Source organism: Chiloscyllium punctatum, chromosome 42 (genome assembly GCF_047496795.1).
Source record: "Chiloscyllium punctatum isolate Juve2018m chromosome 42, sChiPun1.3, whole genome shotgun sequence".
Taxonomy (NCBI): Eukaryota; Metazoa; Chordata; class Chondrichthyes; order Orectolobiformes; family Hemiscylliidae; genus Chiloscyllium; species Chiloscyllium punctatum.
The window spans coordinates 15,562,113-15,625,050 of NC_092780.1; the positions used below are offsets into that span (position 1 = coordinate 15,562,113).

Sequence of the window (62,938 nt, forward strand, 5' to 3'; positions counted from 1 at the left end):
AACAAATAGTGAAGAAGAATTTTGGTATGTTTTGCTTTTTTGATCAGAGCATGGAGTATAGCAACTGGGACGTCATGTTGTGGCTGCACAGGACATTGGTGAGGCCACAATATTTTCGAATATTGCGCACAATTCTGGTCTCCCTCCTATCGGAAGGATGTTGTGAAACTTGAAAAGGTTCAAAAAAGACTTACAAGGATGTTGCCAGGGCTGGAGGGTTTGAGTTATAGGGAGAGCCTGAACAGGCTGGAGCTGTTTCCCTGGAGCATCAGAGGCTGAGGGGTGACCTTATAAAGGTTTATAAAATCATGAGTGGCATCAATACAGTGAATATACAAGATCTTCTCCTTGGGATGGGGAGTCTAGAACTGGAGGACATAGGTTTAATGTGAGAAGGGAAAGATTTAAAAGGGATTGATTAGATTACTTACAGTGTGGAAACAGGCCCTTCGGCCCAACAAGTCCACACCACCCCGCCGAAGCGTAACCCACCCATGCCCCTACATCTACATCTACCCCTAACACTACGGGCAATTTAGCATGGCCAATTCACCTGCACATCTTTGGACTGTGGGAGGAAACCGGAGCACCCAGAGGAAACCCACGCAGACACAGGGAGAACGTGCAAACTCCACACAGTCAGTTGCCTGAGGCGGGAATTGAACCCGGGTCTCTGGCGCTGTGAGGTAGCAGTGCTAACCACTGTGCCACCATGCCGCCCACAGATCTAAGGGGTAACTTTTTCACATAGAGGGTGGTGCATGTATGGAATGAGCTGCCAGAAGGAATGGTAGAGGCTGGTACAATTATAACATTTAAAAGGCATCTGGATGGGTGTAAGAATAGGAAGGGTTTGGAGGGATATGGACCAAATGCTGGCAAATGGGACTAGAAAAATTTAGGATATGTGGTCAGCATGGCCGAGTTGGACTGAAGGGTCTGTTTCTGTGCTGTTCATCTCTATAACTCTATGTTGGCCTAAGGATTTGGATGGAGTCAAAAAAAGAACTGTTCCTTATCTTGAAGATCATTTAATCTCCCAATAGTCTTTGTAAAAATGTATTTCATATCAATATAATTTGTACTGCCACAGCACATCTGAACCTTTGGGACTCATGCTTCCACAACATCGGAGATCCAGATATGCATCTTGTACAAGAGCACAGGTCTAAGAGAACAAAGAACATGTGGATGGATTGGGGCAAGAGACCGGAACTCAGAATCTGGGGGGTGAAGAGAGGCTGCCACCCCAATTTTGGGACTGCGGTGGTCTCCAATCGGATCATGCAGGAGAGAGGCATTAATATGAATTCTATGTCACTCAACCATGATGACCCCATTTAACCTACTGTTGTTAAACATTAAACTGAGCCACCTTATGCAAGGATTTACTTGCCAAATGGTTTTCTTCTACCGTAACAGACAACGCGAGTCCTATGGATCTCAATCTCAAAGGAAGGTAATGGCAGCAAATCAAACTCTGGGTGACCAAGAGTCCAGCTCCTCCATACAACATGGTGCCAGCAGTGGTTGTCTGTAGGTTTAGTTTAGCTGCACCACTACAACAGTCATCTTTGTCTCAAAAGACAAATACGAAGAGACCACACTGGGCAAAGCATTCAGTCAGAAATCTAGTCTTTATATCAGCTGGAAGCTAAGTTGTTAAAGCGTCTGTTGTATAGCCTCTGGGATATTTCTGTTTAGCATTACTAAATTTAATCCCTCTTTGCTGTTTTCTTTCCAAAACGGTGGAGCAAATTGCCTAATGGGAAACAAAAACTGTTCTGTATGAAGATTCAAGGGCTGTTGAAATGCTTTCTACAAGCATTAATAGCCTGAAATAAAATACCATTGATGTAGCAATAAAAATAATTTCTTGTGTTATGTTTTATGTAATGCTGAAAGAGGGGACATTCACTAATGTGCCATTTAACTCAATGCTTCTGATTCAATTTGTCTTGTTCAGCCCACTTGAGACTTGCCAAAGTAGCCTCTATTATTAACACTAGCAAATGTTACAGACCAGTAAATATATGTATTTTATTCATTTTAAGATCAATGTCCTCTTATACTTTTCTCCATGTGGGAAATGAAACTAATTTTCCTGTTCTACTAAGGCCCCTGAACAGCTCCTGAAATAGAGCTTTAGAGTAAGCTGGCAGATTGCTAATTGAAATTTCTATTTTGCTCCCATCACAGATATAAAAATACTTGGAAACTCACTACATTGGGAAGCAGGACAAGCACTAAGTGTAGCAATATCCCATCCCACACGAAATGTCATTCACCTTTCACCTTTGCCCTCACTATTCTACATTGATTTCTAACTTCGGTCAAACAGTTGGTGGCTGGAGACCTGTCAGAGCTTCAAGCATTTGAAATCTGCAGTTGGAGCTGAACATAATCGGAATCTACCCACTTCTAGTTTGAACATGGCTTGGGACAAGATCCAGGGAGTCAATCCACTTGAAGGAAATGGGTTTCTATTTAAATATTAAAATGTGGGTTCCTGTCTTCATTCCAACTTTAACCTGTCTTCATTCAATCTTTATAGTCTGTTCTTCCAATTCTTATGATTCCAATTTATTTTCTACCTTACAGCTGCCAGGTCTCAATATTGAATTCAATAACTTCAGGAGCAGCCCACATGATGTCTGTTCTCCATTTTTCTTACATTGTCTCCCCCAGCAGCTTGGTCTCGTTTACTTTGCTCATTGTAGACAGAGCCCCCCATTCCCATCCTTTCGTTCTTTAATTTATACCCATTTTGCATCTTTTTCTTCATAATCAATAACTGATTATGCCTTTGCCCTTTGCCCCGTGTCAAAACCTTTCTCCACCACCTCTCAGTTTTGAAGAACAGTCACACTGGACTGAAAACATTAACTCTGTTTCTCTCCCCACAGACGCTGCCAGACCTGGGTCTCACAGGCCCAGCATTCTCTGTATTTATTTCAGATTTCCATGATCCTCAGCATTTTACCTTTCTTCCAATTCTTTCTCCTTCACCTGTTTATTTGGCATTTCCCTTAAGTGTAAGAAATGTTTATTCTTTTACTCTCTTTGTTGAGATTATGTCCATTCTGTGTAATTAGTCTCCAGAGATCAGGTAATATGCAAACATGCAGACAAACATATGAATTAAGAGCAGGTGCAGTCTAAATCTCATGAATACAGAAAAATTGAAAATTATTGCTTACTTTGACCATGCTTTTTGGTTTATTTACAAGCTTGTGACAATTGTGTATTCATTGTATAAGGCTCCTGCAATATTTTTAATACAAACAGGAGGAACATAAGTTAGTAAATCTAATATCACTTTTCAATTTCAGTCGTTCAAGCCACTTTTAGTGTTGTCATGGCTGAATTGTTAAACCTATGCTGAGAAAGAATTGAAGCCCTACTCCAGGACCTGAGTATGTAATTTAGGGTTGACACATCTGCAATGATGTGTAACTGGAGTTGCTTCGTTTCAGATAAGATGCGAAGCCCAGGCTTAAGATATTGGGAAAAGGCTATGAGGGAGTACTCCTTATTCCTGGCCAGCATGGTTTCCTTAACTAACACTATCAAACAGATTAACTGGTCAGAAGAATATCAGATGGAGAATAAATACAAATCTGGACCAGTTGCATGAACTATTTGTCTATGTGCTGTACAGTTTATTTTGCGATGGTTCAAACACTTAGCTATTAATTGAGTCAGAACAATATATATTTATTGATTATGCTGGGATTGGCACCATTTAGTTTGATGGGCACTGAGCCTTTCAAAACCAGCTCAGTAGTGCCACGTCCATGTGCTTTCAATTAATGGACAGGATGCAGCTTATTGACTTATGGATGGAGTGTTGTCCCGATGCTCTATCCTGTAGCTAGCCAAGATTAAGCACCTGAAATTTTCATTTTTATTTACTGGCAGTAGTTGATAAGATGATGTCTGAGAAATCAATGGCTCTGGCTTTGTGTGTTAATTTGTCCTGCATAACAGAAATTTCACAGATAATAAATGGTCTATGAAAATTTATGACAGAAGTCAAGTGTGTGGACACGGTGCATTAATGATCTGGCTCGCTTTCTATAATAAAGCAATCCAGTTCCCAAAGGAAAGAAGTTTGCAGATGTTGCTTTCTTCATGCAATGCAGGGAGAGAAATAGAAAAGAAACCAGCATTTATCGGAAAAGCACATTTGAGAGAGGCACAGTTTAAAGGCATCCTGATGGTACAACACAGCTGGTGCTGGTGGAATGGGTTAGCAAAGCTTGTATCATGACTGCGTGGATCAATGCTCAGAGATAATACCTTTTAATATTTCACTGTATTACAAAAGCAAACAATGTGAATAACAGACTGCATCTCCGTCTTCTGCATTGCCAGTGCTTTGACCTGATGCTAACAGCTGTCACAATTTTGCAACACGGGCACTTTTGTACCACACTTCTTGTTACTTCCAGTTTTCCATATTTGAGAAAGCTTTCTTCATTTCAATTCCTCTTGAAAAGTCCCATAAGTTCTGTTTAACTTTACTTCTTCGGCCTTTTAAAAACAAAATACTTTCTTTATGAATGTTGGTCCCTTTGCTCTCCTGTCCAAAGTCAAATCCCCTTCCCCTGATTGAATCTAGTGGCAACCCTGCTCCCAGCCGTCTGACACTTGTACCAAACATCAAAGTTTGAAAGGCGACCCCAAAATGAATCTGTTCCCAAATTCCTGTTCCCATTGATTGTGTGTCTAGGAGAACAGTTCCAAAATTCACACACTAACCTTTGGATGCTAATTATTTGGTTTGCATTCTTCTGGGTACAAGGCTCAGCAATTTTCTGATTACAGGTCATTGTTATTTCCTAAACTAATCTAAGCTTGCCTTCAAACATCATTTATTGCAGACCCATTCCAGCTGCTAATCATACTCTGTGTAAACAGTGAGATGTCTGTCCCAAATTCCTGTCAGCAGTAAGCCTATTTTCTCTCACCCTGCTCCAGATTGCACTGAAAACATGCTCTCAGACTCAAGCTGTGAACACAGAAGCCACTCCATTTCCAACTGTCTGATTTCTTGAAATTAATAATATTTCACTGAGAAACAAATGTATTAAACAATTTGAATATTGCCAAGCAGAGAAACACGTTGCTGAACTGTTTGTGTATATTCATCAGGACCAATGCAAGAATACCAGATTTCAAATAACTGCAGCAATTTGTCCTACAAGATTAAAAGGTGTTAGTTGGTTGCCAAGTCAACTCATGCAATCTACTCATGTAAAACCCAGAACAAAACGCTCACTGTTAGATGTGATTTGATGATTGGACACCTCTTGCTTAATAATCCTGAGTGCATCAATATCTACACAGATAATCAATTTAAAATAATCAGTTGGACATGCAGTTTGGCAAGTTTATATCTGTTAGAAGCAACTTGCATTCATATATAAGAAGCCATTCTCTGCAAACAAGCAAAATAAGTTCAAGTTTCCGTCTTTTTTGAACTATCTAGAAGCCTAGAGAATATATAATTAGAATCAATTTACCAACCAATCAGCACCTTTTTTTCTTGAAGTATAAACTGTTGTGATAATTCAAAATATCGCAATCTTGTAATAGTAGTGATGAATGAGAGAAACATCAGCATCATGCTTCTCTTCAGCAATATTCACACTGAACAACATTCAAGATAAGTTGTTGATGTCCATTGACATTTCATGGGCCAAATGACTTCCTTCTGTGCTGTAATGACTCTATGCCTCCCCATTAACATATTATCCAATTCTCAGTCATCTTGATCATATGTTTATCTAGATCTGATTTGCCACCAGACCTCACTTCTCATCTTCCTAGGCCATTGGCAACCTCTTAGAATAAGGTCTGGTAGGAACTAAAATGCCTGCTAGTAGCTCATTCAAATTGCCACTAATCAAAGTGTCATCATGTTGTTTGTCCATGTGAGCCATTACGGTTTAGATTCACTGAAGCGAAACTGGTTATCTGTTTGTTTATTTATTTATTTATGGGGAGAAAGGCCGAAGGGCATCCAAATAATGGTCCAGATGGCAAACCAATCCACATTAAAGCCTCAAACACCATCCACTGACTGATTCAGAGGACCTCAGATTAGTAACAGTAGGACCAAGCACACTTTGTGATATGAGTGATTTTAGTTAAGGGGAGGAAACAAATGGACACACAGCATAGTCTTTTTCTGAGGCTGTCCTTGCCCATAAACCCAAGTCATATTCTAACAGGGTACTTCTATCAGCTTTCTTAATGAAGAAGCTAACCGTTCAGTTGCATTTTATCAGACATTGTGGCATACCAGAAGACGTTCATGTCAGGAATATTTTCTCTCTCTCTCTTTCTCTCTCTTTCTCCCCTGCACTCTCTCTCTCCCTCTCTCTCTCAATATATACAATACATATTTTTTCCATATTTTATCAAACATTTCCAACACATTTAGTTCCTTAGAATCATTTGACTAGAATATCTACTCACACATTGTCAAAAGCCATACTTAATATGATTAACACTTCGCAGAAGAGAAAACATTGGATTACGACCCTAAATACCTCCCACCTTTGGAAAATAAATCATATATCCATTGCCTAGTAATATAGAGGAAGTTTCCTTTCCTGAAATTCAGAAAAAAAGATGGGCTACACCAAGAAAAGTAAAGGAGCGAGGACAAAAAAAAATTTAAAATTAAAATAAAGAAAATGCTTTTATGAAGTTTCAATTTGACTGTTCACCCTCCAGACAGGCATACTAAATGAGATATATATTGAAGCTGTAAATTAGACCACAAAATGTTTTTATAACGTAATTTATTTGAATCTTTTTTTCTGTCCTACTGGGGAGACAATAGCCCAGTGGTATCATCACTGGACTGTTAATCCAGAAACACTTGTCTGGGGACCCAAGTTTGAATCCTGTCACAGCAAATGGAGGAATTTGATTTCACCAATGGAATTGGGAATTAAGAGTCCAGCAATGACCGTGAATCCATTGTCAATCGTCAGGAAAAATCTATCTGGTTCACTAATGTCCATTAGGGAAGGAAACTGCAATCCTTAGCTGGTGTGGCCCATATGTGACTCCACACCCACAGCAATGTGGTTGATTCTTAACTGCCCTCTGAGCAACTAGGAATGGGCAATAAATGCTGGCCTAGGCAGCGACACCTTCCTCCTGTGAGTTCATTTTTTAAAAATTGATTGAAAATTTCATTTCACAATTATCTTAATTAACCATTCTAATCATAGCACTATAAAAATATGTATGTGACTTCAAGCAAAATTGTCATTCTCAAAAACTTTCTCGATAAAAAAGACGTATTTTTCACAATATATTTACTTCCATTTGCTTTCGCTTACTTTGCTTGGCTTGACTCAAATTTGATTTACATATTTTACTTTATGATTTCTACTAGTCATTCTCTACATTCTCACAAAATCCTCTGGATCAAAATTTAAATTGCTACCTATTTTTTCAACATTTTAATATTTTATCGTGTGTATAAAAGGCACCAACTGCAGTGTCATCTGTTACATTTTCAGTGTCACTGTCTACATTTTGAGTATTTTCTGAAACATTAAATATTTCATGATAGATCACATTGGAACCTCTTTCTTCTTTTGTCAAATTAAAAAGATTTCTTGGCATTCCTGCTCTGCTGTTACATTACCTGATGTTTTTCGAGACGTGTTTTGATTTTATCATCGTTACACATTCATTGGATCGGGTGGTTTATTTAATGGTGGCATTTGTAATTTGCCTTTTATGCAACATATGAAAGGTAGGTTTTTTTTTCACTGCAATATTATATCAGATATACTGCCAATATTAAATTCTGGGCTGACTCATGATTATGATGACGGTCGAGATGATATCTTACTTAAAGTGTCTTGGTTGATTACTTACAGACAGATATTTTTCTTGGATACAGAGAAAAATTTAATGTTTCCAGAACTAAGTGAGATTGCAGTCACTGCCATCAACTACTCAATTCATAATTTCAGTTTCTTAAGTTAGGTTTCCATTTTTCTTGTTTGAACTTGTACTTTTCAAAACAGGTTGTCTATCAGCTTAGATGGGGCTAAATATTACTAGCATTCTGGCCTAAACAATGCAGTGTAAGTCCTTTGATATAATTTTAAATGTCTATGATTGGGTTCTTACATTTGAGGCTTACTCAGATGGTCTACACATCTCCTACAGCTCTTAATGCATTCTTCTCGTTAGATCAATTCATTGCTTGCAGATATTTGGCAAATATGTTTTGAGCAAAACTTTGTGTTAGAGAGTTAAATTTAATTTGCTACTTTTTGGCCCAGTTATATCATCAAATCAGTTGTTGCAGCCTCTGCCTTTCCTGTCTCTCTGCTTCAGTGTTCTCAGCAGATTTGCCACAATTGCACTTGGTTTTGATTTCTGGTATGTTCATGAAGATTAGAAACAGCATCAATGTACTGACCCCTACAGGATTTTACTTATAACCTCATCTCAATCTAACACAATGTCCGCTGTGGGTCCCAGTTTCATTATTTTGTACTCCGTTATTCCTACAGTGTTTAATATTATTGGAAGCCTTTCATGTGCAACTTTACAAGTTTCCTGGTAATCTAAACAAATTAACTTATGGTTATTGTTTACTTCATTTGTAATGTATTCAAAGACACCAACTTGTTTTGTCTCAGATGAGTTCTACCCTGGCAGTCTTCTGCTATTCCTTTACACCTCTGCCTGAATCTTGAAATAATTTCCAATTGATAAAAATACTTGAAGTACCATAACCTACAAGGCTACAGACCACAAGCTGGAAAGTGAGGTTAGCCAAATAGCTCTGGTCCTACCAGGACAGACGTAGTAGGTTTGATGGACTCTGAAATAATTGCACAGAGGCTAGTATCTCAACACCAAGTCACTCTTTATTTATTGTGGTCACCCAGCTCAGAGTCAGTCCCTGAGCTGAGAAGATTCTGAAACCCCATTTATATTTTCTTTTATCTTCTGGTTGTATAATCTCTGTTATATTTTTTTCCCATTGTTGGTTTGCTTCAAATTGTTGATGTTGATCTTCAATGATTTTTTCCACAGCCTTCTTAGTTCAAGCTGTTTCATATGCCTTTTCTGTTCATTCATCTGTTCAACGCGGTCATGCTCTGCAAGTTTAGCCATCATCTTCCTTCGTAATTCATCTTAAACCCTGGTTGTATTAGTCAGCCAGGGCTTCCTAATTGATGGGTTTGGAGGGATATGGGCCAGGTGCTGGCAGGTGGGACTAGATTGGGTTGGGATATCTGGTCAGCATGAACGGGTTGAACCGAAGGGTCTGTTTCCATGCTGTACATCTCTATGACTCTACGACTCTATTTCATAGTTGAGAGATCTAATCACTACAAACTCCTTCTATGCCATAAATCTCTCCCTCCCATTGCCTTTAACAAAGGTCCACCACACCATGCGAAGTGGAATAATCCAATCCTGGATAAGCATGCATCTAAAGTCAAACGCTACATTTTCCATTTCATAGAAGATGCTTCTGGTAAAACGGTACCAGCCAATTCAGCTTTGAACTAGGAAATGAGACTAGTTCTGAACTGATAGCTTCATAGGAAGTAAGACTCACACAGTACAGAAAAGACCCTCCAGCCCATCAAAAGCTGTACCACAAGAGCTACACAAAGTTCCAGGAGAACTGAGTTCTGAAGAAGGGTCAGTGAACCCGAAATGTTAACTCTGCTTTCTCTCTGCAGGTGCTGCCAGGTCTGCTGAGCTTTTTTCCAGCAATCTCTGATTTTGTTTCTGCTTGCCAGATTCACAGTTCTTTGGGGTTTTTTTATTGTTCGATATTATCAGGATACTTGGACTGGACTGACTGACTAATTTTGCAGCTTTTCTAGTGGGATTTCTGGCCACAATCATGCACTGTAATTATTGTTGGTGCACTTTTACCTGGTAAGCTTGAATGATGAGCAATGACAATCAAATGGGAAGGGTGCAATCTCTTTTTGATGTCTGTGTGTGTGAATGTGATTAATAAATGTGCTTCAGCAGAACTTGAGGTTACATTACCATTTGTCCATAGAAATCACTTAGGATACAAGTTTTAATAAAAGGCTTGTGAACTTTTAGTGGAATAAACAAGAATAAACCCACATAATTAAAATACAGACACTATTTACACATGTTGTAATGTGTTACAAACATCAATACAGTCTATCGGCATATGGACTCAGAGTTTAATTTACAGCCATGCAAATTTTATTGAGAGAATCAATTCTTTCTAAAAACCTCATGTTTGTTTTGACAGTCAGACATGGGAAGTGTAAACCCCGCATGTTGCAGCTTTGGGATGTAATTGTGAAAATTGGACCGTGGTTACCCAAGTAGCACTAAATTTAAAAAAAAACACAAACAAGCTGTTGCTACAGAACATCATACACCCTTCACAGCAGGTGATAGATGTAGAAGCTGAAAAAATGCTCTAAAGCATTTCTCACCAAGCAAATCATCAGCTCTTTGATCTAACAATGAGTGGATTGCACAGTTCTACTAAATTGCAGTTTACTACAACCCTGGGCAGTGCAGGTAATATAATAGACTACACCGGGGACTGAATTTTAATTGTTTTTGACTGGGGCTTTACCTCAGGTTGAGTCGGATTCCAGTTGCCTGATATTTGTAATCTCAATAGGAATTCAAATTCCACTGAAATTGAAACGTTTGGCATCAAAATTAGTGCATCCCCTTCAATGTCAAAACTATTGCAAAACATTAATTTATCCGTGGATATTATTATAGAGGAGATATTAATTATTAGAGTTGCTAATAGTTTTAAATGAAATTTCCATCAACTCTGATGCTGACACCAAAACATATGGCATGAATCTAGCCCTCTCCTGTCCTGCATCCTAAACGCCACTTGGTTGTGACAATCCAAATTACTGAACTGTTGTGCAAGCTTTGTCAATGATTACTGTCTTCCAATATATAACATTGCCAGCATTAAAAAGTGTCAATATTTTTCCAGGAAAATATAATGTGATGTGACGTGGAGAGGATGCATTTACACATCCTCTCCGCATTTTTTGAAATTCATTCATGGGTGCTGCCGGCTGGGCCAGAATTTATTGCCCATCTTTTATTTACTTTGTGGGATGTGGGCAACATTGACTGGCCAGCATTCATTGCCTGTCTCTATCTGCCTTTGAGAAAGCTAGTTGAGAAGGTGCTGTGGCATTGCCTTCTTGAACTGTGGAAGTAGGTAAGTCCACAAAGACATTGAAGAAGATGTTCCACGTTTTTGACCCAGTGACACGAAAGGAACAATAATATATTTCTGAGTCAGGAAGATGAGTGGCTCGGAGGGGATCTTACAGGTGGTGGTCTGTTGCTCTTATCCTTTGGTTGTAGGTTCAGAAGGTGCAGTCCAAGGATTTTTGGTAAATTTCTCCAGGGCAACTTATATATTGCTATTACTGCTCCTTGGTGATGGAGGAAGTGAATGTTTCTGGCTGTTGTGCCAATCAAGCAGGATCCTTTGTCCTGGAGGGTGTGAAGAACTGCACTCATTCAGGCAAGTTGGAATAATTGAATAGGGAATTTCTGGATCGATGAATTAAAATTAACTTTGAATAACTTTGTTGCAGTCAGTTTCAGAGGTTTCATTCATTAGATCTATCTATGCTCTTTTTACTACTATATTAGAGAACAGTGCTGACTGGGTGGCAAGTCGACACTCATTGATAGAGGCATCGCCACAGAGAATGCACCCATTAATGCTGATTGACAGTTAACTGTCAGGTTGATTTAAGCTTTAAACCAGGCAGGTTGAGTTCCATTTATCTTTCGATTTCCAATGAAATTACAAAAAAACGAATTTATGAGGAGCTTGCTAGATCTTAGACACCATATCTTGGGGCTAACTTTCAAGGCTAGTGGTGTGGTATACTCTTTCATTTAGCCACTCAGCATATAGCTTCTAGTAACAGAAAAGGGAACCTGGAAGTCAAAGTATGCAAAGCTAGTCACTGCTGGCTTTTCTCACAGTCCGAAAATTGTGAGGTTTGTGCTGATTGATCCCTGCAGTGGATCCATCAATTAGACTTCATGAAGAGCAAACCAAGGCTTTTGGCAGGATGATTCATTATCTCAGCTTTTCCTGTCCAAAGAAAACCTCTTCCATTTTCTGCCAGCTTTTTGTTTAAATATTGACTGTTCTGCTAAAAGAAAGTCATCAGCCTGGTCTTGTTCCCTTCACAGTCACTTTACTGGATTAAATAACGTCTCTATGTCAGAGGGACTCTATTGCAGAGGGAGTCTATTGTAAGGAGAAAGTGAGGACTGCAGAAGCTAGAGATCAGAGCCAAGAGGGTGTTGCTGGAAAAGTGCAGCAGGTCAGGCAGCCTCCGAGCCTCCCACAGTACAAAGATGTGCAGGTCAGGTGAATTGGCCATGCTAAATTGCCCGTAGTGTTAGGTGAAGGGGTAAATATAGGGGTATGGGTGGGTTGCACTTCGGCGGGTCGGTGTGGACTTGTTGGGCCGAAGGGCCTGTTTCCACACTCCAAGAATCAACGTTTTGAGCTGGAGCCCTTCATCAGGAATGAGGCAGGGAGCCTCTAGGGTGGAGAGATAAATGGGAGGGGGTGGGGCTGGCGAGAAGGGAGCTAAGAGTGCAATAGGTGGATGGAGGTGGGGGCAAAGGTTATAAGTCGGAGAGGAGGGTGGAACCGATAGGTGGGAAGTAAGATTGACAGGTGGGACAGGTCATAAGGACGGTGCTGAGCTGGAAGGTTGGAACTGGGGTAAAGTGGAGGGAGGGGAAATGAGGAAACTCGTGAAATCCACATCGATGCCCTGGGGTTGAAGGGTCCTGAGGTGGAAGATAAGGCATCTTTCCTACAGGTGTCAGGTGGTGAGGGAGTGGTGATGGAGGAGACCCAGAACCTGCATGTCCTCGGCAGAGTGGGAGGAGGAGTTGAAATGTTTGGCTACAGGGCGGCACAGTGGCATTGTGGTTAGCACCGCTGCCTCACAGCGCTAGAGACCCAGGTTCAATTCCAGCCTCAGGCGACTGACTGTGTGGAGTTTGCACATTCTCCCCGTGTCTGCGTGGATTTCCTCTGGGTGTTCCGGTTTCCTCCCACAGTCCAAAGATATGCAGGTCAGGTGAATTGGCCATGCTAAATTGCCCGTAGTGTTAGGCGAAGGGGTAAATATAGGGGTATGGGTGGGTTGTGCTTCGGCGGGTCGGTGTGGACTTGTTGGGCCAAAGGGCCCGTTTCCACACTGTAAGTAATCTAATCTAATCTAAACAGGGTGGTGGTGTTGACTTGTGCGGGTGTCCCGGAGATGTTCCCTAAAACGCTTTGTGAGGAGGTGTCCAGTCTCCCCAATGTAGAGGAGATTGCATCAGGAGCAAAGGATACAATAAATTACATGTGTGGAAGTGCAGATGAACTGTTGTTGGATGAGGAAGGCTCCTTTGTGACCTTGGATGGAGGTGAGAGGGGAAGTGTGGGCACAGGTTTTGCAATTCCTGCAGTGGCAGGGGAAGGTGTCAGGAGGGAGGTGGCTTGGGAGGGGGCATGGACTTGACCAGGTAGTCGTGGAGGGAACGATCTTTGTGGAAAGCAGGTAAGGGTGGGGAGGGAAATATATCCCGAGTGGTAGAGTCCATTGGTAGGTGGTGGAAATGTTAGCGGATGATATGATTTATGCGGAGGTTGGTAGGGTGGAAGGTGAGGACCGAGGGGGGGGGGGGGGGGGTTCTGGCCTTGTTGCGGTTGGAGGGGTGAAGTTTGAAGGTCGGAGGTGTGGGATGTGGATGAGATGTGTTGGAGGGCATATTCAACCAAATGGGAGGGGAAATTTTGGTCTTTAAAGAAGGAGGCCATCTGGTGTGTTCTGTGGTGGAACTGATCCTCCTGGGAGCAGATGCAGCAAAGGCGGAGGAATTGGGAATACTATTGGGACTCTATTGTTAGCCCTTACAAGAGGGTGCAACTCCAAACAAGTTAAAGATCTCCCTGTGTGTGTGTGTGAAGCTACGTCATAATGTTATCAGATCAAATAAAACTGGAATATGATGGTGTAGGGTTCCAACGATGGCCTGTCTTACAGTCTCCTGTATACAAGGGCGTGTTTATGGGATGTTACTATGTTGAAATAGTTGCTGTTTAGTTGTTAAATAATCTATTATTCTGTTAAGTTTTCCAGTAGAGTTGAGTTATTCCCATTGTTCTTTCTTTTGTTTGTATTTTAACTGTAGCGTAAGAATAAAGTGTGTTTTCGCTAATCGAATTGCAGTGGAACACAATGCCTCACACTTACCTTTCAAAATAAGAAAAGGTTGAGGCTTAGGTTAGCTTCTTAATATATTTTGAGGGGGATTGATCTGGTCCATAACATTAGCAAGTGAGGCAAAGAGGATCAAAATAGGCAGGATATTGGAGTTGAGGCCACAACCAGATTAGCCATGATCCTATTCAACAGGCTTGAGGGGCAAAATAGCCCACTTCTGCTCCTAATATGTGCTATTAATTGAATTTAAATTCCACCAGCTGGCATGGTGGGACTCAAAACTACGTCTACAAACATTGGAGCTTCTGAACAGTTTGCTAACACTCCCTTAATCCCACCGCCTCCCCCAGTGCACACATGCACATGCACAACCCTAATCTAATCTGGGGTGAGAGTACACCCCAGTAGCCAGGGTGTAATCTAATTTGCTGCCCTCACTGCACATTGTGACACGCAGGATGAAGCTTGGGTCAGCAGCTGCTGTATAAAGGCAACCGACAACAAGGGGTCTCTGCGGTGAGAATATCATTTATTTCCAACCAAAGGGATAACACCTTGCAGGGCTTTCATCATTTTTAAAATTAGACGTACTGAGCATAGTTAAAGCCTATGTAATAAATAGCATTGCGAATACAAGGTGGGGTTGAGGGCCAGGAACTGACTCGAGGTGAGTGATTGCTTTTCGGTCAATATAGTGGGGTACACTGGGTTTAGTTTGAGATTAACCACTTCTCTTGATAACCCAGGCCTGGATGTTGGGAGGGTGGGGAATGTTTTCAAAATTTGCAGAAGTGCTGTAAACATTGAGTGGTAGACATGAAGAAGACACAGACAGGCTGATCGGTTGGGAAAAGCTGTGGTAGATGAAGCGTAATGAGTGACAGATGATACATTTTGGTAAGAAGAGTGGTTTGCTAGTTTATAATGATGCTACTTTGATATGACCAGATGCACATCATTAGGACTTGATGGTGGGAAGAATGAAGACGCAGTACCAGAGACCTGTAACCAGTGTGATGGACATTAGAATGAAAATAGATTTTGCAGCACTTATTGAGAGAGGGAGAGTCTTATTTAGATAAGGCTAAGATAGAGATGTGAAAGATCTAAAGCAGGAGCAGCCTTGCTGGATAGAGCTGTTATTATCTAGTCAGGTCTGGTAGGGGGTTGCCCAAAACCAATTGGAACTCAGGAACGAGAGAACAATGTTTTAATGAAGGGATAATTGGATGAGCACTTGAGGTAAATGTAGGGAAAACTAGTTTCAGGAGGTTTGGGTTCAAGTCCCTTCTATTCCAGAGGAGGGTCATAAACCTGAGGTATTCCTTGTAGTACAGTGGTAGCGTTCCTACTCTGGGCCAGGAGGCCTGGGTTCAAGTCCCACCTGCTCCAAAGGTGTGCTGTAACATACCTGAGCAGGTTAATTTAAGAAGTGAGCGGGGCCAGGGCACAACGGATAATATGTCTGAGTATGGATCAGAAAATCATAGGATCAACTCCTACACAAGGACACTGTAGTGCATTGATAGTGACTGTGCCCCTGAGCAAGATGATCCAGGTTCAAATCCCACCTGTGCCTGATGTATGTTCTAACATGCCTGAACAGGTTGATTACAAAATGTTAGGAAAAATATTTCTGTCAATGCTGTCTTTTCAGTGTTCAACAAGAGAAGCCTCAAAAGTTATTAATGATGCAGGCCTAAATCTATGAAAGCAGCCGAGTCCATTGACACAGCTGCACAATATGTGTTAGCATCGGTATTTGTTCAAATCAAGAAGAACAAGGTGAAGCAATAATTACATAAGAATCAATGACAGCCTGAGGAAACAAAGTTTTCTTGGCAGTCAATGTTGGTTTCTGGGAAATACTGCCTGAAAGTGATGAACAATTGTCATTGAGACTGGCTGGGGGATTTTGCTGAGGAGATCAAGTGCAGCCAATAGAATAGAATCCAAAGAGGAAATAGAGGCTATTTGGCCTATGGAAACTACACCAACCCTCTGAACAGCATCCCACCCAGATCCACACACCCCCTCCACCCCATACCTGCAACTCCACATTTACCATGGTTAATCCACCCAACCGACACATCCCTAGACGCTATTGGGTAATATAGCATGGATAATCAACTTAACCTGCATATTTCCTATAAGAGTAGTACGAGGGAACACCACTATCTGAAAGTTGCCTCCCAGGAGACACACCATCCTGCTGGAGTTCTCGGTGTAATAGCACTGAAGCTGTCTGTATACCTACTGGCCTGTAGCAGTTCAAGAGGGCAGCTCACCATCAGTTTCACTGGAGCACTTATGAATGCCAGCCGAGTCAGCACTTACATCTCATGAACTAATTAAACAGGAAATGGGTAAGAGAGTGAGACTAACAGAATTACTCTTGAAAGGAGTGGACAATAACTTGACAGTCTGAATGGCATCCTTCTCTAGCGTGCTTATTCATGAAACAAACTTCCTCCTTCCAGTCGACTGAGGTAATGAGAGAGGACCAGTGTGAAAAGAGAGGCTAATGTAACATTGTTCAAAACATCTCCATTGAAGACAATTTGAAGAATGGGGAAATGTTAAGGTTGAGATTTCCAATGTGTTCCAGTGAATATAAACCCAGTCTATCCAACCTTTGTTTAAAGCTAAAGTCCTCCATACCACGCAACGTCCTGGTAAACTTTTTCTGTACCGTGTCCAAAGCATCCACATCCTTCTGGTAGTGTGGTGACCAGAGCTATACATCAATACTTGAATATTCCAAGTGTGGCCTAACTAAAGTTCTAAAGAACTGCATAACTTGTCTATCCTTGCACTCAATGCCCCTTCAAATAAAGGCAAGCATGCCGTAGGCCTTTTTTACGACCTTATCTACCTGCACTGTCACCTTCAGTAACCTGTGGGCCTGCACACCCAATCAGTACTCCTAAGGATTCTGCTATTCATTGTATAATTTCCACCTGGTTAGGAATTCAAGCAGAAGCCTTTGAGCTAATTTGTGTGTTTGTTTGGAATAACATCTTCAACCCTCGGTCTAAAGGCAATTTGTTGGTAATTATTCTCTGAATTCCAGTGAAGTGCTGTGGTTTTTACAAATGGTAAATTGAGGATAGGGACAGGCTCTAAATTTACCTCACCCAGAACAGGAATTGAACCTCTTGCTGTTGGCACAGCTTAGATCCACGTGGTATCCAGTTAGTCACTGCGCAAACCAACTCCCTTCCTGGCACCCACCTTGATTAGAAATAGTCAGAATTACATGGTAATTCAGATAGACACACACGAATCAAAAATTCAAGAAAAAGTACAACTTCAAGGACTCAAGTGGGCAACAAAGATCATCAAAAATGGACCAATTCTAACTGAGACCACAGTAAAATGTCAGATGCATTACTCTCCCTGATATCTGGATCTCCCAGCTGCTCAAACATCCCAGACTCAACCTGTTTCAGCTTATAACTTGAGAATTGTATCCAACAGCAGGGGATATTTACACTCGCATGCATTCCCAGTGCAGTGTTCCTCAGGAGGCCACAGGATTTCCTACTTCCTGGTGAATTTCCCTCTGCACAATAAGCACTCCAATGGCGAGCAACCATTATCACGATAAAATAAAACCTCATTATATGTAAAATACTTAAAGTAAAATAATATATTTAAAAAATACATCAGTCAGCACATTGGAAGACAAATAATAACATTTCTGGCCAGCATCCTACCTGGAGTTCACCAGCCAGCCCACACCCTTATAGAACATAGAACATGGAACAATACAGCGCAAAACAGGCCCTCAGGCCCTCGGTGTTGCGCCGACCTGTGAACTAATCTAAGCCAATCTCCCTACACTATTCTATCATCATCCATATGGTTATCCAAGGACTGTTTAAATGCCTATAATGTGGCTGAGTTAACTACATTATCAGGCAGGGCATTCCATGCCCTTACCACTCTCTGAGTAAAGAACCTGCCTCTCACATCTATCTTAAATCTATCACCCCTCAATTTGCAGCTACACCCCCTCATACAAGCAGACATCATCATCCTAGGGAACCAAACTCTCACTGTCCACCCTATCTAATCCTCTGATCATCTTCTATTAATTCGCCTCTTAACCTTCCTCTTTTCAATGAGAACAGACTCAAGTCCCTCAGTCTTTCCTCATAAGACCTTCGCTTTAGAGCAGGCAACGTCCTGGTAAATCTCCTCTGCACCTTTTCCCATGCTTCCACATCCTTCCTGTAATGGGGCGACCAGAACGGCACACAGTACTCCAAGTGCGGCCGCACTAGCATTTTGTACTGTTGCAGCATGACATCACAGCTCCAGAACTCAATCCCTCCACCAATAAACCTAACACAGTGCATGTTTTTTTTAACAGCACTATCAACCTTGGTGGCAACTTTAAGGGATCTCTGTACATGGACATCAAGATTCCTCTGCACATCCATACAACCAAGAATCTTTCCATTGACGCAGTACTCTGCCTTCCTGATATTCTTCCTCATATTTATCTGCATTGAACTCCATTTGCCAACTTTCAGCCCAGATCTGCAGTTTATCTAAGTCTCTCTGCAACCTGCAACATCCTTCCACACTGTCCACCGTTCCACCGACTTTAGAGTCATCTGTAAACTTACTAACCCATCCAATTATGCTTGCATCCAAGTCATTTATAAAAATGACAAACAGCAACGGTCCCAAAATAAATCTTTGTGGCACACTACTAGTAACTGGACTCTAAGCTGAATATTTTCCATCAACCACCACTCGTTGATGGATTTCCATCAACCACCACTTCTTATGGAAATCCAGTTTCTAATCCAAACTCCTAAATCACCTTCAATTCCATTCCTCAACATTTTCTCCAGAGGCCTACCATGTGGAACCTTATCAAAGGCTTTGCTGAAGTCCATGTACACCACGTCAACTGCTCTACCCTCATCCACATGTTTGCTTACCTTCTCAAAAAATTCAATAAGGTTTGAGAGTTACGATCTGCCCTTGACGAATCCATGTTGACTATTCCCAATTAAGCTGTTGCTTGCTAGATGATTATAAATCCTATCTCTTATAATTCTTTCCAAAACTTTTCCTACAATAGACATAAGGCTCACTGGTCTATAATTACCTGGGTCATCTCTATGGCCCTTCTTTAACAAGGGCACAACATTTACAATCCTCCATCCCTCTGGTACTAAACCTGTAGACAATGACAACTCGAAGATCAAGACCAAAGGCTTGGCCATCTCCTTCCTAGCTTCCTAGAGAACTCTTGGAAAAATCCCATGTGGCCCAGGGACTTATCTACTTTCACACCTTCTAGAATTGATAATACCTCCTCTTTACTAACCTCAAACCTTTCAAGTCTAATAGCCCGTATCTCAGTCTTCTCCTCTACAATATTCTCCTTTTCCTGAATGAAAACAGATGAGAAATATTCGTTTAGCACCTCTCTACTCACCACAGGATCCACACACAACTTCCCACTTCTGTCTTTGACTGGCCCTATTCCTACCCTCATCATCCTTTTATTCCTCACAATCCATAAAAAGCTTTAGGGTTCTCCTTTATTCTACCTGCTAAAGACTGCTCATGTCCCCTCCTTGCTCTTCTTAACTCTCTCTTTAAATCCTTCTGAGCTACTCTGTAACTTTCCATCACCTCATCTGAACCATCTCGCCTCAATGTCACATAAGCTTCCCTCTTCCATTTAACAAGAGATACAATTTGTTTATTAAACCACGGTTCCCTTACCTTATCACTTCCTCTTTGCCTGACAGGAGATACCTATCAAAGACATGCAATATCTGTTCCTTAAACCAGCTCCACTTTTCAATTGACCCCATTTCCTGAATTTTACCCCCCCCCCATTCTATGCCTCCTAAGTCTTGCCTAATCGCATAATATTGCCCTTCCCCCATCTATAACTCCATCCCTGTGGCATGTACCTATTCCTTTCTATCGCTAAACTAAATGTATCTGAATTATGGTCACTCTCTCCCAAGTGCTCACCTACCACTAAATCAAATACCTGACCTTGCCCCAGATTCTCTTGGATTTCCTGGATCAAACCCAATGATGTGGAACTTTTAATATCCTGTTTAGCCCTGAGCTGAACATCAAACCTGACACTTAGCTATTGCCAATATGGAAACATAGAAACATGGAAAATAGGAGCAGGAGTGGGCCATTCAGCCCTTTCAGGCTGCATTACCATTTAATCAGATCATGGCTGGACATCCAACTCAGTACCCTGTTCTCATTTTCTTCCTATACCCTTTGATCTCTTTAGCTCTAAGGGCTATACCTAATTCACATATCAATCTACAGATACTGACATATCTATTTATACATATATACTGATTTACCTATACCTATGTCTAACTCCTATATCTACATATAGATATTGCAAAATGTATGTCCATGTTGACTGACTTCATCTCCAACCTTTCCAGAAAGTTCCTTCAGATATGATTCTTCCAGTGCTCTTCTTGCCAAACTCCATAACCTCCTCTAATCCCTCTCTCCACCATTGCTGGCCATGACTTCAGTTGCCATGACATCCTCTGCGGCAAACTCTCACAATGACAGATGAAAACCAGGTCCTGTAGATCCCCAACATCAAAGTAACTTGAAGGAGGTTTATTTGCTGCCATGTTAGCCCACCAGCATGCACTGGATACACTCTGCCAATCATGAGCCAAACTCATAGTCAAATAGACTGTCCCACCTTCTTTCCTGGTGATACCTTAGGAGAAATGAAGACGGAGATAATGAAACTGACTCAAATCCTGCATCAATCTCAAAGGGAGATGAGTGTGAACTCTGTCACCTTTCCAACAACTTCAAAAAACAAGCTGGTGCCAAAGAAGTACTCTACATCCCTTGGGCTCCATTGGAGAGGTCAAGAGTGTGCCCATAACATATAGAAAACCCAGGGTCTCTAGAACTTTTGCCCAGGCTTGCATCCCATAGTGAATACCCCAGCTTCACTGAACACAGGGTTTGGTTTAGTCTGTGTTCATCTGTTCAGATCAGCTCAGGCCAGGTCTCAAGTCCTGCAAGCACTACACTTATTAACACTACATACATGATGAACCTACAAAAAGTATCTCTGCCTTCAGCCCCTCAGGTTCCAACCTTCTAGCAGAACCTCTCATACATGATTACTGAGTTACAACAGAGTCGAGAGTGTGGTGCTGGCAAAGCAAGCAGGTCAGGCAGCATCCGAGGAGCAGGAAAATCGACATTTCGGGCAAAAGTTACAACACAAAAGTTAGAGACTCAGTCACATATTCTTTAAACCCTACCTCTACAGACTTGAACATCAAAGTGGAAACTATTGTCTCACATAGAATCAATACAGTCTGGAAAGAGGCCATTTGGCCCATTGAGTCTGCACCAACCCTCCAAAGAGCACACCATCCAAACCCCCTACCTAATCCCCATAACCCTACATTTGCCATTGCCAATTCACCTAATCTGCATGTTTTCAGTTTATAGGAGGAAACCCACACAGACACAGGGAGAACATACAAATGCCACACAGACAATCACCCAAAGCTGGAATCGAACCCGAGCACTATGATGTAGCAGTGCTAACCACTGAGCCACCATGCCAGCCCTTCAGTGCCTCAACGCAAGTGATCATTTGTAACAATAAATATGGGCAGGGGAATGCACATATTGTAGCATGAGTTGGAAAATGAAGGAGGGCTTCAAAACTGAGTGATCCACCCTTCACCAATCATTGCCATGGACACACTTCCTGGCAGAGAGTCACTCTGTGTCAGTAAGCAGAGTTACTGGTTGGCTTTTCCTTTTCTATCACTTGAAACATGGTCATTTTTGAGCAGTGTTTAGGGTGCGTTGCTTCTTTGAGACATACCTGAAAAATCTTGAGCCTTCATTTGGACAATGCCAGCATCCAAGCATGTCTTTAATAAATGCCAATATGTTGGCTTCATTTCTTTACCTGCTTGTTGCATCTTTGTGCAGCCTCTGAAAATTGAGAGATTCCGTAAAGTCCCCTTGAGTTATGAGTTGGGCATCTGAGCGCATGAATACTGAACGTCTGAAACATCTTTTCCTACTTTTAGTCTTAGACTATTTATCCACTCATAGAGCTGTATAAAATAAAGTGGGGCATCGATAAAGGAGACAGTAGGAGACTTTTCCCCTTGATGGAGGGATCAGTGACCAGGGGCCATGGATTTACGGTAAAGGGCAGAAGGTTTAGCGGAGATGTGAGGAGTAACTTTTCCACCCAAAGTGTGCTGGGAATCTGGCACGTAAGAGTGGTAAAGACAAAAAAAAAGACGTCAGATGCTGGAATCCAAGGTACACAAGCAGGAGGCTGGAAGAACACAGCAAGCCAGGCAGCATCAGGAGGTAGAGAAGTCAACGTTTCAATCCTGAAGAAGGGTTGCCCCTGAAACGTCGACTTCTACACTTTCCAATGCTGCTTGGCTTGTGTGCTCTTCCAGCCTCCTGCTTATCTACTCCGTAAGAGTGGTCGAGGCAGAAACCCTCGTAATAATTAAGAAGCATTTAGATATGCATTCACAATGCCAAGGCTTACACAACGATAAAGGCTAAATGCTGGAAAATGGGATTAGAATAGCTGGGTGGTTATTTTGACTGGTATGGACACATTGGGCCGAAGGGTCTTTTTCTGCACTGTTGACCTCAATGACTCCATAAGGCAAAATCCCAGAACCAAGATCATGGAAATTAGTCTATATCACTGAACCAGAAGCTAAGTAGAACACATGACAAACACTAAACCAAGTTTAGAATAGTTCTAATATTTTTGGGATTAAATGCACACTATATGCAATTCTGTGCATATCTGTTTGCATGTGTATCCTACCAGCCATGTTATAGTTTGTATGTGCACCCAGCTCCCTCTTCTGGTCACATGCAGATGTAGCTCAAAATATGATTGCTCTATTGTCAAAGACTGTCAAGGAACCTTTTTGTTTCAAAACATACTTAAGTTGTACAAAAATCTCAAAAGGACTCAAACTCAACCTGATGATGCCCTAAGCTCTGACAAGGAGCAGTGTTTAAACCAAATGATTTACTTCTATTCAGAGTGGAAGGATATTTCTTTTGCACACATTACTTACAAAGATACTTCTTCATAAATGAGAAATTTAAAAGTGCTCAGAAAAGTGACTTCAAGCACCCAATTAAAGGGAACAGTTTCAGAGACTTAGAAGAGATGAAAACAAAAAAGAAATTAGTCTAATGCTTGAGGTGTGAAGACAGAAATTATGATAGTCATTGCTTGGTAATACGGAACATAAACATTGCTGCAAAGAGACAAGAGCTTCCTGTGTTGCACTCATCAGGATAGGACCAAGGAACAGAGAAAAAAGGCACACCAATTAGCAGCCTCTTCTTTCTTTGTATAAATTGGTGTTTCCCTTTCTGTCCCAATGAGTGTGCAATGAAAAGCTTTGACTTCTTACCTCAATTTAGTAATGTCTAAGTTCAGAATGGTCAATGTTTCGGGGGAGATAGAGAAATGATAATCCTTCATCAGAGAGATTAGGAGAATCCCTCGGTGAAACAGATAGCCCTGTGCAATCCGAAAAGGCAACTAATGGGTTTAAAAGCTGCACAAAACCCAGCTGGACCCAGAGAACTCACCTTGTGATCCAATTAGCAACCTTCAGCTTTACTTCACTTTAATACAATTAAACATTTTGCAAAATTACACGTCTAAGCAAATCACAAAAATCACAATATTACTACAGACAAACGCTGCTATTGAGCCGCTATAGCCCATCCATCCATATCAATCCTAGCTTTCACCCAACATTATTCCTTGATTTTCCTTTGAGTTAACATTTACTTTGACTTTAAATATTTTTACAGCAGTGGTAGATTGGTACTTGATTACCAAGAGGTTGAAAGACTGTCAGGAATTTGAAGGAATGTAGATTTGAGTTTAAAATCAGATAAGTCATGATCTTAGTAAATAGCAGATCAAGCTCGAAGGTTGAGTAGTCTATTCTTGTTCCTTTTTCATTTTTTCAGAGGTTTGTTTCGTTTCTGGTAAGTTTCAACTTTGACTGTAGCCAGCATCATGGGATTAGGACCTTAATTTGGTTTTAAATCAGAGACTCAAGTGTGGGCCTCAAAGCCAGTCTGTTAACTCCAGCCTTGGTAGAAAGTGAAGCAAAATGCAATTCTTTGTCTATCCTATTTATTCCTGCATTGAAATATTTATTTAAACTGTTTCCAGTGAGGGCACTGTGTACATTTACTTAAATATATATGTTGTATGTTTGGTGATAGATTAAAATAGTCCTGAAAAGGTCAAAAACTGCATAAAATAAAGATTGGCTTTAAAAGAAACCCAATGACATTTCATGACTGAAAATAAAACACAAAGAGGATGAGGAGTTATTCAGCGAAGTACTTTGGGGGTACAAATACCACTGTGTTTTGATATCAGAAATCTTTCTGAAGTGTGTCATTATGTGTGCGGTACAATGAATAACATTAAGGCTGCAAATACTGGTGGTGCACCTGATCCAAGGCCATATGGTGTGCACATCGTTGAATGAAAATTGAAAAAAAGTGTGGTAATAATTACTGTTCACCCAGACGGTTTGAATAAGAAGCACTTGGTGAAACCAGCTGTACCGGGGGTACAGGCTCCAACCTGAGATCCAGCTGTCTGAGTCAATGATCAATGGTATGAAAATTCTCAGCTGCTCATTTACATTCCACTGGACGTCTTCCACACAGATTGGAGATGTATGCAGAGTCTGAAATTCATACCATTTGGTGTCTGATGTTAAGACAGGGAACCTTCAGAGTAGCTTTGTGGTAGCCTGTGAATTGTTTTCCTTGCCCGTCCTGCCAGCTCCCATTTTGTGAATGGAGTCCCTGGCATTGCTCCGTGTCGGGCAGTCTTGAGTCAGACATTTGGACAACAATGCCCTGTCTGTCTCAGCTGTTATATGTTTACCATGGCCAGCTTCGACAGAAGGCTCACAGTCAGCTACCAGCCTGTTCTGACAGGTGTTGAGAATGCTGCTTTGTAAATAATAAAATGCCACTTTTGAAATAACTTGGTTGTGAACTACATTCTTGCATCACAGAGTCATCAAGTCTTACAGCGTGGATAAAGATGCTCATGTCCAATACATCAACACCAATCAGACATCCCAATCTGACCTAGTCCCATTTGCCAACATTAGGCCCATATCTCTCTAAATCCTTCCTATTCATGTATCCTTCCAGATGCCTTTTAAAAGTTATAATTGTATCAGCTCCACCCCCTCCTCTCCTCTTCAGGTTTGTGAATTCTCCATTAACCATTCATGGCAGGAGATTTGTTTTTAACCTAAGCTATGCAATAGATGGCTCAGTGGTTAGCACTGCTGCCTCGCAATGCCAGAGATCCAGGTTTGATTCCAATCTTGGGTGACTGCCTGTTTGAAGTTTGCACATTCTCCCCATGTATTCTTGGGTTTCCTCCGGGTGCTCCAGTTTCCTTCAACAGTCCAAAAATGTGCAGGTGCCGTGGATCGGCCATGCTAAATTGTCCCATAGTGACTAGGGATGTGCAGGCTAAGTGGATTAGCCAGGGTGATGAGGGATTGGGCTGGATTGGAACTTCTTCGGAGGATTGATGTAGACTTGATGGTCCAAATGGCCTCCTTTTGCACTGCAGAGATTCTATGATTCTTATTAGTGGAGAAATATTTGAAAAAGAAAATCTCTAACAAGGGAAGTGGAAGTAGCAAGAGAGAGCAGGACTTGAGTGAATAGTTCCTTCATAGAGTTGCAAGCACTGGACCAAGTGCCCTCCTTCTGTGTTGTACACTCTGCCGTTCTCTGATTCTTAGAGAGCTTTTCAGGGAGTTGTCAAGGATAAGCCAGAGACCAAATTATTCTTCACATGGAAATTTAAAGAGTCAGCCACATTATCACATCACATGCTGATAGATCATCATCATTGATAATCCTTTGTGCCGAAGAAGACTCTTCCTTCTGAATATCTTCGTTGGGGTGAGATATCAGTGTTTGCAATCTTATCTTAGCCTTACAAGCTCTTCTGTAGTGAGAACATGGATTATCAGCTACTGAAAGTGGTAACAAATGGCTGGCCCAAGTAGCCATATTCTCTCTCCATCTATCTCCCCTTTTGCTCCCAGTGGCTGCTCTTGTTGATTGGAAGATCTTGATACCATTTTTGGTGATGCAAGTAACATGGCTTTTTTTTACCTCCAGAGGTTTCTGGGTGGCTAGGGTATCTTTCTTGCAACATCATCGAGTGCCCAGTTGCGAGAAGCAGCACTGGGTCAACACCATGAAGTCAATAGCACAAATTGCTATATAACCAGCAACAAAAATCATCACTGGGAGCTCAGCTTTGGTACAACCTAAAGGGGATTGACAAAGTCCATGCAGAAGAGTCCGATGAAGCGTTAACTTGCTCTCTTTCCATGGATGTCGTCTGACTTGCTGTGATTTCAGCATTTTTTTTTGTTTTCAGTACAGATTCCAGCATCTGCAGCAACTTGCTCCTTTGTTTAGAAAGGAGGTTTCCTCTTGTGGGGTGATGTAGAATGAGAAGTCACTGCTTTAGGGTTAAAGGGTAACAGATTTAAAACAGGGATAAGGTGTAATGGCTTCTCTCAGAGGATTGTGGATCTGTGGAAGTCACTCCCTCAGAGTGTGGTGAATGCTGGAACACGGAGTAAATTTGAGCAGGAGATAGACAGATTCATACTTAGTAATGAGTTGAAGGGTTATGGGAAGGATGAAGTCACTGCAGTTGTGCCAGACCAGAGGGCTGCTCTCTCATTCGAGAGAGGTGACTGGCGGTGGTTTAACCTGAGGGTCATATGCCTCAGGTAAGGGGAGAGGTTGGGAAGGAGAACTTCCCATGGTAACCTCGGCCAGTGCAGGAGTTGAAGCCATGATGTTGGTATTACCCTGCATTGCAAGCCAACTGTCCAGCCAACTGAGTTACATTGGGCAGGAAGGTGGGGTTGAGGCTGAGATGAGATCAGCCATGATCATTCTGAAGGGCAGACCAGGCTCGAGGGGCTGAATTGCCTTCTCCTGCTCCCTGTTTTCTTGTTCTTAAATGGTGTGAGATTTAGGTGTAATCAGCCACGTGATCAAAGCAAGCAAGTTAGATCGCCATTTACGTCGAAAAGGGTAGCGCTGGAAAAGCACAGCATGTGGCAGCATCCGAGGAGTTTCAGACATAAGCTCTTCATCAGGAATATCGCAATTGTATGACTCACATGTTGATGTCAATGGAGCGTGCCTTCATAGAAACATTAAGATTGTTGTTGACTCATTTCTTTTGCCCCCACCCTATGCAAAAGGCCTTCCTGCCGTTGCTCTGAGAAGCCTCAAGTGGGACGGTCTGGTATCATATCCCCCTCTCAGCTGGTGAGATTATCACGAGCAACATAACCAACTGAGTGGGACCATCCCAGATATTCATGGATTGGATTCAAAGGAACACTCGCTCGAGCCTTGAATGCTTTGATTTTGCTAAACCCATAGGTTGCTAGTCTTGACAAGGAAAAGATAAATTTCTCTCAAATTTGAAAGTTGAAGGGGGCAGCATGGTGGCTCAGTAGTTAGCACTGCTGCCTCACAGCGTCAGGGATCTGGATTCGATTCCAGTCTTGGGTGACTGTCTGTGTGGAGTTCGCACATTCTCCCAGTGTCTGCGTGGGTTTGCTCTTGTTGCTCTTGTTTGCTCTTGTTTCCTCCCACAGTCCAAAGATGTGCAGGGCAGGTAAACTGGCAATGCTAAATTGTCTATAGTGTTAGGTGTATTAGTCAGAGGGAAACGGGTCTGGGTGGGTTACTTTTTGGAGGGTTCGTGTGGATTTGTTGGGCTGAAGGGCCTGTTTCCACACTGTAGCGAATCTAATCTAAACTGCAATAAGGTTTTAACATTTCACCCAATTTGCTTTTGGCAGGCAGTGTCATGAACTTGTGAAGGTGGTTCCTTAAAACGGGGAAGGAAGATCAAGCAAAGGATAGTGTCTGTTGATCATTCATTTGTTGATTTTATTATTGGTCGTTACATTTTATAAACTTGAACATTAGTAGACTTGGTTTAGCAAGAAGATAAATTCAGCACACATATGAAAAGTGGAAAGATATCTGACATTAACCACAGTTGCACAGATAACAAAAAAGCTTTCCACTTGAAATCTAATTCCGCAAAATAATAATTTGAAATTTATTCAGATTGACTGGTAGCCTGTGCTATTGAATGATAAGTACTCAAACATGCTATTTTGTGTAAACAGTTCAGTATTAATCAAGTGCATAACCCTACAGTAATATATTAAATTCCCCGAGATTTCATTGTGATATCTTGACAATAGTGAAATTATCATGAGCACTGCAGTAACTTAATTGTCTTGAAAATGACTTATGCTTTTTTTTTAAGAAACAGAAGAAAAAAACACTTATATTTAGCCACTATTTCAAGAATTCATCAATTGCCATTAGCCCCACATAACAGAAACAGCAACTTAATTCTTAAAGAATACATCTCACTCTTTTCCTTAAATAGGTAAGAAACTAAATATTTTAGGATTTATACAATAATAAACGTGATTATTTTCATTTTTGTCATTACCACAAGCTGGAGGATGCAAATTCAGTCCAGTAACACCCCGTCAGTGGCTGAGTACAGGTTTCCCCACCTATACAAAAGTAGAGTGTTCCTGTGAAACCTTTCATAAACCGAAATGGCGTAAAACGAAGAAGCATTAATTTATATGGGAAAACTTTTGCTTTTTTTCGTAAAAGTGGAAATCCTTTTCAGATTTCTTTTGGTTAGCGAAAACAGGTAGATCTTTCATAAAAGCAAAGTGGCTTAAAGCGAACTTTCGAAAATTGGGGATACCTGTACATCGGTATTTCATAAACGTTTAGCCAGTTTCAGTTTTATAAGAAATCTGCAAGGAGATCTGGAATGCTTTTTGAACAAAATTCTACGTAGTTGAACTCTTCCATCTGGCACGGGACACCTTTCCATTGCTTGAAGGTTTTTTTCATAGTCGGCAATTCAACCACAAAATTCTTAATGTTTAAACTGGGCACAGAGACAGACTTGTAGATCATCTCCATCCCCCAGGCCTGTGTGGAGAAAGATTGTACAGAGGTGCTTGAAAAGAATTTCAAAGTAGACTTCACTCAGGTGCAGCAATGACCAATTACCAGAGAGTATCAGGCTTTTGAGAGCCATGCAACTGATTTTCAAATCATAGCATAGTTTCAGCACAGAAAGAGATCATTTGACCCACTACACCTGTCCCGGCACTTTGAGAGTTGTGAGTGCCTAACAAGTATTCATGCATGCATTTTAAGTTAACCATCCAGAATCCGACTTGGTATTTTGTTGGACTTCAGTTTCCTCTTATTTTAAAAACATTAATTGAAAGGAAATCACATAGCAGACGTTTACCCATATTTTTGAAGATAGGTCAAGAGGCTAGAAATATGGCGAAGTCCTGTCAGAAGGTATCAAGAAAGAAGTCTGCATGGCCCAGTCATGAGGTGATGTTAACAAAGGCGGGAAAGAGTCCTTTAGGGAATAAAACTACTATCCTTAACTGTTATGACCTGTAACCACAGACACATAGTGATGTGGTTGACTCTTAAGTGTCCTCTGGTCAATTAAGGATGGGCAATAAATGCTGACATAGCCAGTGACGCCTACATCCCATGAATGAATTTTTTAAAACTGCCGTGGCAGAAGGAGAAAGAATGGCGCCTCCATGTTTTGGGCCTTGTCAAAAAGGCCAATGTGTGTGAGGAAGATGTGACAGAGTCAGGTTGGTGGGCTGTGGGGGATCAGAGAGGGCAATCCTGCAGTGGTGGTATTGAAGCTGGGTTGGGGCGAGGGTGCTTTTTAGGCTGTGGGGCCTTCAGAAGGGAGGTTCCTCAGGAAAATGTCATTAGATGATGCTGGAAGCTGACCACACAAATAGCAAACATTTTAGTTGCTTAAGGTGAGGCCCCAACGGCCAGTGTGATACTGAGTTAAAATGACTAAGAAGGCCAATGGTTGATTCCACACAGTCTCAGGTAAGTCAAACTATTAGCAATCATAAAATACTTCTCTTTTCATGCATTCTGTTTATCTCTAAGTATCTGCAAAGAAAAATTACTTCTGGTAAAACTACACAGAACCTTCAACTACGGATTGCACAAACCACTCATTCTGAATCATTCTCATTCTCTGTTTTCCATGGAGCCTGATTTTAATTTTGTGAAAGCAGGTATCCAATTTATTCCTGTACTACCAATGACTGCTCGGTCTTTATGAAGAGTTGCCTTGTTTTTTACATACCTGACCACACTTGCGGCAGCTCACTGTCCCACCAGGTTCCCAGTCCTCAAATTTTCTTGGAAGATTTATTTTTCCACTTACTCTGTAGTAAATTCTGCAAAAACAAAAGAAGCAACGGTGAGCATAACAAACGTTTATTTTTAATTGAAATATATTTTAATGCCGGCTTGCAAAAGGTTGCCGCAGTGATCGTGAGTGAATTTAAGCTTCATATAGATTGGATTGACTGGGGACTTTTCACCAAGAAACCTTTTGACATTTCATCTCTCTTGCCCTTCAGCGGATCACACACCTGCCCTTTTCAACTTCTTCCCACTCTCCCTCTACAGTTCACTTGCTCAAATCCTATTACGTTTTTACAGCAAGTGCGAGAGAAACTGGCAGCATCTGGGGAGAGAGAAACCAATTTGGTGTTGACTCAAAAGAATCTCCTGGCCTTGAATCTTTAATTCTGTTTCTCTCTTCATGGATGTTGTCACTTTCTGTCTTTATTTCAGATCTCCAGCATTTGCAATTTTTTTCTTTTGTCCAATTAGGTTTGTTATCACTGTGATGAGAGACATGCACTGATATTCAAACTCCACTACATATCCAGATACACTGTTAATTCAATTCAAGAATGGTTAATTTTGCTTCCTTATACTGCAATCCAAAAAAAAAGGAACATTGACAAGTCTTCTTTAATAAAGGTCAAATCTATCTGTGAATAAAATTTACTCTTAAAGCCAGTGGCAACTGATGATTGGCACCTAAATCATGATCTGGAATTAATGACACACACACGTGCGCGCACACACACACACACACGCACACACGCGCACACACGCGCGCACACACGCGCACACACACACAAGTTTCTGCAGAGATGATGGCTTTTTAAAAAAATAACAAAAGAGTGAATTCCTGGAGATGAAGTTAAATTGCTGACGACTGTGGATTGATGAACACAGTATGTGGTGGACGGCAGTTATAGGAAGGGGCGAAAGTCTCAGATACAGTTACATAGTGATTTTACAATCATCTGGGACTTTCCATGACTCCAGTGATTTTTGAAAGATCGCAACCAACGCCTCCACTATTTCTTCAGCCACCTCCCTCAGAACTCTAGGATGTAGCCCATCCGGGCCAGAAGACTTATCAATTTTTAGAGCTTTTAGCCTATCAAGTACTTTCTCCTTTGTAATGGCCACCATATTCAACTCTGCCCCTTGACTCTCCTTAATTGTTGGGATAGTACTCATGTCTTCCACTGTAAAGACTGACACAAAGTATTAAGTTCTTCAGCCATTTCCTTATCTCCCATCACTAGCCTTCCTGCATTAATTTGGTGCGGCCCAATCTCTACTTTTGCTTCTCATTTGTTTCTTATGTATTGAAAGAAACTTTATTATCATTTCTAATATTACTGGCTACCTTACCTACATATTTGATCCTCTCCATCCTTATTTCTTTCTTTATTATCCTCTGTTTGTTTTTGTAGTCTTCCCAATCTTCCGATTTCCTAGTGCTCTTGGCCACTTTAAAGGCTCTCTCTTTTTCTGTGATACATTTCCTGAGTTCCTCTGTCAGCCATTGTTTTCTAATCCCCACCCCGGGTAATCTTTCTTTTTTTTGGGATGTACCTCTGTACTGTGTCCACAATTACACCCAGAAACCCCTGCCACCGTTGGACTATAAGTTCCCAAGGATTTTGTCTAAGAATAGGACTTCCCAAGAGACTGCAGCTTCTGGGGTCTCTTTCCTATTCACTGCTTCTGGGAATGTCAGGTTTTATTTTCCTCAGTAATTGTAGCAATAGACCCCATTTTGTACCATCTTGAAAACTATGCTTCTTTGCTGGTTCAAAGTCATTAGACTTGCAGAAAAAAAATGTAGGTATCTTATTGCACACATTAAATTTTTGACTTCAAAAATTAGCAAGTGAATCTTATCCCACAGATTGCTGAACATAATTCTAAGAAATGCATGATGTTGCTCAATTGAAAAAACATTCAAATGATTCATTCTCTTCCAGCTTACTCTACATAGTTCTTAAAATTAACTATGCATTCTCAACACATTTCTCAGCTTACTTCTCAGTTCTGACAGAAGTACTGGAAGCTTACCTCTTTTTCCCTCTCCATAGCTGCTGCCTGACCTGCTGAGTACTTCCAACATTTCCTGTTTTTATTCTGAAGGACATTTGCCAGTTTGGCACAATGCCTACACAAAAGTCAGCTCTTTGGTTAAGAAGGGCATCATGACCAAAGGAGTTATCAGATTATAATCTTTCTTTGTAAAATAAAACAAATTTACTTTAACCAAACTCATGAGGCTAAAAGAAAAGGCTGCTATAAATCATCTAACTGTACAGTTACTACCTGTAAGTGGACTGCAGACAAACGTTAGCTGAAAATACCAGTAGTCTGCAAACAAGTATTGGAGGTGTGAGGATTGTAGCTTCAGAGAGAAACAGAAGACAGGAGCCAGTGCTTTAAGGGAATGCAGTATTTTGACTTCTTTACATCATAGAACCCTTCATGCCTCAAAAGTAACAGAACTATATTGGTCTTTTGAACCTGGATAAGAACAGCCCATGTGCAGAGCTCCAAAAAGAGGAAAGTTTCCACCAAGAGGCAAAATCGAGATTCTATTGTGAAATAACCAGCAAGAAAACTCCTCTCTAGGCAGCAAGAGGGTGAAGAAGAGGATGAAAGGAGAGAGGATTTTCAAAACAGCTGTGAGCTCTAAAGTGACTGATGAATAAAAGGGGCACACCTGGAAAATCAGAATCCAGGGATCTCCTCTCTCTTTCTCCCCTACAAAGAGCCTACCTTTATAAGAAAACACAACCGATTCAACTACAGTAGTCTTTGGCCCTGCTGGATCTGACTTCAAGATCTTCATTTTAGCAACAAGGGACTTATGGGCGGCACGGTGGCACAGTGGTTAGCACTGCTGCCTCACAGCGCCAGCGATCCGGGTTCAATTCCCACCTCAGGCGACTAACTGTGTGGAGTTTGCACGTTCTCCCCGTGTCTGCGTGGATTTCCTCCGGGTGCTCCGGTTTCCTCCCACACTCCAAAGATGTGCAGGCCAGGTGAATTGGCCATGCTAAATTGCCCATAGTGTTAGGTTAGGGGTATGCGTGGGTGGCGGGTCGGTGTGGACTTGTTGGGCCGAAGGGCCTGTTTCCACACTGTAAGTAATCTAATCTAATCAAACAACAGGTCCCAATGACAAACCACACAGCCTCTTTGCTTATTGTTCGTTTCTTTTTGTCTCAGTTATCTTTGTTTTCACCTTGATGTCTTGTTAATAATACTTTCTCTTTCTCCTTAATTAATCTTCAGTAATAATTTGTAATAAACTAAACTTTAAACTGTTTAAACTGAAGATTGCTCATCTAAATTGTTATAAACTAAAAGGTGACAACATGTGTTATATTAATTTACAGTTCGCTGACAATGTGGTGGGCATGCCAGGTGGTTATGACAGAGGTTGGAAATAAGGGGAGAAGAGACAAATGTAAGGCTCCATTCAATGTGAAGGCACACCAAGTGTGGCTGCGATGTTGGGGCTAAAACTTAAGCAATGGAAAGATGAGCACTTACTTGAAGTTTGGATTGACATTGACGTGGTGCATGCCCTCAATGACTTGAATATCACTGCCATGGCACACAGCCTCATTGCAGTTCCGGCAAAAAAACCTGACATCTTTCGGATCATTTTCCATTCTTACAGCATGATGCTTCTGTTCTTTCACTTTCCGGCTGAATATGCTTTCCAGTTGGAGCTCTCGAATCTACAGGAGAGAAATCACTTCAGGTTAAATTTGATCTCCTAACTAGATGGTCAACCCTTTCCTGTCACAGTACTTGCTAGAATTACAAAGGATTTCAGAGGCTATATGATTTAGAAATAGTCCATTCAGCCCAACTAGGCTATGCTAGTTGTTTTACTCTGCTCAGGTATCCACTCGTCTTTTCTCATCTAAATCTTCTGATGTGCTTTCTTTTGTTATTGCTAAATGACATACATTGAATAATATGTATCATTTTATTGAAAAGCTCATACAGACTTATTCAACAGGTCAGACCATAACTTGCAGTTACAGGCGAGGTGATGGCCTAGTGGCATTATTGATTGATAATTAATCCAGACACCCAGGTAACGGTCTGGGGACCCAGGTTCAAATCCTGCCAAGACAGATGGTGGAATTTGAATTCAATGAAAATTCAGGAGTAAAGAGTTCAATGATGACCATGAATCGATTGTCGGAAAACCCCATCTGATTCACAAATGTCCTTTAGGGAGGGAAGCTGCCATCCTTACATGGTCTGGCCTATATGTGACTCCAGATCCACAGCAATGTGGTTTACTCTTAATTACCCTCTGGCAATTAGGGATGGGGAATAAACATTGGCCTAGCTGGTGATGCCCACACTCCATGAGTGAATGCACCCTCTTCCTGCGTGCTAGGCTACTTGCCAAACTCTGCATGATAGTTTGTCAGGTGATTTGCATCCTGATCCTTGGTCAATTGGCTTATCTAGATCTTAAAACAACATCGCTCTCAAAACAGTGATATACCAAAATCATTTACCCCCTGCTTAGGGTCTACCTCTCCCCTTTGTAAAGCTTCTCTTGCTCCAGATAATTTATGTAAATTGTACCTGCTGGACAGTACAGAATTGCCAAGAGTCCAAAACCATAGCGAGTACATATACACTATTACAATGTGGCAAAACAGCACAACATTTGTGCAAAACTTTTCATGTTTCTTACTTTTATGCAATATTCCTTTTCTGGCATTTTTTGCACAGCCTCTATTGCATGTTTCATAAGACCCTCACGAAACTCGTTCGTAAACTCCCGGGTTAACTCCTTTCCGTCTTTTTTAGCAACCACTGAATACATGCTGTTCTCAGCTCTAGCTCGTCCTCTGGCCTGGGAGAAGAAGGAAAAATGCAACAATAAACTAATGGGAATGTACAGCAAGTGGTTCAAGATAGTTCCTCTCATTAATCCATTTGACAAAGAAGAATGGGGTAATATCCCTTCATATATTACTCTCATCTAACAACAACTGTAGACATAGAATGCATTCCAATTCACTCATACATTTCTGATCGTTGCTGAATCAATTGTCCACTAGGTGGCAGTCTAGTCCATATACTGATGTTGCTTAACTGGTTCATTCGATCTTTAACCTGTAATTATTCTTTGAGTTGTGCACCAAAAAAAAATGCACCACTGCTTCCCATCATGATTTTAAGTATTTGAATCATGGCTTGTCTTACATGTCCAATGAAAATATATTTAACTTCCTCTTCAGGTGTTTCAATCACCTCAAGCCACCGAAGAGGAATTTGTTGGAGTGTTACCCCTTACCCCCCTCCATTTTTTCCCAGTTTCCTTTGCAGGCCTGATGGATCAAATGGTCATGACCTGCTCATTAATCTTGTAGGATCACATCTGCCATAGCCATATCTAGTAAATAAATAAAACATTAAAGGTGGGTACAATAGCAACATTTAAGAGGCATCTTGACAAATGTATGAATAGGCAGGGAATAGAGGGATATGGACAGAATAGAGCCAAAAGGTTTCAGATTAGAAAGTCATCATGTGTTGGCACAGTCTTGGTGGGCCAAAGGGCTGCTCCCGTGCTGCACTGTTCTTTGTTCTCTATTTTTTTTAACTGGTGCTGATTAAGCACAGCATTCTGCATACCAGCAATTGATTTACCTGAACCATAGCAATCTCGTTGTTGATCAGACCATAGCGGATGACGATGTTGCATTCCTTTATATCCAGGCCTTCTTCCGCAACACTGGTGGCAACTAGAAGGTTAATGATGCCATCTCGGAATTTCCTAATGACCTCATTTTGCTGTTGCTGTAATGTTGCAAACACACAGGAAACATTAAACACTGAATTTTATGCTTACTGATGAGCTTGTCTGGATGCATTACAACAAGGTCTAAATAAACCAGGCGAGATATCAGCAAGTTAGACTGACAGGGAAGCGCACTAAACACTGCAATTTTTTTGTGATTATCCCAGTTCTAATGAATGGTTATCCCTGAAGACATGCATGGAACATTGTAAGATCTGAGCATCTCTGTTGGGGATGTGAAAATAAAGCTGCAGAAGTTTAGTGGCTGCTGGCTATGAATCTACAAGCAAATATGTTACGTAGTAACCTAGGATTTAGGAGCAGGAGTAGGCCATTTGGCCCTTCAAGCTAGCTGTGCTATTCAATAAGATGGTGGCTGATCCGGTTGCAGCCTCAGCTCCACTTTACAGACCGCAAAGCTGAACGAACGGTTACACGGCAGAATTCTTTATGTAAATTTCATTTTAGAAATTAAAGAACAGAAACCATTGTGGCAACCCTTTTTGGAATGTACAAAGTTGATTTGGCGGAGGTTTGAGCAATTTGAAAGATTGCTCGCTGTACACACTATATTCAGTCTAACATTGTTAGTCAGCACAGTCGGTAATTTGAAAGGAAAACAATGCCGAAGACCAATTTGAAATAAGGGCCAATTTCAATTGCAACATAGAGGACTGGTGTAATTAGGAATGAAGGTTATGCATTTGGCTGAGAATAAACACAATAGGAGATGATGATAAAGTTAAAGCTTGCTTCATCATGATCAGGTCAGATTCTCTTGAGACAGTAGTAAATAATTTTTGTCCGACAGACCACAGCACAATGGGATTTGCTAAAATTAATTCCGTTTTGGGTTCATATGATGGTGTGACTGACTGCAGTGAGAATTGTATTCCCTCAAAGGAAGCAGTTGCGAGGTGAGGTTGAGTTTGGCACTAACTTGGAAATCAACCTGAAAGGCATGTTCACAGGAGATTGAAACAACAATAAAATTCAGGCCGAGAGTTTGAACAAAAGCAATAAGCTGGCATGGAAGGAGACCTGTGATGAAGCTATCACCATGGAGATAGCTGAAAATTGCAAGGGGGCAACTTCATTTAAGAGAGGGCTTGTTGAAAGCTCACAAACAGTAAGCTTTGCATGGTCAGAAAGATCACGTCCAGAGCGAGGCACAGCCTGGGTGAGTATACAGTTCAGGAGGTTTTGGTGAGAATTTGGTGCAGCGGGAAAGAGGTGCTTTTTGCTCACTTTTGTTTTGGTTCATAGCTTGGAAGGTTTGTTTAACCGGAGACGTAAACGCCCAGGATCAAGAGTCCTGCACAAAAGAGTGGCATCACAGGTAAACTGTAAATTCATTGATTCATAATAGCTACTAATTTGACTATCTGTTATAGATTACTTTCAAGTTGAAGGTAAATTGGGAAAATATTTACAGGTTACTAACTAAAAGACCAGTACAAACGTTTAAAAATCAAATTAAGAAATATGTAAATAAAATGGAGATACCAGGCCAGGTGATGTGTTTCACCTGTATAATGTGAGAGCTGGTGAACTCCATAGTGGTTCATAGTGACCATATCTGTAGCAAGTGTTGGTTGCTTCAGGAACTGGGCTCAGATTTGATGAGGTGAAGTCTAAACTTCGAATGTTGTGACACATTGGGAGGGGACATTACCTGGATGCTTTGTTTCAGGAGGCAGTCACAACCCTTAGATTAACTACTTGGAATTCAGTCAGTGGTCAGCGACAGGAGGCTGTGACTATGAGTGAGGCAGGTGGGGGGATCCAGGCAGTAGTGCTGAAGGAGCCTCAGCCATTGAGCTACTCTAACACGTCTGAGATCTTCGCTCCCTGTGTGGATGAGAGCAGGGGGTGTGGGGATGCTGAAGAAACTGATCATAGCACTATGTATAGGCAGCCATTCAAAATGGGGGTGAAAAGAGAAATGTAGTTGTAAGTGGGGATAGTATAGTCAGGAGAATAGCCACTGTTCTCTGTGGGTAGGATCAAGAGTCCCAAAGGCTGTATTGCCTGCCTGGTGCCTGCATTCAGGATATCTCCTCTGGACTACAGAGAAGCCTCAAGTGGGAGAAGCAAGTTTCAGTTGTTGTAGCCCATGTAGGTACCAACATTGTAGGCAGAAAGAGGAAAGAGATTCAGCTGAGGGAACATGAGTAAATAAGGGTCAAATTTAAAAGCAGAACCAAAAAAGGATAATAATCTCTGAATTACTACCAGATTCCCCAGTAAATTGGCACTGGGTCAACAAGACTAAACAAGTAAAAGCATGGCTCAAGGATTGGTGCTGGAGAAACGGGTTTGAAATCAGGGGACACTGGCCCCAGTACTGAGGAAGGAGGGAGCTGTTCTGATTGATCAGACTCCACCTGAATCATACTGGGACCAGAGTCCTGGTGTTGAATAACTCGGGCCAGGACAGGGCTTTAAATTAAATAGCATTGGTGGCGGAGGGAAAAGAGTTTGAGGGGCTTCAGTTGCATGGAAAATTACTGAAAAAGTTAATGGGGGGTTGGGGGGTGGGGGGTGGGTGGGCTCAGCCAAAGATATTAAAATTTCCAGAACAAGAAGTATGATAGAGCATGGAAAGGTCAGCGGTTAAGGGATAACTATGAGAAGGGGGGCAGTCAATGCAGGATTAAGGGTGTTGTACTTAAATGCACGCAGTCTACAGAAACAAGGTAAATGAGCTTGTAGTGCAGACTGAGATTGATGGGTTCTGTGTTGTGGGATCATAGAGGCATAACTGCAAGGGGATCAGGGCTGGGATCGAAATTTTGGAGGAGACACTCCCATTGAAAGGATAGGCAGATAGGCAGAGGAGGTGGGATTGCTTTGTTGGTAAGAAATGAAATTAAATTGATAATATGAAGTGATACTGGAGTTGGAAGGTATAGAACCTGTGTGGATAGAGTTGAGGAACCACAAAGCCTGAGGGGAGATTTGAACAGGCCTTCTAGCAGTAGTCAGAATGTGGGCAAGAAAATAAATCAGGAACTAGAATTGGGCCAAAGGGCCTGTTTCCACACTGTAAGTAATCTAATCTAATCGAATCTCAAAAAACAGGCATATAAGAAAGGCACTATTATAACTATCATGGGGGATTTCAATATGCGGGTGCAATGGGAAAATCAGGTTGGTAGTGGATCTCAAGAAAAGGAATTCATGGAATGTCTACGAGATACTTTATCGGAGCAATTTGTGATGGATCCCTCTAGGGAACAAGCAATTCTGGATTTAGCGATGTGTAATGAGGCAGAATTTTAGATTAGATTAGTACAGAAACAGGCCATTCGGCCCAACAAGTCCACATCAACTCTCCGAAGAGTAACTCAGCCAGATCCATTCCCCTACCCTATACTTACCTCTGACTAATGCACCTAGCACTATGGGCAATTTAGCATGGCCCATTCACCTGACCTGCACATCATTGATTGTGGGAAGAAACTGGAGCACCCGGAGGAAACCCACACAGAAACGGGGAGAATGTGCAAACTCCACACAGAGAGTCACCCAAGATGGGAATTGAACCCGGGTCCCTGGCGCTGTGAGGCAGCAGTGCTAACCACTGAGCCACTGTGCCACCCACTTGTTGAGGGAACTTAAGGTGAAGGAATCCCTACAGGGCAGTGATCAGCATGTTTGATAAAGGATGATGATGGTGTAATGGTGATGTCACTGGGTCAGTAAGCCAGAAGTCTAGCTTAATACCCTGGGGTCATGGGTTCAAAGGTGATAGATAGCAAGATGTCCTATGGGGGAAGGAAATCTGCCAGCTTTACCTGATCTGCTCCACAAATCATAGCATCACAGAATCACAGTGTGGAAACAGGCCCTTTGGCCCAACACGTCCACACTGAACCTCTGAAGAGTAACCCAACCAAACCCATTTCCCTACCCTATAACTCTACATTTATCCCTGACTAATGCACCATACCTACACATCCCTGAATACTATGGGCAATTCACCTAACCTGCACATCTTTGGATTGTGGGAGGAAACCAAAGCACCCAAAGGAAACTCACGCAGACACAGGGAGAATGTGCAAACTCCATACAGACAGTCGCCCAAGGCTGGATTTGAACCCGGTACCTGACGCTGTGAGGCAGCATTGCTAATCACTGATTTCAGTCCTAAAGCAACTCATATCTGCCCTTGGAAATCGCCAGAATTTTGGGAGAGGCAAACAAATTCTGACCTTGCCAGCAATATCTCATAAAAGAATAAAGTGTGAGAGGAGAAGAATCTCCTAAATTGATCCTTTTGTCAAAACTATTTGAAGCAATCACGACCTTATTGTGGTACAGTTCCCATTTTGTGTACTGCATCATTTGCAGGGTGTGCTTTTTATAACAAGAACTTTTTCCCACATTTTCAACACTAATTATGCAAGAGGGAGTTGATTGCAGTGCAGTGATAATTTCATTTAACAGTTTCACTGCAGCAGCTGCCGATTAATCTAAAGGATGCATGCATTCTGATTGTAGGGTTGGTGACATCACCTCATTGATGTCCAGGATGCCTTGCTTTTCTATGATGAGCCATGAGATTAATGTATGCAGCCACAGGGCTCCAATCAACAAGAAAGGTTCAACAGAGCTTTCCAAGCCATTTTGACAAAACCTGCCAAATACAAAACCTCCACCAACCAGGAAGACAACAGCACCCCCTCTGACAAATTCCCCTCAACATTCTGACTTTGAACTATATCACCACTGCTTCAGTGCCACTGAGTTTCAGATCTTGGAACACCCCTCCTAACAGCATTGACTGCAGCGGTTCAAGAAGGCAGCTCAATGCCGACCATTACAAAGGCAATTAGAGACAGGCAATAAATATTGACCTTGACACTGATGTCCATGTCTCATGAATAAATTTTTTAAAAACTCAATAAATCTTTTGGTCCAGTGGATAAAGCAAAGCATAGAATGGGAACAATTCATAAATACCAAGAAAAGATCCAGTCTAATTTCACAGCTTAAATCAAATTAGGTAGCAGCAAGGTAACTAGCCTCCCATATGTCTTGTAGCTTCTTACTATTCACATCTATAGCTTTCATCAGTTTCCATACTAACAATTTCCCAAAACATGTCACTACTACCCTCCAACCAGGGTGTAGTTTGAGGAGCACATCACTGCATCAACCATACCTGACCAGGAGATCTCCTATAAAGCACCATTTGCCACAGGTATATCAGAAGCATGTACAGGTTAATAATCAACCTATTTGGCCAAGTTAAAAACACATCTTCCACGATCATCAAGTGTGAATTGAACCCACAGCTTGTGTCACATGACCACCAGAAAGAAGACTTCCCTACGTGCCTGATATGATGTGAGCTAATAGTGCATGTTCAATTCCTGAAGTGGCTGAAGTTACCATCACGGTCCCACCTTTGCAACCTCTCCCACCAGTTTGTTGGTCAGTTCTCATTGTTTTTCAAAAGGTGTTTGAAAATTTCCAAAGCAGAGAATTCTCACCATCAATGGGAATCACCTCACAAATCAGTTATCTCCCATAGAGGCCAGAAAAAGAATAAAGCTTACCACAGAGAAGCAATAACCTGGAATCTTTAGGTCTCTTGCTGAAGTTTATTTTAAACTGTTGCTTGTAAGAACCAAGGAAAAGCAGTATGGAACAACTCCATGTGCTGCTTAAATGACCCCAGCCACACTGTTTAGTTGACAATGGACAACATTAAAGTCTTATGAGCATGTGAGGTAATGAACAGCCAGAAGGGGAAAGGGAAGAAATGCACTATAGAAACAGTTTTAACACATGGTCACCTACTCCCAAAGGATTGAAGTGATAGTTATCTGTTGTATGCATCGATCTATTCGGGGGTTGGTTAGCTGGGTTGGCTGGTTTGTGTTAGAGTAACACCAATAGTGTGGGTTCAATTCCTGTACCAGCTGAGGTCACAGTGAAGGCCTTGCCTTCTTAACCTCACCCCTCATCTGAGGTGTGGTGACCCTCAGGTTAAACTCACCACCAGTCATCTCTCTGTCTCTAATGTAAGTGTAGGACTATGGCTACTTTACCCTTGACTGTGTGCAAACTGGATTGTCTACATTACTGACTGCTTCCCTATTGCTTGAACCTTTCTAGGAATAGCATTGCTTGCCACGTTTAGGGTCAGTAATAATCTCAACAAGTTGCATTAAAAAATGGTCATAGCAATTAGAATAACATATTCAGTGCATTGCTCCAGCTCACCTGAGTCATATGCTTTGTCTGGCTGTTCACACCAGCCCCTGTTAGACATTCTGCCTTGATGCCAGCTTTCTGTAACTTGTCACTACTCTTGATCCAGCCCAGCATGGCATGCGTGCTCTGCCGGGTTTTTGTGAAGATAATCCCTCGGGAGTTTGAGTCCTTGAACCTTTCCAGGAGAATTTGCTCCAATTTGTTCAGCTTCGGATTTTCATACACTGGATTCAAGGCAAGTGAGTGCAACTCAGCTTTATAATCTAATGAGAAGAACAAAGAGTGAGTGGATGGGAAAATCATTGACAATCATTAATTAATGAATTGACCATTGAATTATCCATTCATTCTCCTATATTTTTATGAAATTACAACATAATAAAACTCTGGTATTTCTCGTATAAACAGATTAATTTATTTTCTCTTTCCTCTCATACCTCTCCTGAAGTGCAGGTCTTCTTGAAATATTGTTCATTCTGGTGTTTCTGCTAGTGAGTATGGCCAATCGTATTTGATAGCATCACTATCAAACCTTACTACTGACTGGATGTATATACACTTCCACCTTCATCAGTATCAATGCATGGTCGCAGCAGTATGTGCTATCTACTATGCAAGATACACTGCAACAATTTACTGCTTTGACAGTACCTTCTGAACTCCTGTCTGACAAGTGTAGAAAATGCATGGGAACACCATCACCTTCAGGTTCTTCTCCAAGCCACCCACCACCCTGAACAAGAACTAGATCACCGTCACTGGGCCAAATCTCCCTTCCTAACAGCACTGTGGAAGAATCAGCACCATTGGGACTGCAGCAGATATTTTTAAAAAGTATCTGCAGGTGTGGGTTGGCATCAGCAGTTATTGCATGTCCCTTATTGTCAAGGAGATAGAGCTGGCAAACAATGCTCTTGAACCACTGCAGTTAACGTGAAGGAGGGGGTATTGTGGTAATGCCACTCGACCAGTAACCCAGAGGCTCTGTAGATGGAGTATCCTACTGCCATGGTACCTTGTTACTGAATGGGGTCCCAATCAAGCAGGCAACATCTTTCTGGATGGTGCCAAGCTTCTGGAGTGTTATTATTGCCACATTCATCCAGGTAATATAGGATAATCCGTCAAACTCCTTACTTGTGCCTTATGGATAGTGGGCAGGCTTTGATGAGTTGCAAAGGTGAGTTACTCATCTCAGAATTCCTCATTTCTGACCAGTGTTTTTATGGTAGGTCCAGCTCAGATTTTAGACAATAACACGTAGGATGTTGATGGTGGAGGGTTTAGTGATGGTAATGCAATTGAATGTCAAGGCAAGATGGTTAGGTTCTCTCCAGTTGGAGATGGTCATTTCCTGGCACCTAAGTAACATAAATGTTATTTGCCACTTATCAGGCCAAGCCTTGATATTGTCCAGGTCTTGCTGTATTTGGACAGAAACTACATCACTATCTGAGGAGGCTTGAATGGTGTCGAACATTGTACAAACATTGACAAACATTCCTACTTTTGATCTTCTAGTGAAAGGAAAGTCATTGATGAAACAGATGAAGATGGTTGAACTTAGGACACTACCCTGAGAAATTACTCCACAGATGATAGAATCACAATCTCTACAATGTGGAAGCAGGCCATTCAGCCCATCGAGTCAACACTGACCCTCCAAACAGCATGCCACCCAGACATTCCCCATCCCTGTAACCCTGCATTTCCCATGGCCAATCCATCTAATCTGCACTCCTTTGGACTGTGGGAAGAAACTGGAGCATTGGGAGGAAACCCATGCAGACCCAAGGAGAAAGAACCCTTACCATTAAATACTTTGAGGAGGAACCGATCTGTTTGATCAAGAGCATGTTTACTGAGCTCCTCAGTACTGTAGAATTGTGCCAGGTTCTCCAGGGCGTCAATCATGCGCACTGTGTCATTGATCAGAAGGGAATCATTATATTTCCGAAGATGGAGGGCACAGTTACGCATTTTTCTGTCGAACATAATGGCTCCTGGCAACATCCAAACACAAAATAGATGTTAGTCCTGTAAAATACTTACATGGACCTCGAGACATAATTATGCCCAAGATCAGATAAGTAGGTTGCATGCTGCTATGTGCCTAATTGTACAGATACAATGTCGCCTCTGTAAAGTGAATACTGGCCAGCTCATTACCATTAACTACAATTTTTCTAACAATCTTTAGTCTACTGTTTCTGGTTTTCTCTGGAATGCAGGGACATTTTATGAGCTCCCTAGCAGCCATGATCTTGTTGGTAGTAATCTGACTTCTCAGTCATGAGACTCAACATGCCTAAATCTCCTTATGAACATTATCAAGCCAACATCCTAGTCCCTAAACTAAGGGAGCACTAAACTACTGGAGGTGACATCTTCCAGATGACTTATTAAACCAAAGTCAGATTTGCCCTCTCATCTGAACTTACGAGATTCTACAGCGCTGTTCTGAAGAATATGAGTGCAGATGACTCCCGTGAACTGGCTAATATTCATCATAACAACATCACAGGAACAGATAATCTGGTCATTGTCACATGGCTATTTGTGGGAGTTTGACATTTTTCAATCAACCTTTTTAGAGATATTATTACACACTTCTGGAGCAAGTGGGACTTGAACACAGACCTCTTTATCCAGAGATAGTGGGTCTACCATTATACCACAAGAACCGTTATTAATGCACTGGGGATCCCCAATTTACAATGTCCAACTTATGTGTGCGACCTCGTACATGAGTTTAATTTTAAAGATCTGACACATGAACATTTCCTGTACTTACGAACAGCTCCTTTATATTGTCCTGTATCGTGTACTGACTTTTGTACAAATTGATTTGCGAATGGGATCCATTTGTAACCTGGGGGCTGCCGGCATAGATTTTTTTTTAAATCAACTATTCAGGTGTGTTAATGACACACCTCTGGAGCAGATCGGACTTGAACCAAGGTCTCCTGCCTGAGAGGTAGGAATACTATCACTACCCTAAAAGGGCCATTAAAACCAGGAATCGGTTCTTTTGTGGGAGATTAAGGTACACAAACTGGCTGTTGCATTTCCCACATCAAAGCAATAACTACTCTTTAATTAATTGGCTGTAAAGTGCTTTGGATTGTATGATGGTTATGAAGAGTGCTACATAAATACAATCTTTCTTTACCTGGCAGCTGATATGGTATTATTTAGTTGGAGCCCCATGTACCATTCCCTCTTTTTCTCAATGGTGTTGTGTTTAATGCTTTGATTTCTCAAGTAATTCTACACCATTGAGAGGTATAGCGTACCTCCATTTGGTGTGTTGCATTTCCTGATTTTTCTTATCTACGGAAACGATGTAAATTATGTACATAATGCTGCAAACGTGGTTGCAATATAAACCACTCCCTCACCTTCTTTCTCCAGCTCCACAACTGATTGTTCATAAATCTGTGACCCCAACTTCTCCGAAATTGAAGGCACATTGAAATAGGAGTGGATAGTTCTCATCATCATTTTAATTGTGTCCCCAAAGGGGTCCTGGATGATCGTGGGAAGAAAAAGTGAAAATTAAATTTAAAAATGCTGCAAGGAGCTGTTTAAAACAAAATTCCAAATTTGTGAGGAAAAACAATCTTTTTTCTTCATGCTTTTAAAATGTTAAAGTTTCAGGTTTTCAATATTTAATTTTGATTGAAAGGGAAGGAAGCTATATGGTAATGGCCTCAATGAAAATTCAGTGGTTCTACCGCTCATGTAATCTAGCTTATGAACTATACAATTGTACCATGTTAACCTCAAGCACAGTTGAAGTGACAATGGTACACAGTGAACAGTTCTGGCATTCATAGTATTAACTAATGAGATTACTGAAACAAAAACAGAAATTGCGACAGAAACTCAGCAGATCAGGCATATACGTGAGAAGAAAGCAAAGTTAATGCCTTGTCCAGCAGCTCTGAACAGTCTGAAAACACTGAAGGGTCACACGTTAACTCTGCTTTCTTCCTGCAGATGCAGAAATTCCTGCTGAGTTTCTCTAGCGATTTTTGTGTTTGTTTCAGTAATCTCATTACTTAACACTATGAATGAAAGGACTGTATACTGGTTCACTATGTACCGTTGTCACTTCAACTGTGCTTGAGGTTAACCTTACATAAGCTAGATTACATGAGCTACTGAACCACTGAATTTTCATTGAGGCCTTCCCTCTCAATCAAAATAAAATATTGAAACTCTGAAACTTTAACATTTCTCTAACATCTGCATTTTCTTTTTGTAGCTATTTACTAATTTGTTATCTGATGTGAGTGGACAGGAAAGGGTAGGTGCAGTAGAAGGAGGGAATGAGTTCAGCTCATTAAATTTTCAAACTCACACTACTTATTTGTGGTCATTCATGTTAGCTGTCCGGTTATAATCTCAGTGGGCAGAAAATGCGGTAGGGAATAAGGCAGTGTATACTAGGGAGTGACATGAGTTTATTACAGTGACACAGAAGTAGATCCGACTTGGAATCAGAGGTTGTAAAGGGTATCTTCCCCACTGGCTTCTGAACACACATTTGGGCACTGTCAGTCCAGGCTAGGACATCAGAACAATTAACAGCCACAACTGAGTGATTGCAGAGCTCATAAAAACAGCTGGAAAATGGAAACTTAAAATCACTGTGGTTTGGCTGAAGTCACATCCTGATGTTATGACCAAATGTACAATAAGAGCAGGGCAGAGAAGGCTCACACAAGGAGTTAGACATAGAATACCTAATGTCAGATCACAATTATCAGTGCTGAGAGTGTGGATGAGAGATTTGATAATAAAATTGGAATGTTACATAAAATTTTGTGCTTAAATCAATTTTTTCTTTACATGGAATTGTGTGATTAAATATAGACAATAGACAATAGGTGCAGGAGTAGGCCATTCTGCCCTTCGAGCCAGCACCACCATTCATTATGATCATGGCTGATCATCCTCAATCAGTATCCTGTTCCTGCCTTATCTCCATAACCTTTGATTCCACTATCCTTAAGAGCTCTATCCAACTCTTTCTTGAAAGTATCCAGAGACTGGGCCTCCACAGCCCTCTGGGGCAGAGCATTCCATACACCCACCACTCTCTGGGTGAAGAAGTTACTCCTCAATTCTGTTCTAAGTTGCCTACACCTTATTTTTAAACTGTGTCCTCTGGTTCGGGACTCACCCATCAGTGGAAACATGCTCCCTCCCTCCAGAGTCTCCCATCCTTTAATAATCTTATACGTCTCAATCAGATCCCATCGCAGCCTTCTAAACTCAAGCGTATACAAGCCCAGTCGCTCCAATCTTTTAGTGTAAGATAGTCCCGCCATTCCGGGAATTGACCTCGTGAACCTACGCTGCACTCCCTCAATAGCCAGAATGTCTTTCCTCAAAGTTGGAGGCCAAAACTGCGCACAATATTCCAGGTGCGGTCTCACCAGGGCCCTGTACAGATGCAGAAGGATCTCTTTGCTTCTATACTCAATTCCTCTTGTTATGAAGGCCAGCATGCTAATACCTTTCTTCACTGCCTGCTGTACCTACATGCTTGCTTTCATTGACTGATGTACAAGAACACCTAGATCTCGTTGTACTGCCCCTTTGCCTAACTTGACTCCATTTAGGTAGTAATCTGCCTTCCTGTTCTTGCCACCAAAGTGGATAACCATACATTTATCCACATTAAACTGCATCTGCCAAGCATCTGTCCACTCACCAACCTGTCCAGGTCACCCTGTATTCTTCTAACATCCTCCTCACATTTCACCCTGCCACCCAGCTTTATGTCATCAGCAAATTTGCTAATATTACTTCATCTATATCACTAATGTACATTGTAAAAGAATTGTCTGATTTCAGTTGGTTCAGTAGCTCAATCAGACCATCTAAGGAGAAGGCAAATTAAGCGGATGACACAACCTGTCCCAACGAGCGAGGAAGACTTGCCCAAACATTTGCTAGTATTAGTCACTGTTCTGGCCCTTTGCAGAAAACAGCAATAGAGAAGAACCACAGACGCTATAACCAGTTTCTTGGTGAGGGAGTGATACACTCAGTCTAAAGCCCTAAGGAATGGAGATGATTCCTACAAAGGTAGGTAGGGTAGCTAGTGGGTATGAGCTAATTCTACCAACTCTGACAGTGAAAAGCATAGGAACAAAGCTTTGAGAGTCTGGGATAATCAGTATGTGTAGAGGTAGGGGCTATTGCTGAGTTTTTGTATATATCTGAATGTGAATCGAAATTTATTCAGAAAGTTAGCCTGGAATAGCTTGCTGAAGAAGGTTTCTGTCAATATTTCTCTAAAAAAGAGTATCTGAGATTGAGAGTTTATCACAACACAGTCTGTTGTATACCATTTTGCTGTACTGCTCGGAAGTTGCATTGCTGCATGAATATTATCTTAAACATGCATGTGTCCCTATACTTATGGGTCTCCTAATTTAAAGCACGCAGAGGTTAAAATTTTCTACCTGCTTTCTTTCTTCCGTAATGTCATATGTTTTAACAGGCTGAGGGACGCTCTTTATTAGCTCTTCTACACAGTCCTTGGAAGATATTATCATAGTTGCATCCATATTGGCACAGATCTGTTACAAACAGAACATACATTGTGCATCAATAAATTAAGAAAGTATGTTAACATTGTGATTAATATTCAAATTAACTATGCTAAGCTCCAAATCGATTGCATTTTTTTCTCTTCTCTGTGTGTAAGTTGCTCTCCTCGATTCTCTCGGTGTTTGGCAAGTTGGGATTGCTGAGTGAGACCAACAATCAATAGTGTTTAGAATTCCAAATGAATTGAGTAAAGGCATACTGCATTCAAGTACTCCAAGGCATTGAATTGGGATATAAAAGTGCCAAAACCCAAATAAATCTTCCAGTTTTATTTCTATTGTGGATTTACTTTGAACCTGCATTTCAAAATCTGCCGAAAAGGCCAATTTTATTTATTGAGAAGTCAAGTGCAGCTTTCAAACCAGTGAAATTACTCTTGCAGTGCATGCTCACTCCACGTTCAGTCTCATTAACCTTTATTTCAAAGAGGTCGTTTTTTTTTTTAAAACTCTGCCCTGATGGGCTTTTGCTAATTATAACAATAACTCAAGTGAGACAGAACTTATTAAAGGTTTATTCAGCTTATAACTATTATTTGAACTGTGAGATTAGATGACAGCCTCTGAAATTAGTCTCGGCTACTCAGTTTAGGAAGAGAAAAATCCTCATTAACTTGGTTTAGTTTTATTTTTGAGCTGTGGTTTTTGCTCGTGACCGCATGCAGACAACATGCATTGTATCACTGTGAATTGAAAGATGATTCAGCATATAGGAATGTTTTTTACATTAGCATTTATAATAATTAGTGTGCAGTTTAATACTTAATAGGAACTGGCTGATGTCACTGTTAGAAAGTCAGCATTTCATGATTACAATTTTTCTTCCAGATGCTAAAGTGATAACTAATAGAATTGTTTCAGTTTACAACACAGGCATCCATGGTTTAGTAACTCTGGGCACCAGAGATCATTACAATAGGCCCTCAGGCAAATTTTTCCATTAATTTGCATATAATTCTGTTCACAAATGTCAACAGATCTGTGTGTTTTAGTTTAGGATTTATTTAGTGAGAAAGTGGCGATATCTTAAAATAGACATTCCAATCTTCTGAGCCAATGAAACAGAAACTGGACAAACCATCCAATAGGAAATATTAGCACAAAGAGATTGGTCTGGCTAAGCTCTTGGGAGATCAGCACTGGAGTGCTTCACTGAACCAATGGGCTTGGTTCAAGATCAGAAGCAATTCAGGGTCAGGGCAACGTGCTGAGGGATGTACTCAAGCTTGGGGCAGCTGCTGCCAAGGCACAGTGGGGAAAGACCACTGTCTGAGGTCTTCCTGCTAAAACCAACCTGGGAGGCCGTTTAGTTATCGGACCCTCCTGCTGCCTCAAATGCATGTAGATCTATAAATATATATATATATATAGATCAGATATAGAGCTTATGCTCAAAACGTCGATTTGCCTGCTCCACAGATGCGGCCTCACGAGCTGTGCTTTTCCAGCACCACACTCCTCAACTGTGATCTCCAGCATCTGCAGTGCTCATTTTCTCCCTGCATGTAGGCATAGACTGATTCAAGTAAAAGATACCTTTCGCTTGTTTGGACAGAGTCAAATGCTAATGTTTGTTTGTTTTCTGATATGCTACTGTACAGAACAAAACTGCGTTCTATATATATATATATATAAATATATATATAAAAGATGTAGCAATTCAGGATAAGAGCAAAAGTTGCCCAAACAGAATTCTGGAGATATGTGAAAGTCAGTCAATATCTGAGATGTTTTAAGTGAGAGGTTTCACTGTGTCTCAAAAGTTGGACTAACCTGTAAGATATGTTTCTTTGCACGTTCCAAAGTGTTGGCTCCATCTGTTCCAGGTGATGCTGTCAATCCAAGAATTTGAGGTAAGCCCTTTGTACGCTGATGTTTCTTTTCAATGTAGTGTCCCATGATTTTATTATATACTCCATCTTTCTGTGTGTGATGACACTCATCGATTACCAGCAGAGAGAATTCTGTAATTTAAAAAAATTAAGAACATTCTTTCTTAAAGAAGACTGAAAATCCTGAACAGTCACAATTCAAGAGTTCACCGCTGGTGTCTGAGTGAGTTCCACCCATTCAGAACTCATCTTTCATGAATTATTTCAGAAACAAACAATGCACAAATGACAGATCTACTGTCAGTGTCCAGAATTTGGTAGCATAAGTAGATTATAAATCAATTACATTAGTGGCATTAATAATGACTATCTTACAGCAGAAAACTCAAAGAATTACATATAGGAAGCCTAGCCTGGACAGAACACCTTCAAGAATTCCTAAGAAAATAGTTGAGGCTCCCCTTATTTCTTAGGAATCCTGCAATAACAAAAGAGCTAATACAAAGTCATTGTACGTAGCCATTAGTCAAAAATAAACATTGTAGGGCACCTTCACCAATATCCAGAGTGGGAGAAGGTCCCTCTAAAGAATACAGAGCCCAAAACTGATGACTTGAATTAAAAGCATCAGATTCACACTGTGGACTTGTTGGAATTCTGCAACTATATTGGTTGCCATCCATTATGCATAACATATGGATTTGCAGATAGCATTACTCTACAGGTGATATTTCCAACATACAATAAAAAGCTTATGGCTATACCAGTAAATATTTTAATTGTATTGAAAGCTGTCTCCAGAACTGAAGTGAGACTTCAACCAATGAAGGAGGAGCACTTTAAAAGCTTTTGATTTCAAATAAACCTGTTGGACTATAACCCTGGTGTCATGTGACTTATGAATTTTAAATTCAGTGTGGCTTCTATTTGCAGGATGGATGGATTAAGTTCGCCTACCTGTTAGGTCCACATGCTTTTCTTCTTCAGTGCTGGTCAGTGCATTTTGGAGAATCTGTGCTGTGCAGATAATGACATCATACTTCCGTACAGCAAGTGCAAATTGCTCCTTAAGTTCACTGTCACCACTTATGGGCGCCACTTTATATGCATGCTTCAGGGCAGGCTCAAACTCGTTTTCATAATGCTGATTCACCAGAGGCACCTATACAGACCACAGTTTTAGAGAAAGGATACTTTTGCATAATTTCATCTGCAGTAAAACTATGTAGAGGATTGATTCCTGTAGACTGAGGTGATTAGAATTCCGGACAGTAAACTCAATAGTTTCACAATAGATAAGCTGTTGAAAGCAGCTCATTTAAAAAGCCATATACAACATTTTATATTTATATTTTAATAAAACAAAGAACTGCAGATGCTGGAAATCTGAAACAAAATCAAAAATGCTGGAGAAACTCAGCAGGTCTGACAGTGTCTGTGGAGAGAAAGCAGAGTCACCAGTTCATGTCCAGTTCTGAAGAAGAGTCATGGGACTTGAAACATTAACTCTCTTCTCCCTCCACAGATGCTGCTGGACTTGCTGAGTTTCTCCAGCAATTTCTGTTTTTGTTTCACAGTCCCAATTTACTTGCATATAACTGTTTGTTCAAACTTGCGTTGTTTCTTGAGACAGTTTCACTAATATTAAAGCGGATGAAAGTGTTGGGGTGCAGTGGTTGAGTCCCTGCCTATACGCCAGGAGGCCTGGGTTTAAAACTCACCTACTCCAGGTGCGTAATAGCATCTCTGAATAAGTTGATTAGAAAATATTTAAAGCAGACATATAACACTGAGGAAATTTTCATAAGCAACAATAACTGATTACACTGAGACTGGCTTAGTTCAGTGTTCAAAACTATACTTCCTTCTGGGTGGTGTGAATGGCAAGGAGTAAAGAGATTGCTAATAATCTATTAACATTCTCTCCTACTTCTATTGGCAATGCTTTTCACACTGTTGACAGATGGAGTCAAGGAACACCTTCATCCCCACTCAATAAATCAATACCAGTTTCATGGTCATCATTAGGTTCAACAGTTTAATCTGAATACTCTACAATAGTTTTGATGGATACTCTACTGCTGTAGATAAGATGGCTCCTGCTCTCTGAAACAAATATGCTCAGTATCCATTTTTGGTTATGAATTTACACTTCAGTCCTGCACATACTTTGGAAATACAGTAAACATTCAACTCCCTGACAAAGTGCAAATGAGAAAAGCAAAAAAGGTTACCCAGCTATTTTCTTTATACAATTGTGGGACATGGGCATCACTGGCTGGCCAGCATTGATAGCCCATCCCTATTGGCCCTTGAGAAGGTGGTGGGGGCTGCCTTCTTTTACCACTGCAGTCCACTTGCTGTGGGTTGACCCACAATGTTGGTAGGGAGAGAATTCCAGGATTATTATTAGTAATTATTAATTTAAAATGATTAATTTGGAGTATAATACAACATTAAAGCCTGCTTTTCACAGGCAACATATATTGGTATCAGTATACACTCAGTTCTGCTATAACGCAGTACTTCTGTTCTTGTGCAATCCCATGTTATAAGAAAATTGCTTACTAGCAGCACCATTTAAACGAATGGGGCTGGAATTGTGTTATAACCAATACACGCTTTAAAAGTTCGCACCTCAGAAACAGTGTCCCCAATTTGTTAAACGCATCAAAGCAAATTCGCATTAACAAAATGCGCATTACAGCAAAACAAGCTGTACTGTGTTAGTAAAGTTGTCATTATGACTTAGTTGGTAGCATTCTGGCCCTTGAGATATAATATTCTAGGCTCAGATTCCAATCCAGGGTCTGAGCACAGAATAATATCAGAGGCAGTGCTGAAGGAATGCCGTGCTACCAGCGGTGCTGTCAGACGAGACATTAAATTGAGGCCCCATGTACCTTGCAGACATGTGTGGCAAAGAACCCATGTAAATCCTTCACAGGATGAGGCTCGTCCAGCATTTACTGCCCATCCCTAACTGCCCAGAGGGCACTTGAGAGTCAATCACATTGCTGTGGGTCTGCAGTAACATGTAAAACAGACCAAGTAAGGATGATAGTTTCCTTCCTTCAATTACATTTGTGAACCAGACGTTTCTTCACCCCAAAATCAATACCAGTTTCATGGTCATCATTAGATTCCAAATTCCCAATTCAATCGGAAATTCCATACTCTGCCATGGCAGGGTTTGAACCCAGGTCGCCAAATCATTTCTGAGGTCTCTGGATTAATAGTCTGGCAAAAATATCAGTAGGTTACTTCCTCCCCTTGGTACTAGCTTATTGAAGAATAAGGGAGTTATTCCCAGTATCCTGGCCATTATTTATTCCTCAATCAAAACCACAAAAACAGATTATTAATCCATTGCCTGTTGATGGGAATTTGCTGTGCACTGACAGGCTGCTGTGTTTCCTACATTAGAACAGTCACGATTACAGTTCAGAATTTCCTCACTGGCAGGAAACACATTGAAATGTGTTGATCCCACAAAAAAAACACTATACAAATGCTGTTTTCTTTTAATATTGTTCACTGAGAGTGAATCAAAACATTTTTTTAAGGTTTCACTTTCATTTCTGCCTTCCTGCAACAAAACAAGACAAACAGGAAGGTATAAGTATCAACAGATCTAAATCAATCTTAAGATATGCTTTCCCAGATGCCCTTTAAAGTAACACAAGAACAGCTACCATTACTGCATACCAGTTCCATTTTAAAATTATGAGTGCAATATGCCAAAATTTTACTTGAACACACTACTGGATGCTCATATAATATTTGCAAAATGAAACAAAAATACAAGTGGATATGGCTGATCATACCACCATGTCATCAATTAGAATCAGAGTGATAAAAAACAAGAGGCCATTTGGCTCATTGTATATTTTGAAGAGGAATTCAGTTAATTCTGAAGTTTTTTTCCTGTCAGCTTATTAACCTGACAGCCATTGCAATCTGAGACTTTCCATATGTTAGCATAAGCAACTTATACCATGAAGACTTGCAATCTTGTTGAGTCAGATATCTTGAAGTTTATTAACAACACTGTTTACATAGCTAAAATATCACAGACTTAAACACACAGCCTACATTCTGTGCTTACTGACAATACTGTACATTACATACATATAGTCAACTGGCGACATTGAATCCATGACACAGAAAGGATGACTGAAAGCAAGGCAGGAAAATATATATACACACACATACATACCTTTTTACTGGAATATCTCATGTCATGACGCCATTTCACTGTTTTAAACAGCCTTTCTGGACCATGATTTATATCAGAATATAAAACATGCAACTATAATCCCTCATCCATGAAACCATTCCAGTAAATCCCTTTTATACCATGTTCATACTCACTGCCAGAATAATACGTTACCTTACCATGCAATGCTATTCCATTAAATAGTACCTATTAATTACTCAATCTTATAACATAAAAAGTGACTGTATCTATTTTTACCTTATTTACAAGAACAGCGACTTTGCCTTTCCCTCCCTTTGTATCCAGGTGGTGTCTGGTAACAAACACAGCTGCACGGGTCTTCCCTCCACCTGTCGGGAGCCATATGATGATATTCTTGCCCCGAAGAGCAGGCTGTATAACCTCCCACTGGTAGTTTCGTAGATCAATTTGCATTATATATCTGAAACAGGACTGAAAGAAATTAACACTTCTCCACCGATAAACTGAGTTGAAATAAAACAGGTCATGGACTAAATCGTTCCAAATTACCGTTGTTTACCAAAAAGAGGATAGTTTCTATTTACATTTCCCTGTGGTTTAAAGATGTGTTAGTAAAAGGTGTGGAATCTGACAGTCAAGGTCATGGGGTACGGATGTCATTCGCTAGATCAGCCTGATTTCTCAGAGAGTATTTTAGAGTCAACCAAATTGCTGTAGGTCCAGAGTCACATAAAGGCCAGACTGGGTAAGGACAGCAGATTTCCTTTTCGAAAGGACATGAATCAACCAGAGGGGTTCTTAGCTTGTTGTTATGTTTGGCTAGCTTTTCATTCCAAATTTTATTGAATTTTAACATATGTCCATTAACCTGAGGTTCTGGATTACTATTCCAGTGATATCACCACTACATCACCACTTCCTTGGCAGTGGATTTAAAGTGTGTCAGAGATCTAAATCTTCATTTTCCAAGGATGAAAGATCGCAGTAAGTAGAATTAATGGTACAAGCACCGCACAAGCCAGAGATGGCTATGGATTGGTTTAATTTTCCAAACTCCTTTGTTTCAGAGAGGTTCCATTATTTTGAACGATAGTGATTGCAACTCTTCTATTAAAAGAGCTAGAGACCAAAAACAGGCCAGTTGACTTAGCATCAGCCACAGTGAAAACATTAGGCTATGATTAAAGAAGTTATAGCAGGGCATGTAGAGAAGTTCAATGTAATCAGAGCAATGGAAGGACTGCTTCAGTGAAAGACAGGTTGCAGTGTAGGACATTCTGCAGCTGCATCTGAGGGGCATCTGTAAAGACTTGAAACGTGAAACTGTTTCCAAAATATGAGGCATGATGTGTAAAACCTCTTAGAACTGTGAGGCCTTGAGCCGACCAGAGAGCAGGCTTTACTAGACCTGGTACTATGCATGGGATAGGTTTGATTAATGATCTCCTGGTGAAGGTCCCTCTACGCAGAAGTGACCATAATACGGTTGAGTTTTAAATTCAGTTTGAGGGAGAAGGAGTGAGTTTGAGATTATTTATTTAAAATTAAATAAGGCCAATTATGAGGTCATGAAAGCAGAACTGACAAACGTGGATTTGCAAATTCAGCTACTGCATAGCTCAATAGACATACAGTGGTAGACATTTAAGAGGATATTTCAGAGTACACATACATCAAAAGCTGTAGAAAAATTCCAAGGGACCAATCCCACTATCTGTGGTTAAATAGAAATATTAAAGGTAATGTCCAACTTAAAGGAAAAGAATATAACTATGTAAAGATAGGTGGCCAGTCAGAAGGCTGAGCAGGATATAATAAAAAAGCAAATTAAAAAAATTAAGGAAGGAAAAATTAGAGTATGAGAGAAAACTAGTCAGAGACATTAAACTCGATATTAAGAGTTTCTATAAATATTTTCAAAAGAAAACTGTTATTGAAGAATGTTAGTTCTATAGAAAATGAGACTGGAGTATAATGGAAATTAAGGAAATGGCAGATGAATTGAACATGTATTTTGCATCTATCTTCATTATGGAGGATGCAAGCAACATCCCAGAAGCAGTGATAAATCTGAAAATGGAAAGAGGAATTCAGGAAAATCATAATCACGAGAGAAAAGTGTTGCTGACAAAATTATCAAAGCTATGGGCTGACAACTGCCCAGGTCCTAATGGATTTCATCCTAAGATCTTAAAGGAAGTACCTCATGAGATAGTTAATGAACTGGCTTAATTTTCCAAAACTCCCTCAATTCTGGGAGGTTCCATTGGATTGAAAGATAATGATTATAACTCCTTTATTCAAAAGAGATTGAAACAGAAAGCAGGAAATTACAGACCAGTCAACTTAACATCTGTCATAGCAAAATTGGTAAAAGTTCCAACAAGGAGTTATAACAGGGAAGGTAGACTAATTCAAGGTAATCAGGCACAGTTAACGGTTTTGTAAAAAGGAAACCATGTTTCAACAATTTATTGGAGTTCTTTGAGGAAATAACAGGGTGTGGATAAAGAGGTTCCAGTACATGTGTCACCTCAGAGGTTATTGTGGAAAAATATAAGCTCATGATGTAACGAATAGTATACTGGCATGGATAGAAGATTAGCTGGTCAACAGAAAGCAAAAAACAGGAATAAGTGAGTCTTTTTTACAAGATGTAACAAGTGGAGTACCACAAGGATCAATGCTGGGACCTCAACTGTTTGTAATTTAGACAAATAACTTAGGTGAAGGGATAGAAAGTGTGTTTGCCAAGTTTGCTGATGACACAACGATAGAGATGTTCACAATCATAAGGGGCCTGGTAGATAAGGAAAGACTTCTTAAGGATGAAAGAGAGAGTACCGTTTTAAGGTAATTGGCAGAAGGAGCATTGGAGACATGTAGAGAAAGTTTTTAAGGAAGTAAATGGTTAGGATCTGGAATACACTGGGAGTGACAGGAACACGAGTTCAATTGAGGCTTTGAAATGATTATTGTTGGAAAAGAAAGAATGAGCAGGGTAAGAGGGACAGGGTGGGCAACCTTTTCATTTGGAAGGCATCAGTGGAGACAGAAATAAGAGTTAACAGACTTGGTTATCTACAGATGCTGTCTGACCTGCTAAATATTTCTCCAAATTTACATTTTTTTTAAATTTCTGGATCACTGAACAGTTTGATAAGCATCTTATATAAACTCAATGGAATGTTTCTGTCAAGCACCATTGTGATGCCTGTCCTTCGAAATGAGGGAGGAAAAGAAGTCAACAATGTGAAAAGATCCACAATATATTATGTCATTTCTAAAAGGACATTAGTATGATAGCGGCTAATGAGACTTAATTTCTGCATAATGATTAATTGAACATCTAGCACAGGACCATTGAATGAGATGAGTCATACTTAAAGCTCAGCCGGGGACTGCTTCATGAAAGATGCAACATTTTTTCATACACATCCATTCACCCATCTCTCTTCAATTCAAGCATTCACCCCTTAGTCTTCTCACTGTACATGCGTTCTTAAGACAACGTCAGCTTAGGTCAGTCCAATATGCACCCACAGGTCTTGTTTGTCAGACTGGACAAGACTGGTCAGAATAACTGGCTAGCTCTCCTGTCTCTATACAAGATCAGGATTGAAGCAAAGTTGCATGAATGCAAACAGGAAGGCGGCACGGTGGCTCAGTGGTTGGCACTGCTGCCTCAGGGAGCCAGGTTCGATTCCAGCCTTGGGTGTCTGTCTGTGTGGAGCTTGCACATTCTCCCCTTGTCTACATGGGTTTCCTCCCACAGTCACAAAGATGGGCAGGTTGGGTGAATTGGTCATGCTAAATTTCCTGTGGAGTTAGGCGCATTAATTAGGGGGAATGGGTCTGGGTGGGTTACTCTTCGGAGGGTCGGTGGGGACTTGTTGGGCCGAAGGACCTGTTCCACGCTGTAGGGAATCTGAAAACAAAACTGACCTGTGTGCCCAGATAGGGAGCTACATCTTACAGTTCTGTGTCAAAACAAACTACCTACTACGTCACACGCCAAAGTTTCATTTCTCCTGCCTGCGGACCCCGCCCTCGGATTATTTTCTCGCCTGAACCTCTTTTCCTTTTCCTGTAATAATGCAGCATTTGCTGAAGCCAGCTCAGTTCATGTGAACTAGAACATGAGAAATACTGGGTTCCTCTTTTGGTATTGCAGACAATATCAGTAAACATCAAAGTTAAAAACCTGAGACATCTGTCCTCGTTACACTGTTTTCCACAGTGACACCAGGTAATAGATTTCAAAAAAAGACAATTTGCTGAAATCCACGGATGACTCACTGGGGAAATTAGCTGACTGATACATTGACAGTAGCACTAAGCACACGTACTGGGTTTAGGAACAAGCCAAGCCAATTTCATGCTCTCGATCTGATTTAGTGACCCTGACGGTTAAACACACGGTTGGGAGGACGAGGTGAGACCACAATCAGCTTCGGCTCTAATACAGATGCCCTCAACCCTTAAGCGCACAGCAACGTCTGCTGGTACGCACCCACTAAATGTAAATAATGACCACTGCGGCAAACTGGTGGCTACCGAATTGTATCCCCACGCGACTGATGCATATAGATAGGGAAGGGAAGGTTAGAAAGTTGGAAGAACGAAGAGATTTGGAGAAAATGCATTAATTATTTTAAAGAAAATGATCAAGCGTATAAATTAAAAATAAAAGTATATTAAAAGCAAATGAGGGAAAAAAAATAGAAGTTACAAGAGAGGAATGAAGAATCAAACACAAACTCACCCTTGAAGCTCTCCTTGCTCATCTCAGAAGGAGCAGTGAGCGAAATAGCAATGTGTCACAAAACCTTTTCCAATCGAGGTTCGCCTTTTTGTTGTACAACAGGAATTGAAACTGAAACTGAGCATTTCTGCAGAGCTGCCCGGAGGGGCCACTGAAGGAGTACAATGACATCCAACAAACATTGCAGATTCAAAAACTTCAATTTGTTCTATGTCGATGGTATTTGCATTAAAATCGTTCTTTCACCACTGTCCAAGGCGTATTAAAGTAACTGGGCAGTAGCTTACTCGGTGCCCGTCAGCTGAAATTAGGGAGGCTTTTCAGAAGATGAGATAGAGGCAGATTTATTCATAATTCTGTTGGTATATAATACAGGTAGATTGTAATCTGACAAAGCCTAATAATGCTTGTTTCATACCACTTCAACCTTGAAACCTTGCTTGTCCTTTACTGAAAGGTAAATTTCCCATTTACGAGCTTTAAATGTACAGTACGTTTACACTTTATTTCTCTGTGTTTGCATAGTCCATAGTGACCGGTGTTTTCAAGAAAAAGCTCAGCTGCAGGAGGATACTTTCTTAACTGAAGGACAAAAATGTTAGAGAGGGGAATGGAGTGACAGAAGAGATTGAGGCGTTTAAAGGAAGAGGAGAGTAAGTCCCGCCAGCAGGAGGCACTCGTGCACATTGACGGTTGGCTGTGCTCTGTGTTACTTGACGGTCATTGTTTTCAGCACTCCTGTTCTTATTATTCAGTTTATTCATTTGTGGGATGTGGGTATTGTTGGCAAGGCCAGAATTTATTGCCCACTGTTGACAACTGAATGACATTCCATGGAAACATCGAAAGTAGGTGCAGGAGTAGGCCATTCGGTCCTTCGAGCTTGCACCACCTTTCAATACGAGCATGACTGATCATGCAGTTTCAGTATCCCACTCCCGCTTTCTCTCCATAACCCTCGATCCCTTTAGCTGCAAGGGTCACGTCCAGCTCCTTCTTGAATTTATCTACCAGCTTTCCGTAATAGAGACTTCCACAGCTTCCCAACTCAGAGTGGAGAAATTCTTCCACATCGAATCATAGAGATGTACAGCATGGAAACAGACCCGTCGGTCCAACCCGTCCATGCCGACCAGATATCCCAAACCAATCTAGTCCCACCTGCCAGCACCCGGCCCATATCCCTCCAAACCCTTCCTATTCATATACCCATCCAAATGTCTCTTAAATATTGCAATTGTTCCAGCCTCCACCACATCCTCTGGCAGCTCATTCCGTACACGTACCACCCTCTGCGTGAAAAGGTTGCCCCTTAGGTCTCTTTTATATCTTTCCCCTCTCACTCTAAACCTATGCCCTCTAGTTCTGGACTCCCCGATTCCAGGGAAAAGACTTTGCCTCTTTATCCTATCCATGCCCCCCATAATTTTGTAAATCTCTATAAGGTCGCCCCTCAGCCTCCAACGTTCCAGGGAAAACAGCCCCAGCCTGTTCAGCCTCTCACTGTAGCTCAGATCCTCCAGCCCTGGCAACATCCTTGTAAATCATTTCTGAACCCTTTCAAGTTTCACAACATCTTTCCGATAGGAAGGAGACCAGAATTGCACGCAATATTCCAACAGTGGCCTAACCAATGTCCTGTACAGCCTCAACATAACCTCCCAACTCCTGTACTCAATACTCTGACCAATAAAGGAAAGCATACCAAATGCCTTCTTCACTATCCTACCTACCTGCGACTCCACTTTCAAGGAGCTATGAACCTGCACTACAAGTCTCTTTGTTCAGCAACTCTCCCTAGGACCTTACCATTAAGTGTATAAGTCCTGCTAAGATTTGCTTTCCCAAAATGCAGCACCTCACATTTATCTGAATGCCACGTCTGAATGCCCTCTGCCACTTCTTAGCCCATTGGCCCATCTGGTCCAGATCCTGTTGTAATCTGAGGCAACCCTCTTCGCTGTCTACTAACCTCCAATTTTGGTGTCATCCGCAAACTTACTAACTGTACCTCTTATGCTCGCATCCAAATCATTTATGTAAATGACAAAAAGTAGAGGGCCCAGCACCGATCCTTTTGGCACTCCATTGGTCACAGGCCTCCTGTCTGAAAAACAACCCTCCACCACCACCCTCTGTCTTCTACCTTTGAGCCAGTTCTGTATCCAAATGGCTAGTTCTCCCTGTATTCCATGAGATCCAACCTTGCTAATTAATCTCCCATATAGATTACATCTACTGCTCTGCCCTCATCAATCTTCTTTGTTACTTCTTCAAAAAACTCAATCAAGTTTGTGAGACATGATTTCCCACTCACAAAGCCATGTTGACTATCCTGAATCACTCCTTGCCTTTCCAAATACATGTACATCCTGTCCCTCAGGATTCCCTCCAACAACTTGCCCATCACCGATGTCAGGCTCACCGGCCTATAGTTCCCTGGCTTGTCTTTACCACCCTTCTTAAACAGTGGCACCACGTTTGCCAACCTCCAGTCTTCCGGCACCTCACCTGTGACGATCAATGATACAAATATCTCATGAAGAGGCCCAGCAATCACTTCTCTAGCTTCCCACAGAGTTCTCGGGTACACCTGATCAGGCCCTGGGGATTTATCCACCTTTAACCGTTTCAAGACATTCAGCACTTCCTCCTCTGTAATCTGGACATTTTGCAAGATGTCACCATCTATTTCTCTACAGTCTATATCTTCCATATCCTTTTCCACAGTAAATACTGATGC

At 41.2% G+C, this 62,938-nt stretch overlaps 1 protein-coding gene across 3 annotated transcripts; it reads right to left on the minus strand.

The window, feature by feature from the left end:
- Window positions 1-28,345: 28,345 nt before the first annotated feature.
- dhx58 (DEXH (Asp-Glu-X-His) box polypeptide 58) lies at window positions 28,346-60,507 on the minus strand. 3 transcript variants are annotated; one of them, XM_072561482.1, is made up of 13 exons: window positions 60,196-60,507; window positions 55,707-55,890; window positions 52,187-52,391; window positions 51,171-51,361; window positions 49,251-49,367; window positions 46,170-46,296; window positions 44,580-44,771; window positions 42,778-43,031; window positions 36,390-36,539; window positions 35,428-35,589; window positions 34,254-34,444; window positions 30,661-30,754; window positions 28,346-29,444 (listed from the first exon to the last, which is right to left on the minus strand). In XM_072561482.1, the coding sequence occupies exons 2-13, from the start codon at window positions 55,881-55,883 to the stop codon at window positions 29,253-29,255; spliced, it is 2,052 nt and encodes a 683-aa protein (XP_072417583.1). In that variant the 5' UTR covers window positions 55,884-55,890; window positions 60,196-60,507; the 3' UTR covers window positions 28,346-29,252. The 3 variants fall into 3 exon arrangements, with proteins under 3 accessions (XP_072417583.1, XP_072417584.1, XP_072417585.1); XM_072561483.1 differs by lacking the exon at window positions 60,196-60,507 and adding an exon at window positions 59,780-59,817; XM_072561484.1 differs by lacking the exon at window positions 60,196-60,507 and adding an exon at window positions 59,635-59,652.
- Between the last annotated feature and the right edge of the window lie 2,431 nt (window positions 60,508-62,938).

Bases quoted from the DNA above. Each gene is read 5' to 3' on its own strand.
- dhx58 (XM_072561482.1), bottom strand. From the start codon at position 55,883: ATGCAAATTGATCTACGAAACTACCAGTGGGAGGTTATACAGCCTGCT. The intron at 44,772-46,169 runs GTGAGGGAGTGG...GGATGTTGCCAG, and splicing joins TGTGGAGCTGGAGAAAGAAG to GAGCCATTATGTTCGACAGA. The intron at 36,540-42,777 runs GTGAGCTGGAGC...GCAACATTACAG, and splicing joins AGACAAAGCATATGACTCAG to CAACAGCAAAATGAGGTCAT.